This window comes from Primulina huaijiensis, chromosome 10 (genome assembly GCF_012295235.1).
Source record: "Primulina huaijiensis isolate GDHJ02 chromosome 10, ASM1229523v2, whole genome shotgun sequence".
In the NCBI taxonomy this organism is placed as follows: Eukaryota; Viridiplantae; Streptophyta; class Magnoliopsida; order Lamiales; family Gesneriaceae; genus Primulina; species Primulina huaijiensis.
In genome coordinates, this window is record NC_133315.1 from 20,818,628 (window position 1) to 20,871,387 (window position 52,760).

At 37.2% G+C, this 52,760-nt stretch overlaps 2 protein-coding genes across 3 annotated transcripts; one reads left to right on the top strand and one right to left on the bottom strand.

Annotated features, from left to right (window-relative positions):
* Positions 1–4,465: 4,465 nt before the first annotated feature.
* Positions 4,466–5,185, top strand: LOC140985685 (uncharacterized). The gene has a single exon (XM_073453569.1). It carries the CDS (start codon positions 4,540–4,542, stop codon positions 5,062–5,064), a length of 525 nt encoding a protein of 174 aa, XP_073309670.1. The 5' UTR covers positions 4,466–4,539; the 3' UTR covers positions 5,065–5,185.
* A 2,512-nt stretch (positions 5,186–7,697) lies between these two features.
* On the bottom strand, positions 7,698–46,484 carry LOC140985684 (5'-3' exoribonuclease 4). 2 transcript variants are annotated; one of them, XM_073453568.1, is made up of 23 exons: positions 46,005–46,143; positions 45,723–45,829; positions 45,148–45,250; positions 44,991–45,067; positions 44,697–44,888; positions 44,294–44,413; positions 44,061–44,123; positions 43,218–43,370; positions 42,942–43,106; positions 25,515–25,592; positions 25,018–25,104; positions 21,723–21,803; positions 21,324–21,419; positions 13,152–13,222; positions 12,683–12,811; positions 12,500–12,576; positions 12,372–12,412; positions 12,190–12,264; positions 10,880–11,019; positions 10,695–10,799; positions 10,541–10,616; positions 9,298–9,380; positions 7,698–9,047 (listed from the first exon to the last, which is right to left on the bottom strand). In XM_073453568.1, exons 3-23 carry the CDS (start codon positions 45,155–45,157, stop codon positions 8,312–8,314), a joined length of 2,655 nt encoding a protein of 884 aa, XP_073309669.1. In that variant the 5' UTR covers positions 45,158–45,250; positions 45,723–45,829; positions 46,005–46,143; the 3' UTR covers positions 7,698–8,311. The 2 variants fall into 2 exon arrangements, with proteins under 2 accessions (XP_073309669.1, XP_073309668.1); XM_073453567.1 differs by lacking the exon at positions 45,723–45,829 and having other exon boundaries at positions 46,005–46,484.
* Positions 46,485–52,760: the final 6,276 nt, after the last annotated feature.

Below are 52,760 nucleotides of genomic sequence, written 5' to 3' on the forward strand. Positions count from 1 at the left end.
TATGTAAATTTCACATTTCTCACAGTACAAGTTATGCCTCCATACCATCAAGGCAAACTCTACAGTTGTCAGTTCCAAGTGATGTGTTGGATAGTTCTTTTCATACTCCTTCAATTGTCCCGATGCATAAGCAATAGCATTCCCATGCTACATTAACATTGCACCCAATCAATGTTTCGACACCACAAATCCTCATGTTCTTTCTAAAATTACAAGGACATGTGTTGATGTCAACTTAGCTTTCAATTCCTGAAAGCTTCGATCACATGCTTCACACCATACAAATTTCACATCTTTTCTTGTCAAAGAAGTTAAGGGAAATGATATTTTCAAAAATCCTACTATAAAACGACTATAATAATCAGCTAAACCAAGAAAACTACGTACCTCTGCAAAAGTGGTTGGTCTAAGCCAACTATTAACAACTTCAATCTTACTTTGATCGATAGATACACCTTCTTTTGAAATTATATGACACCACCCCAAAATGCCAAAACTCGCATTTCTTCCATTTTGCATACAATTGCTTATATTTCAAAGTATGCAACACCAGCCACAGATGTTCTCGATGCTCCTCTGTTGTTCATGAATAAATGAGGATATAATCTATGAACGCAATCACGAACTTGTCTAAAAAGGTGTGGAAGATTCTATTAATCAAATCCATAAAGAAGTTGGTGCATTCGTCAGTCCAAAAGGCATTACAAGAAATTCATAATTCTCATACCTAGTTCGAAAAACAGTCTTTGATACTTCATCTCCTTTTACTTTCAATTGGTGATAGCCCACACACAAATCAACCTTGGAAAATATTGCAGCTCATTGTAACTAATCAAATAGATCATCAATTCTGGAAAGTGGATACTTGTTCTTGATAGTTACCTTGTTTAAATCCCTATAATCAATGCATAATCGAAGGGTGTCATCCTTTTTCTTCACAAACAATACTGGTGCGCCCCATGGGAGAAACTCGATCAAATACGCCTCTTATCAAGTAACTCTTGTAATTGATCTTTCAATTCTTTCATTTCAGTTGGGTCCATACGGTAAGGGATCTTAGAAATGAGATTTGTGCCAGGTACCACATCAATCGTAAATTGTATTCTCAGCCTAGAGGCAAACCTGCTATTTCATCTAGAAATACCTCTGGAATGCACACACAATTTCTGCATCCTCCAGCTTTGACATAGGATGTTCCTAAAGGGTTACTGTAGCAATAAATCCCGGACATCCTTTTTGAATCATTTTCTTGGCCTTCATAACAGATATAACAGATGGTGACAATGATTTACCAGTGCTCTCCACTCTAAAAGGCTCTATCCCTATTGGTGCAAATCTCACTGTCTTCATGTCACAATCTATTGTAACTTGATACTTGGAAAGCACATCCATTCCAAGTATTACGTCGAAGTCATGTGTTATCAGAACAATGAAGTCATCACATAATTCTTTGGATTGCACTTGTAAGGAACATGCCCGAACTATCCGGTTTGTGTGGATTCCTTGCCTTGACGGTAATGCTCTTTCACACTCTTCTTCTATTCTATCTAGTGTAATGCTTCTGACAAATGACTCGGAGATAAACGAATGTGTAGCTCTAGAGTCTACAAGTGTGGTGGCTTTGATAGTATAAATTATAAACATACCTGTAATCATTGAGGCATCAATGTCGACTTCATCTTTTGTCATGGAAAATAGACATCCCTGCATTTTGTTGGGGTCTAAACTAGCATCTCCTGGACAATTCTTGATAGCATTCCCTGATATCTTACATCGATAACATACGTCTGAGCCTTTAAAACATTCACCTGAATGAGGTTTACCACACTTAGTTTGGTGGATTTAAAACCACTCTTGCTATAAATGTGCCCATATTATCATATAACTTGTTTTTATATAGCATTTTCAATATTTATGTCATAGTACTTGTAAAATACATGTTCTTTCATATGCAAGTATATCCATGACAATTGTGCTATGAATCAATCAATAAAGGCATAATAAAAATGCATATATCAATAATATTTGCAAAACAATATCAATTTGTAATAGGCTCATGTATTAGGTCAAAGAAATAATGTCAACTTACTTTTCAAGCTTAAGAACAAGATTTGAGACGATGTTTCTTGCTCCTAGACTGTCAAATACATATACATATCAATCAATACTATCATTCCAAGCAAATTTTCGAAGGTCCACCCAAGTCTATGGTTTACATAGCATAAACCTATGAAGTAAAGGAAAACTCACTTCCCTAAGTAGCAAATTCTATGTAGAACACAATACTGCTTTCAAGTAAAACTAAAGATGGATAGTTGTGGATAATTTGAGGGAAAGAATTGAAACCCTTGTTTTCTCCCTTGTTTATATCGTTATTTTCAAGTGTGAAGTAGTGAGAATTGAAAAGAATATTTTATTCCTAAATCAATTAAGATTTTATTTCGAGTTTGCATTCCTAGACTGATTTGATAGATTTGTTTCCCTAGATATAGTGAATCTTATTGTGATGGACTATTGAATATAATTTAGGAACTTATCTATAAGATATATGGTATTAGCTTTGAATAGTGGTGTATTCCTATTAAACTCTAGTTTCCCTGTTTATTGGAAAAGAGTATCCTTGAAGATTTAGGTCAAGGAGAAAGATAAATACATGGGGATCAAGTATCAAAAGTGTTTTTTGATAGAGAAATTTGCTAGAGCCCCTGAAGCTTTGGCGAATCTACAAAAATTCAGTATTGAACATTCACATGAAAAGTTTGTGTGACTGATTCACATGATCACCGTGTTGCTGTTTGGTGTTGCAAACACTCAAAGAACAACACTGACGCAGAGTGTTGATCGAAGAGTGGTTTCGTTTGTTTTAAGCAATACGTTTTTTAGTTTATGCATCTAGCGTTTAGTATTGATTTGTTTTGATGCATTTTAATTCCTTGGAGTGTCAAGGAATTTAGTTTTGTTATTTTCACTAGTTTTGGTTTGTGTAAAGTTTTACATATTTGTCTAGTGAAGTTTTTTTTTGCCATGAGGCATCGCACAAGTATTCGTACTTGTGCATGATTTAAATTACTGGTGTTCATTTATTAAAATTTAAGTGAGTGTGTTAAATTTAAATTTCCGCTGCCGTGTTGTGTGCTGGTATTGCCAACACCGATCACAGCACCAAATTCTGATATACTCGTTTTAATTGTTTTCTGTAAATTTATGAGCTACAACCCTTTCAAGAATGACTAAAACAATCGATTCTCCAGATATCGACGAACAAAATATATGTAGAGAGCTTTCAAGATAGAGCAGAGAATAGAGAGAAAATATGAGAGCATAAGAATTATTTCTCATCAATTAAATGAATGTAGGGACGAGGCATTATTTATACTAATTCAAAAGTTGCAACTAAGGATCACAACCTTTTGAGAAATTCATAGCCAAAGGACATGTCCGTTCTTTATTTGGGGTGTCTCTTACGTCAAGAGACTTGAATGGATCACCAAAATCATCATTTAGGTGAAATAATGTCAGATAGCTTGAAAATACATCACAACTTTTCGTTAAACAAACTGTCGGGGATGCTGGGGGGACCAGAACGCTGACCTTACTACCTGGAGAACTCCAGGAAGCCTTTGGCGCGCTAGAGGCGGCCATTATCCCCAACCTTGCTGCTCAAAATTTTCTTCTAGGCAGCACTCCTATGCGCATTTGGAGCTTGAGTTTAGCCTCCAGAACTATCGTTTCGAGTTTTTTTAGCCTCCAGAGCTATCGTTTCGAGTTTTCTTTACTTCCTTGCTTAATTTTTAATTCATCAAACCTATAATACCAACATACTTTTTAAAAATTTGTTTGGTTTTCCAAATTATTCTTTATTGGCAACATTTATTTTGCCTTTTACACTTTTTTTTTAAAAGGTGGTGGGTTAGGCTTGAGGTAGATTGAGTTGAGTTGAGATTTTCCAACACATCAAATTGGAGGGCCATATCGCACCGACCAGTTTGACGACGAATTGTGGCCGGTCGATGTTAGTTGGCTCATTTTGCCATCTTTACTTCAATATTAGTTATTGAACACATGTTACTTTAGCGTAATTGTATCAGATGTAAAAAATAGATAATGCCAATGATATGAAACATGTACTAATAGTTTAACATCAATCACAAAAACAAATGAAGAAGACCATTGTGTGCATCGAAATGATGCCAAGGCAACATTACATCTAATTGTTAGATTCATTTGGATAATCATTTTATGATTAAATCCTACATTTATAGGTCTCAATTCTTAACAATGAAAAGCGGTAGTGGCATTCATTTTTTATTGGCTGCTCATTAATTTAAAAAAGGTTAAAAGTGTTAAAATCAGGAATTTGCTACGAAAATGTTGTATTGGAATATTCGCCTTATCCATCCATCCATCCATCCATCCATCCAAGAGGGATTGGATTGTTTATTTAATTTCCTCGAGCGATTTGCAACCACACATCAAAATTATTTATTGCTCGGAAAGGATAGGATATAGAATAGAACAGGACAGAAAATCAACAAGGAGATGGCTTCCGCAACAACCAGACACCCATTTACACTCTTTAAACTGCACAACACTCAACCTCAAACACTAATCAAAACACCCGCGTTTTTCAAGCCTCGGAGATCCATTATCATCTCCACTACTTGGATCAAGTCCACTGATGTGTCCAATGAAGACAAATCCATTTCAGAAGAAGCGCCAAAAGTCGACAAGAGAAGACAGGACGAGAAATTTGCTGTGATAAACACTGGGATTTACGAATGCAGATCTTGTGGTTACAAATACGACGAGGGTATTGGGGACCCTTCGTATCCGATTCCACCTGGTTTGCCATTCGATCGGCTTCCGGATGATTGGAGATGCCCCACTTGCGGTGCTTCGCAGAGTTTCTTCGAGAGTAAGCGCATGGAAATCGCGGGGTTTGCTCAGAATCAGCAGTTCGGATTGGGGGGTAATGCGCTTACTTCGGGTCAGAAAGCTGTCCTCATATATGGTAGTTTGCTTCTTTCATTTGCTCTCTTCTTGTCTGGTTATTTTATTCAATAATGTGTTCATTAAATTTAATATACATTGCAGGACCATGTTAATTTTTTTTTGCTAGCAAAACATTAATGTAATAAGCAAGTAGAGTGAAGAAGATAACATAACATCATTGCCCATGCCTTTATTGGTACTTACATTCATGGTTTGCCGGAACGGTTGCGTAGCTTGGAACGGCAACTATAGTTCCAGTTCCAGTTCCAATGTTATGTCGTGGAACGGTTGTATAAAAAAATTTAATAAATTAAAAAAATTAGTAAAAAAATTTAAATATAAATCACATTATACTAAAACATAAAATCTATGAACTTATTAAAAATTAATATATCAATACAAAACTATTTTACAATAATAGCACAATAAGAAATACACATTAAAAATTATAACTTACCAAAGCTAATACTATGAGGAGTGATGTGGATGAGCGAAATCATTGTTATATTCTCCATGAGTATCCCGTTGATTAAATTGATTTCGAACATTTGGATATTGACGTAATTGTCTATAAGGATATTGATTAGATTGAGATGACGAAAGATCATTAGAATGGGATGATTGATTTTGTACTTGTGTTTCGTCACGACGATTATAGTATCTGAATCCACGATACCCACTAGAACTATCAGTTGTACTTGAAAATCTATACTCGGGACCATGACTTTCAACACCACGCCATATAGATGATGAAGATTCATTGTATCTATCACCAATATATTGAGATGACCCATAATCAAATCCACGATGTCTAATTCCATGTGTACCAGAACTCATTTAGGTAACAAGGGGAAAAAACTCATTTAGGTATTCAAGAAAGTCTTCAAAATCAAATCAGAAAAAAAACCTAATCTTATTCTAAACTCATTCCAACCCCAAAACCCAATTCCCTAGTGCAACAACCTCCTGAATTCTACCCAAAACATAAATATTCGAGAATAATAATGGGAAGTTTTATCAAATGCAGTTGATGATTAAAAAACCTGGATTAAAAACACAAAGATAACCTTCTGATCGGTGGATTCAGGCGAGCCTTGCTGAAGATGGTACATCTAGTTAGCACTTTCACGTTCCGTTCTGACCTACCGTTCCGTTCCACCGTTAAAGTGCCACTATACGTGGAAGAACAGCGCTACAAAGCTATCACCGATTTGCACTGGAACTTTGGAACGTAAGTGACCGTCCCGTTCCGGAAGCGTTGCGGCCCTTCCGGCGAACCATGCTTACATTTCACAAACGTTTGAAAAATATCTCGAAAATTTCATTAAAGATTCGAAATCTCGTCTGTTATGTTATGTCATAACCTATACTCCAAAATAGCGACTAATATATTTCCTTAACCATGTTCAAGTGCAAATTACCAAGCGTGATGGGCGGTAGCAATCATGATATTGTACTATTCTGTTGGATCATCTAATCGTGATATTGTACTATTCCGGAAACTTTTAAACTGTGAAAACATTGATCGGCAGGCATGTGTACCCATTTGATCTTTCACAAAGCTCTCTTATATATTGATCATCTCACGGGTTAATTTTTTGTTTTATTAAAAATTATTAATGTTTATGTAAAAAATATTACTTTTCACCGTTAGTATAGATTGAATCAACTCGTTATCATCCGTGAGACAATCTCATAGAAGACTTTTATCTTTTGAGATGGCATTAACAAGTTTGGGGCTTGGAATGAGAAACTTAATAGATTGGCAAAATCCCTTTTTTTACTTGTTTGCCTCCTAATTTACCCAAAACTGGAAAAGGCCTGGAATATTTTTTTATCCCGTTAAACTACACGTAGTTTTACCCTATCAAACTTCAGTGATGAAGAATGATAAATAAAGTTTTTTTTTTTTAAAAAACAAACTTATCACCTATTTTTTGATAGATAAATAACCTGATACTTGCAAAATAATAATAATAAAACAGACTCCAACACTAACGATTATCTTATTTTAACAAATGAAAGTCATTTTTTTTAAAAAAAAAACCGAAAACAAAATGTGCAAGAAGCCCATAAATTTGAAATTTGTTCTCAAAACTAACCTCAATATCAAGAGCCATGGTGAAGGAATTGAAATTCACGTTGGAGGTGTTTTAAACCCAAAAAGACCCAAAAAGAAAATGCTAATCCGATGACTTGACTAGTCATCACTTCAAATTGATATGATAATAGGCAACAGATCCGGATTTTGTGTGTATGTGTGGAACTTTACCTTGCATCTCCAAAATAGTCGAGCGATTTGCGCAATTTGTTATTCATCTCGTGGAGTTTCTCCATAGCCAAATGTGATTTATAAAAGATTTAGCACATGAAATTCGGGATCTACCATCGCATTATCAGCAACCTTCTCTTGGCTTACCGTGAAAATCAGATCTATAACTAGAATTTGAGGAGTTGCGTCCATTTTCAATTCGTAAATACTTGCGGATTCTGTGAAGCTGTCTGTATAATTGCATAACTTTGATAGCCTCCATCGGAATTTCTTAACGGAAATATTTTATTCATAGGGTGTTACTTTACAATTAAAGAAATGCAATGCAATCGTATCAATGATACACTGACACTCTTCTAGCGAGTAGAAACTCCACGAGAAAGGGTAAGCAGCCGAAGCAAATTGTAAAGTGTGAGATATAAGAAACAAGGAGTGAGAAACCCAAATTTCAAATTATGCATAAACCTCGAAACGTTTACAATCTGATAAGGTATTTATTTACTATGCCCACTAGCGAATGTAAACTTCCCAATGACATTGCAAAATCCCAATTGATATCCAACCCAATCGTATACCGTAGCAATGTGTTGTATTTGCACGTCGATTATATTACATGAACAAGTTTCTTTTATAATAAAAACATATACAGGTAACCTGTGTTTTTTGTCTAAAAGAACCAAGTGTTTGAAGTCGATCTTTTACTCCCTGGCAATGAAACAGTGGCAGCAACGAACAAATAAAAGATATATGTCTCAGTACCATATAAAATAATCTATCGGTGATAAAAACACACCTGCATCTGCAAACTCAAAAATCCAAAATCACCACTTCTAGCTGGAATCTGTATGCAACAAGACAGAAATATACTTCGTGTTCTCATCTTTTGAATTCTCTTAGATAGCAGGTGCATTTTCATAGATTGATGCTACCATAACAGCTCTATGATGCTACCATAACAGCTGTTTGGTTATTCATTTGGATGAATTGGAGGAGTTGCGTCCATATTCGATTCCAAATATCACTTCTGGAGTTCTGAATCCATGAGGTTCACTGGTTCAGCGTGGGCTTATATTTGAGCTGGTAGACCATCTTCTTCATCGGTCTTTCATGATGCTCTGTACTACTAACTTGTCGTCTGGAATACATTTCTGTACTCCCAGCTGCAGGTCTAGTGATCCATTTAGGGGGTGGTGATGGAAGTGGACCAATGTCGGGCACCAGTTGGGGAAGTACATGAGTTATTTGACTAGAATTTGGAGCTCCTGAAGATGCAGGCGCAGGTGGTCTCATTTTTGAGCCACCTTCTATACACAACGCAGAAATGCCATTTCTTAGGTCCTGTTGCTGCTCCATATATGAAATTCTATCTTGCAGCTTGAAACCTACATTTGGTCTATAGTCTTGCTTATTAATTGGGGAAACATGATACTTAGAACTAACTGCTGGGCCTCGAGGGAGGTAATGTCTGTCATGAAAATTTGGATCATTATAATAGCCCAGTTCATAACCATATTGACCAGCACCCTGCTCAAATCCCAATTGCCCAGCTGCTCTTGGCCTATATATTGCATGATGATTACTTGATGAATTTTGGGTAGATGTTCCGTCAGAAATAACTCTTTCATAACCTGGAGGTCCAGCAGGCCTTGGTCTATTTATTGCTTGATTTTCCCGGAAATTGCGATAACTCATCTGCTCTGATTTAATATTGAGTGTGTTTTGAACCAAACGGTACGCAGCTTCTCCCAAAGTGGGACCGGATATTGCCCCAGAAACTTGCATTCTGGGAAACGAAGTAAAACCAACAAACATATGAGAAGAAGAACAAGGATACTACCATTTCAAATCAAAACATAGTTTACCACTCCTCATTTGCAGAGGTTGAGATAGTGATTGGACAAAAGAAGCTCAAACTTTCCACAAATACCAAATTTAGAACTTGATTGATCAAATTGAAGAATTTGTAGTTGTTCAAAAATGATACGAGACTTGGTAAGTAACCTAATCAATACAATCCAGGTATAACAATTAACCTGTCTTTGCCCAGCTGATTCCTGCCCCTGTTGTCTTCATGCCATAAGACAGGGAAAGGTTTTATGTCAATAGATCTCAAAACCTGCAATTAACATAAGGGGCCCATCATGAGAGCAAAAGAAACTCACTGAAATGATGCATCTCAAAGTCGAAAAGCAGTTACTCCGGAAATTGCTGCTATATGCACTAGGGCAATGCCCTTACTCTAGCATTCCCATGCCGGCTATGGAAACTACTATCACACCATTCGACACCCATCTGAACATTGAACATGTTATATATCTAACCTTCCACTATGATACTAATAGCCCAGGGGGAAAAATTGAACATGTCATATATCTAACCTTCCACTAAGAGAGCCTCACGCAACACGATCGAACTAAGTATGTGGAGATATATAGGCATTTCATCAAAGAAAAGATTGAGGAATGTACCATAACCTATTTTATGTGCCTGCAAATCATGGAATCCTGATATTCTCACTAAGGCCCTTCCAAGAAATAACTTCGAAAACTTAAAATCCAGCCTGGGTGTGCTTGACTTTCACAACCAAATTGAAGGGGGAGGGGTTGTGGAAATCAAATTTTCTGAATCTTTGATTGAGATAAATTAGTTTTTTTATTGTGTAGGAGATCTCTCCTCCATAGCAAATAAACCAATTGTCTATTTCTCAAGATCATAAAAGTTTTAGCAGTAACTTTATATCCGAAACGCTTTAAGCTTCAGAAGATTTTTCTTAGACGAATGATGTTCAAATTCTATCGAAAAAGATCAGACAGACAAGTTTAAAATTCTTTATTTTCTGTCAGAAGTTGTCGATACATGGTAGAAAGAAGTAACTCAAAATTACCATATGTAAGATACTGTAAATGAGACATTGTACTTCATGCGTGTTCTTATATAGGTGTATAATATTTATAGCACAGTAAACGTTGTTAAGTAAAAGTTGTTATGATCCATTTAAGAAGTCGCATCTTTTATTGAAAGGTAAGAAAAAATGACATCAAAATATTTGAACATTGATCATCTATATAAATGGTTCCTTCAATCAAATACTACAAGGATCAAAAGCACCAGGGGTCAACCAGGTATGCCTTTTAAAATAACTAATGTAACTACTGCAACCTATAAAACAACAACTATGACTATAATTTAAGGACGAATAATACTTGACGTAGTGAATGCTCCTTTAATATAAATCCATATCCAAAGGTAAAGAAGCAGAAAAATAATTTCACATACCTTCGCAGGAAAAATTACACCTTCAGGAGGCTTTGGAAGGTGAGCATGCTGAGATGGATTAAGATAAGTGATGTTTCTGCAAAAGCACATACACTTGACTTTTTTGCTAAACTATATATATATATATATATTGTTTATAATCAATATAACTTACAAAACTTGATTATCAGTAATGTCTCCCAACCCATTGACAGGGGAAGCAACCACTTGTCGAAACACATTCCTCTTAGTTAGCCACAGGAATCCATTCATTCCGCCACTGAAAAACCAGAAAATGGAACGATGTTTGCACAATAACCAAAAAGAGCAAAGTTGGCCAAATCATACCAAATAACCAACCTCGAAACAGTGTCAATAGGCCATGTCGAATCTTCAATGTTACAAAGACGATAGTAAAAGGTAATTTGGGCAGCTAATGCATGAAGAGGATGGACATACAGCAAATCAAACATCACACTATTCCGAAATTGTTCTTCCTCCTAAAATAACAGGAATGATCAGAGCTAAAACGATGAAGATAAGAGCCCTCATATTTCCACCCTCTCCATAAAGAGCAATTGGCATTTGTAAATCATTGCTTCAGCATTCTGAAAATTGCTAAGCATAAAAGATAATTTGGGCACACGTGTGAATTGTCCATAAGAAAATTAACAGAAGGCTGCGTTAGGCACGGTGTCTTCTATATGAGATAGCCACAGGTACCATCAAGACAAAAGATGAAGTGAAGTTAGCCTTTTGTTCTACTCCAACTACCTAGCAGATATCTTTTCTTTTTTGTGAAGGTCTATGAAGCACGGATACTTCCAAACATGCCAATTTATCATGGACGGAATTTCTAAGCATGCCAGTGTATCATATCGAATATTTCCTGGATACAGATACATGGCAAGTACCAAGTATTGGATACTTCTATTGCAGTATTTGAAAAATGATTTAAAAAGTAAAATTTGGATACCATATCCAGCTTGGCCAACAACTACGTATAGACCAAGTTGGATACTTAAAGAATATTTAATTTTTTTTAAAATGTTATGATTTTTATTAAACAATAAAGAAAAACAAATCTAAAAGAATTCAATTAAAAATTTATGGAATATATTTGATCGGATATAGTTGTATGTTTGTCGAGGCATTGTGGTATGAAAGAGAGCAAAAATTCTTTATGGTGTAAAATACATTTCATAGAGTTGCGTTATATAGGCCACGCTACCGAAATTCTCCACAGTCCCAGGCACTATAGAACAACTATTCCTAGTAATAATAAGAAATATAAAATAATACAGTATATAGAATATTTAAACAAAAAATATCTAAATGAATCTATCTGTAAATATATCTTTATATTTTTTAACACCCCTCAAATGAATGCAGATGTTGATCATGTCTAACTTATAAATAAAAACTTTGAACTTTGGCCTGAAATCGCCTTTAGTTAACATCAGCTGTTTGCTAGCAACCTAATCAAGTCTAACTAAAAAATGGGGTAAAGTGACATATATATACACACAAATTCAGGAATATTTTCAATCGAACTGTGAAACATTTCACATACTGGTAACCAAGGGGGGATTCATGAGCACACAGAATTTGACAAAATAACTATTAGGCTCATGAAAGTACACAGAAATTGAAGTATTCATCTTCCATACCATCAAAGTGTCTTCAAGTTTCTTAGTTTCGGCAATCAATTTCTTCTCATCAATGAAAGGCAATTTGACAACCCCCTATGTTTCCGCAAATGAAAGATTTCTCATACTCATTAGCCAAATAAATCAAATAACGTTAATCAGCAGCCAAGGAAACAACATTTGAGTAAGATATGGAAGAATACCTGCCAAGCAAAACGCTTCCCATTCATGTCAATTTCAAAATCTGCGCATTTGACAGATGAACAGCTTGTATAAAAAAATTAGAGGAAAAAACATTTAAAATATGTTTTCAGGAAACCACAGACTGTACCAGTCGGGTAGAAATAAAAAATGGGAGATGAAGGATCAGTCATCAGTCTCCTGTATTTCTCAGGAACAGCACTTGAGCTGTATATCAAGCATACAATAGATATTTTTAACTTAGGCAACAAATGAATTAAGAGGCAACTTAAAAGTTTCCAACTCTAAATAAATGGAAAAAGAAGTGAAGGACCTTGCAGATGGTAGGGTTCCTAAAAGCTGATCAAAGGGTTTAAAAGGTTCCCCAGGGAAAAAGGTTATTTCCAAGTCAGCTAATCCTTCAAGATCAGATGCAAATGGGGCATAATGATATGGATAGTACCTGGATAAAGATCAAGTAAGCCAAGTAAACTTACTGGGAAAGTTAGACATTGCACAATGAAACTGTATGGCCCTACACCTTTGAAAACCTTTTACATGTTAACAGCACATATGGGACTAAACTTTAAGGTCCAAATTGATTTGGCATGGCAAGAGAGTATGACTCTGCCATGCCCAAACATTAAAAATTAAAGATTAATAAAGGAATTTTTGCTTCGTTTGTTTCCCAATTTTCATTGCACTTGTGAAGACGGTAAATTTCATTCATTAACTTCCTCTTCCAGCAAAAACTTCTGTATAGGTATGCATTTATCGGACTATTAAGAAGACACAATACATACCACTGCCATGAGCAGACACCTTGGTAATAATAACGGCAAACCCAACACAGTCCTTCCACATACTTCAATACCTGCAAAACAACTCTTTATCCACCTATGCCAGATTGGAAGTAGGCTTTAGAAACACACTCAGTACCAGTTGGGTATCAATCAGTAATATAGATTGGGCGTACTAAAATCTGATCATAATTTTTCATAGAACCTTTTGAGTAAGCTGTATTGCTTTTCCATAAGAGTACGTTATAACTCTAATTACGGCCATAGACATATTTAAACAATAAAATATAATCAGTTACAAAATCAAAGCAATATACTACAAGAAGCTTGTAATCAATAGGTTCAAAAAATATTCAGAATCTTAGCACAGTTTTACAAAAAGAGATCTTAAACACATGCCATAGTGAAGGACCAAAAGAATTTCTAAGCCACAAAAAAGAAAAAGAATAATTGCCAAAGACAAGAGCAAGTTCTTTTCTAATGCACTTCAATAGGCAACTGTTTCAACTATTGAAGCGACACTGAAATGTTTCAATTTTATTTCAATTTCATACACAAGAACATAGTTAAACATTGTTTTTTTTTTTTTTGATACGAAACTAAATTTTATTAATAGATAAAGTTTTACAATAATAGCGGATGAGTAATACGCACAACGAAAAGTAGCACGACTTAAAAAATACTACCCAACTATCTTCATGCCCATACAAATTTCCAATCCCTAATCAAATCTGAAATAGACAAATGATTAAAGTTTTTAATAATAATTGTCCAACTCGCCTGAACTTGATCTTCTCCCAGACTTCGTCCACTGTCTCCGACACCTCTTTAAATATTTTCTTATTTCTCTCTAACCAGATCGACCAAAGCGTACAGTGTATCACCACGTACCAGAAGATCCTAAAATTTCTGCTTGAAATTCCTCCCGGCTCCACAACGATCAAATCTACAGCCCTCCTAGGAAATACCCAATCAAAACCAACTCCAGCAACACTTTTGTCCAAATACCTTTTGAAAAAGAACAATGTACCAACAAGTGATCCTGATTTTCTTCGTGCTTTTGACATAAAGTGCACCATTGCGGACATAACAGACAGAGAGGCCACCTTCTTTGCATCGAATCACAAGTAGGTAGTTTCCCCAGAGCCACAATCCACGCGAAAACCTGAACCTTATGATGGATCGGTACTTTCCAGATATTTTCATAGTAAGGAAAATAAGGGAAAGAAGAAAAAGGAAAGAAGGAATTATAAAAAGATCGAACAGAGAATAGACCTGAAGGGTCTCCCAACCAAACTCTTAAATCCCCCACACCCCTCTCTAATCTAACCGAGTCTAAAACCCTAAAAGGTTAGCGAACTCACCCATTTCGACCTCATTTAAATCTCTTCTAAAACGGACGTCCCAATGAAAGATAGGATTGAGTCCACTAGACTGCACTTCAAAAAAACTACTGATTGGTTTTATTAATAGAGGTACAAATCCGAAAAATAGATGGAAAACGCTCTTGGAACGACTCCCCCCTCCAAACATCTTCCCAAAAACGAATGACATTACCCTTTTTTAACACCGCCCCCACCAAGAGATGAAAATCTGGGTAAGAACGAGAGATAAATTTCCACGGGCTTCTAAATGTTGAGTTCCTGGCCAATCCCGCATCCCACCCATTATCTTGGAGACCATAAATGCTTGTTATAACTTTTTTCCACGACGTCTCCCTTTCCACCGACCCTCTCCACCACCATTTCCCCAACAATGCTCTATTTCTCAAACAAATATTACCCAATCCCAGTCCTCCCCTGTCCTTCGGTTTACTAACCTGTGCCCAGCCAACAACATGACAATGTGTGCCCCCGTCTGCTCCATCCCACAAAAAGTCCCTCATCAACTTTTCCATCTTTTTCTCCACCCGTCCTGGCACTCTAAATAAAGACATGAAATAAGATGGCATAGCGCTCAACACTGACTGTATCTAAGTTAGCCGGCCTCCCCTTGATAGAAATGTCTTTTTCCATGATGCTAATTTTCTTGCCATTTTTTATATGACTGTTCCCAAAAGTTTATTTTCATGGCTATCCGTATCTGAGAATTCAAAGTCAATATCATTTCCGAGCAAATCATCTTCCGAGTCGTGAAGCTCCATTACTGCTCTGCTATCTAAATCATTAATCCCGCCATGCTCGTTTTCTTCACTGCTGCCGAAGTAATTGGTCATCTCTTCATCATCATCAACCGCCTTTCCTTTTCGAACACTGGATTTTCCATTTTTCCGGCAATAAACGTTCCCATAAGTCTTTACTGGATGATTGTTGGTTTCTGTACCCCCGCATGAATGCTTCTTCTCCTCCTCTCCTCTGCCAGAAAATGATTCGACAGGTGATTGTTTGAATTTCGAGACTTCTTTCAGAACCACTCTCCTCAAAATTTTGTACACTTTGCCTCCATATGTTTTTGAACATGTTCCCTTATTGCCCTCTGGAATGCATTGTTTTTCCTTCAAGTATGTCGGCACCTGAGACTCTTCCATATTCACCCCGCTGTCCTCATAAGCCTCCGGTGTGTTCCTTGCATCGATGATCTTCGGTGGTCACATGTTTCTTTCATTTCTTCTTTTCCTTTGATAGTAGATGTTGTTTTCTCCGCTACTACTCTCTGTTCTTTTTCAATGTTTTTGTTACCCCATCCCGCTAAAATCCTCTTTCCATTCACCAGAACTTGTGCATAAGTTTGGCGTTTGTATTGTTCGTATGCCTTTGGATCAAAAGAAACTACCTTGATGCTTATATCTATAATCCCCCCTTCCAATGGAATACGCATTGTACTCCGAATAAATCCTCCTTCAAGGCCTTTAACCTTGATATTGGCTGCTTCCAGGTTACGATAGAACATGGTATCATTACTGATGGCCAACAATCCCCCACACTGTTCCCCAATGATCGTGAAAGTGTCGTGTGACCAAAGGTTCCAAGGTATCCCTAAAATTTGTAGCCAGCTGTTGCAGCATTTTTGCATCCTATCTTGCGTATTAATATCCTGTCTCCATTCCTCAAATTCCAAGGTTACCCCAGTCTCAAAAAATCCTCTTTTCAGCTTAATGTAATAAGCCAAATCTTCCGAGGTTGATGGCCACCACACTGCCTTGTTAGCTTGAAAGGGAAATACCTCAACCGGTTTGTTGGTAGACTTCCGAAGAATATCTTGAATAAGTTTCCAAGTGATGTTTACCCTTCCTTTAGTAATCACAACAGCTTCCTGCACTTCCTTGTCAATGTTTGATTTTCGAAATCCTTCGTAGCTGACTGCTCCTTGTATCTAGAACTCCTCTTCATATCCTTGACATCTGGTTGAACATGTTGATTCCTAGGCAGGGCGAAACCACGATGTAGTGTAACTTGATTGTTCTTCCCCTGATATCTTCCTGACAATAGCAACCTCAATGATGACGATATACTCTTCCATCCCCCTGATCTAAATCCACTGGGCACTATTGTAGCTTGTTTTCTTCCGTTATTACTAAATTTTGTCACTTCAATGAAACTGCCTCGTTTATTATCAATTTTCTGCATGGTGAAGACCGCATTCCGTCCCCTGTATCTATGGAACTCCGAATCTGGAGAAGGGTTATAGACAAAATCATCGAGTCTCAGGCTTACCCATCGCGCTTCGTCACGTTCAAAATCCAACATGTAGCTCAACTTCCTGGTTAGTTCTTCCCACCAGACGGAGCCGCCACCATTTCCCAACCGTAACTTGAAGATCTTGTGTTCAATGCGTATAACTTCTTCGCAACCCGTTTGCGCATAACTTGGTTCCTCCCTCCAAGTCGACATGTCACTGTCTGCTAAAGGAAAAGACCAATCGGCCCGCTGTCAAGGTTGTGGCCGAGAGAAGCGAGAACAATCCAACTAATCGGCGAGAAAAAAGAAAAAATAAAAGCCGTCGACGGCCGTCGGCCGGCGCCGGTGCCTGTGCGAAAAGGCAATCAACGAAACTCAGAAGAAGGAGGAACCGATCGCACAGGGAGTGGCCAAGATGTTTGAAAGCTAAACGAGAGGGAGAGCATTTCAAATTTCTCTCTAAAGTGAGCTTTTACATTGGAACAAAAAGGTTTTCGAAAACTTCAGAATGAGATTGGCATAGTTGGAAAATAAAATTCAGCATTTGGATGAGCAAGAACAAGAGGGGCAGGGGTAAGAGGAGGTAGCAATTGAGAAAAAAAAGATCACATATTCAATAGAAGAGCTAGTATGCCGAAGAAATCAGACTGATAATCAGAAAGAGAATTTGAAATAGTTGAGTGAAGGGGATCATAACACAAAATTCTTTCATTCATTACTAAATCACTACAGGAGTATATCAACTATTGATAAACTGGAGGAGGAGGATGGGTCGGTATCGTCAAACAGTGAGCAGAATGAGTTGGCCATAATAGAGTTCTTCAAAAAATTGTACAATAAATCTGGGGAGAGGGGCTGGGGAATAGAAAGAGTGGAATGGTGTTCTATCGATGGTGAGGATGGAGTTGGTTGGAGAGACCTTTGATTAAAAAAACGGTTTTTAGAGAGATGGAGGAAAGGCATTGGGCCCAGATGGCTTTACATTGGCATTTTTTCAGGATCTGATGAAGGTTGTTGATGAATTCTTTGAGGGGGTGTCATAAATAGCATTACCAACGAGACATACATTTGCTTATTACCGAAGAAACAAGATTTAGTCAAAGTTAAAGACTTGAGGCCAATCGGCTTGACAACAAGTTCGTATAAGATTATTGCCAAGGTTTTAGCAAGTAGATTGAAGAAAGTTTTATCCACCACTACAGCAGAAAATCAAAGTGCTTTTATAGAAGAGAGAGATTCTCGACTGTTGCCTTATAGCTAATGAGGTGGTGGAGTTGAGGAATAAAAAAAAAAAGAGATGGGTTTTTAAAGTCGACTTTGAGAAGGCGTATGACAATGTGGATTTGGGTTTTTTGGATTATGTTCTACTGACAAACAGGTTTGGAGAGAGGTACCGTAAGCGGATTCAGGGTGTGTTTCTACTGTTTCATTATCAATTCTTATTAATCAAAGGCCTATAGATAAATTTAAGGGTGAGAAAAGACTCACAAGAGGTGATCCACTTTCACTTTTCCTGTTTAATTTGGTAGCAAACATGTTGGACAGATTGATTCATAAGGCCAAGGCAATTAATCTCCATTCAAGGTTTGAAAGTGGGTAGAGAGCGAGTAAAGATGTCACACATTCAGTTTGCGGATGATACTCCGTTCTTCGTCAAAAATGCAAGTCATTTGAGATTTCTGCTAGAGGTCTTAAACTCGTTATATCAGATGTAAGGATTAAAGATCAATAAGGAAAAAAGTGTCATGTTAGGCGTAAATTGTGGAGGAAAAAAACAGGATGAGTTAGCTCTAGAGATTGGTTGTGGGAAGGAAAGCTGGCCAATTACATATCTGGGAGTTCCACTGGGCAGAAATCCGATGAAAATTTCTTTTTGAGAACCTTTAGCCAGTTGGAAGAAAGTATTTCTGTCTAGAGGGGAAGATTAACTTTGATTTTTGTGGTGTCAAATGCGTTGCCAATGTATTTGATGTCCCTTTCTAGGGTCCCCAGGGGTATAGCGGAGATTATGGAAAAATTATGAGAGATTTTTTATAAGATGTAGCTGATGGAGATTCACATTGTCAAATGGTAACGGGGATTCAGTCTATAAACCGAAAGAAAGATGAGGATTGGGTATTGGAAAAATTTGTCTAAGGAATTGGGCCTACTGGGGAAGTAGTAGTGGAGATTGTGAGCAAAAACGGGTTACACGATAACGGTTGGTACACAGGTCTGGCAAGTTACGGTAATTTTAGAAGTCCGTGGAAGTTTATCTCAAGAATTTATCCGGCTTTTCATCAGTCTCCGAGGGTGGTGGTTAGAGGGGGTAATAGGGTAAGGTTTTGGGAGGATAGGTGGTGGGAATATTCTTTTAAGGATCTTTATCCTATTATCTTCCAGCTTTCGTCGGTTCATAATGACATTTTTTTAATTTTGACAAAATGGAGAAATGTTCCGCCATTTCTTCTTTATCCAGGGACTTGCATCTGCGGAGAGATCTAAAAGATGAGGAAATGAACGAAATGAGTTCTTTGTTAGGATCTTTAGACAGAGTCAGATTGGTCGAGGGGATGAAGATACCAGGGCTTGGGATGGGGATCCTTCAGGAGTTTTCTCGGTCAAATCCTTCTATGAGTCCTTCTTCCCTATTAGGGATTTTCCTTTATTATGTTCTTTCATGTCATTTGGAAAAGTCCAATCCCATCAAAGATTCAAGTCTTCTCGTGGACTGCAGTGCTGGGTAAACTGCTTACTTGTGAGATGATGCAAAAGATATGATCTCCGTATGCTCTGTGTCCTACTTAGTGTGTGGGCCGGAAAGGGATGGAGAATCAAGATCGTCTATTTATTCAGTGTTTTTTCACGAGTATTCTTTGGTTCAAGGCTTTGGAGGAGATGGGTTTGCTATGTGTAGTTCCAAGATCATTGCCCGACCGAGCTTTTTGAGGCAGATCTTGGAAGCGATATGGGTAAAAGCGGCAGAACTTTTTGGACAGTAATAGTTCATTGTATTTGCTGGTCAGTATGATTGGAGCGGAATAAACAGATTTTCGACGGTTTAGAAAACACAACCAAATATGCTAGAGAAAAGATTAAAATTCATGCATCTAGTTTGATAGTGAAGCATGCAGATTTTAAGAACTTCTAGATTTCAGATCTAGAAGTTGGAATTTTGTGTGTGAGTTGAGAAGGATTCTTCGTGTTTTTTCTTGCAGTGAGGATCTCTTGTCCGTCCTTTGCAATTCCGTCCTTCGTAATTTGTGTTTCTATTTAATGAATATATTATAGTTTCCCATAAAAAAAAAAAGAATTCCTCGCTCAAAAACATTATTTCCGCTCACAATTAAATTACAAGTAAGATGAGTTTCCTCAATAAAGGTAACAATAGGCGATGTTTCTTTTTCTTTTTGGATTCCAGAAGGGCGGGACTTCACAATTAACCTCCACAAAAAGTGGATTGACCAAGGTCTCGAAATTTACCACATAGACCACCATGTACTCCAATTTATGCGCACGTAGAGAAATTGGATCCCATAATTAATTTGCAGATTCATAAACGCAGTTCATACATTCTATTAAGAAAATCCACATATTAGGTTTCAACAAACAACTTCGTAGGATTTGTGCCCCGCTATTTTATGCTGCTTGCCTTGCGGAGAAGAGGTTAAAACATGGCATTTGGACTACCATGTGGACTTAAATTTTGAAGTTGCATGTTGCTAGCAACTATACACTTGGTCATCAAATGATACTAGAGCCAGAATTAAGAGAGGATTGTTAGGTTTGTGCAAATAGCTCATGTTATCCTATGTCGCTGCTTTGTCGCAACAATTGAAACACGACGCTTGGTCTGCTATACAATTCAAAAAAATTGATTTGTATGGTTACTAACAAATATAACTTTTGATATTGCAGCGTACGCCCGAAAATCAATAAATAGAATATTGGCACAAAGTATTGTCACAACCTCAATGTTGAGGAGATTATTTACAATATCAAACAAGATTTTGTTTGATTTTGCAGTTCTAAAATATTTACATCTTTAAAAAAAACTTTAATTGCATATTAAAGAATAAAAACATGATACAATTTAAAATCAAAGGATATATTTTTCCCTTGTTTATTCATTATTGATTACTGTTTTAATTTTCTGAAACAGTTACTATATTTAAACAGACACCCTGGTTTCTGGCACCTCTTATATTAGACTACTGAAATGCATGCAGATAAATGGCTAATTATGAATGGTAAGCATGGTAAATGCGGTAATACTCAAACTGAAGTTGCATCTCAGATAATACAGGAAATTATTAAATCCATCGTATATCTTACATCTCAGTGGATTCTGGAAAATATATAACCCGTTGTAACAACATACATCCACTACATAGTTCCACGATTTAACTATAAGGACAGGAGAGTACATGTAAACGTTTAAAATTCAAACAAGTGCATGAAACAATTTTTTCAACAGAAGAATTAGAAGTATAAGAAATGAGTTTATTGACTGACGAAGAAAGCAAAATAAACACCAGGCTAAAAAGATAACTGTAATGAATGTGGCAAGTATGCTTACCACTTCCATTCTGACTTCATCAAATTTTTTTGGTTCCCACAAACCAAATTTCTCAGAATAATACCTTTCTTTGTATCCAGGCTCCCCCAACTTCACCTGAGAGGATTAACATTTTGGCTGGTTAATACAACAGTTTCAGTAATTATCATCTCAGCCATCATCCAAATATAAGAACTCTATAGTATCAACTATGTTACCAAGCCACACTCCATTGTTTCAAATAAGTCAAAATAATTCCAGTTGTAGAATATAAAAGGTAGAGGCAAGGCATACAAATTAAATCACAATATAATGCGGCAGACCAGAACAAGCAATCCACAATTTCCGTTAACTTTATTCGTGTAAGACATGAATTGCTATAAAATACTACTTTAAGACAAAAATTTAGAGAAGAATAACCTTGTCTGAAGCAGAAGTGTGTGGCTCTTCATTAGTATCTCTTCTTGATTTAAGTTTCATCTCTTCATTATTCTCATATGCCTGAAACAACATAAAGGAAAGAAACCACGGAATTAGTAAAGTTAACCTATAGAATTGATTTCACAGGCAATGACACCATTGCAAAGCACTCCCACTTAGATAACCAGTATATCCTTGTATTAGGCACAAAGAAACCTTATAACTCCATAATCTATCTAGAACATCTAGTAGCCATTTAAAATTCCACAAAAATGTCGATGCCTTTGAAATTTTTTGACTTGGCAGCCTCACGTGTATAACCAATGAACATCACCTGCATGGAAAAAAACAAGGCATGCAAAACTTCGCTGCTGACAATTTTTTTTATAAGAAATGATGTTTTATTAATAATTAAATAGATGTTAATTACAATTAGCGGACCACTGGTCCACTGTCGACAAAAGTTACATAAGATCTATGCTCTACCAATAATACACATAAGCTCAATCTCTCAATACATCTGAGATCGACACATTCTTAAATTCTACATTAGTACCAATCCACGCAGCAACTTTGATCTTGATTTTATCCTAGCACTCGCCACTGTTGTCTTCCGTATTCTCAAAAATTCTTCGATTTCCCCATAGCCACACTGATCAACATCTGCCGTGAACCACCACTTGCCAATCCTAGACCAAAGCCAATAAATCATTCGTTGACTTCGGCACTGCTCAAACCAAGTCCAATTCTTTCAAAGCTCTAGCCCACAAGCCGCTCGTGATGAATGAGCATATTTCTTGTGTTTCCATATCATTCCTACACAACACACACCAATTGGGGCACATAGCAATTGAGGGTCAGTTCTTTTGCATCATCTCCGAGGTCGGCAACTTACCCAGAATTTTTTTATTTTTTTTGATAGGAAACAAATTTTATTAAAATATTGGATTAAGTTACAGTATGGGCGGATGAGTAATCCGCAAGAGTTACAATCTTAAAGCACTATTCTAAGACACCATCACATGGATTCATGACCATAAAAATTTCCAATCCCTGGCTACGTCTGAAATACACAGATGATTGTAGTCTGGCAATTGCGTCACCCCGTTGGCAACTCTGAGCTTTATCTTCTCCCAAACTTGTTCTGCAGACTCTGACATATCTTCAAATATCCTGTGATTTCTTTCCAACCATAATGACCGAAATGTGCAATGTACTATCACAAACCAGACTGTGGATGACTTTCTCCCACTTTGAAAGCCTGGTTCAATAATGAATAGATCTTGAGCCTTCTTGTCTTTGTTGGAACTGGAACCTTCCATATAACATAGGAATATGGAAAAACGGGAAAGCTACTTTCGGGAAAAATGAATCAAAGAATGATTTGACTGAGAAAAGACCAAAAGGATCCCCAGTCCACACTCAGCTATCATTTACCCCTTCAATAAACCAAATCCTATCAAACACACTTAATAACTCAGTCAACTCTAATAACTCCTCATCTCTCACAACCCTTAAAAAATGCAGATCCCATGATTGGGAAGACGACGAATTGTCAAAGTGAACAAAATATGATATAGGCTTTTTATGAACCGTGGAAAGCTAAAATAAAGACGAGTAAAGATCTTCAAAGAAAGAATCCCCCCACCACGTCTTCCCGAAACCTAGCTTTGTTACCTCCTCTAATTTTTATCGTCATTAATTGTTGAAACGTCGGGTAAGATCGGGAAATAAACTTCCATGGACATCTGAATGTCACATTTCTTGCTAAACCTGCATCCCACCCATTCTCTTGAAACCTGTATTTACTCACTATGATCTTCCACAACGTCCCATTTTCCACATAAAACCTCCACCACCATTTCCCCAACATAGCCTTGTTTGTCTTGACAATATTCCTAATACCCAATCCGTCCTTTTCTTTAGGTTTGCACACATGTTCCCATGCAACCAAATGACTATGTGCATCACCATCAGCTCCATCCCATAAAAATTTCCTTGAAATTTTCTCCATCGCGTACGTTATTCTTTTTGGCATCCTGAAAAGAGACATGTAATAAATCGGGAATGCGTTTAAAATTGATGTTATCAACGTTAACCTTCCCCTTCTTGACAGAAAAGCTCTCTTCCAACTTGCCAACTTTTTAGACATCTTAGACAAAATGGGTTCCCAGAATGAGACTTGTAATGGATTTCCTCCTAAAGACACTCCCAAATACTTAATCGACCACTTCTCCTTACCACATCCAATTTGCTAAGCTAACAGTTCCACTTCTTCTTCTTCACAATAGATACCCAACAAAGCACTCTTTTCCCAACTGAATTTTGACCCAGACATGTCGCAAAATGATCTCACAACTTCCACCAAAAACCTGATATGATCCTCTTTATTAACAAAGAAAGATGTATTGTCCGCAAATTGAATATGAGATATCTCTATCCTGTCTCTACCAACCTCGATCCCTCTGATTAAATTCATATCCTTAGCTTTATCGACCAACCTCCCCAACACGTCCACTACCAAGTTAAACAAATAAAGAGACAACGGATCACCATGTCTAAGCCTTTTATGAGCATTAAATTTAGCCCTTGGACTTCCATTAATCATAATAGAAAATGATACATTCGATTCAAGTCCTTTGATCCACCTTCTCCATCTCCCTCCAAACCTCTTCTTCCTTAATACAAATACAAAATCCAAAAAAATTCCAATCTAAATTGTTGTATACCTTTTCGAAATCTACTTTCAACACCCACCCTTTTTTCCTTCTTCTTCCGCCTTCCCTCTTCCCATAGTTCATTTGCAATTATGGCTTCTAGGGCATTAGACAGCGTGCATATCAGCAGAACACCAGCAAATAAATTTCTATCGAATATAATTTAATCACAATTCTGGTTCCATTGCCTTCAATTTAGCTTCACATATTGTCCATTTAACTTCTCTCAGTGGCCATTTCTCAGCAGATCCCAAAAGTCTTACATTTAAAAGCAAATACAATACATAACAAGATTCAAGATAAGTAGACATGGCCACATGCAGACTCGGAGTAAGAGAATGAGAGGGAGAGATCAAGAAATGTTCACGCAAATATATAAATTTCTCCAGGCCAAAACCAGTAAATTGATTTTTTAGTGTGATCATCATCAGTTTTTTCAGTAAATTCAACTGAGAAAAATGGTACTCCTGCAAAAGCAATCAAAATCTTAATCATATATGCACAGCGGCAAAAGTAAGAGACTAAGAGCATATCAACCAATAAAGAGGCTAGGAGAAGAGGAAAGGGACAGGCACTACATGCTGTATTCGAGCCCGTTTTTTAAAAATTTGATCTTCGTATACCGCAACTGCCTGAACAAAGTGTTCAACTCTATCCAAGAAGACCTGAAATAAGGATCAATAAAACCAAAACTTATCAAGATCAACAAAATTTAATCCATGTGAAACCGTAGAATAGAAATAAAAAAATTGAAAGTGTGGGAAGCAACTTGCTCCAGTGGATTTATATATAGTCATTTCTTAATCATAAACCTTATCAATCTTACATAAACATGTTACCATGTTATTCCGTTATATACCCTAACATCTAAGCCTTGAACAATCCAACCAGTCACTTACTTGCACAATCTAATAATGCTACCACCATCTTTTCAGTCAATATATATTATTTATTTTTATAAATAAAATATGCAGGCAAGCACATCCCCACAAATTCTTGAGTGAAAACTGAATCAGCATCGAGCATAGGCAACTATCACAAAATGTACATTTTACGGCAGCATTATTTCTATTACCTCACCAGCATCAGTGAGATAACCACCCATAGCCGCAAATTCCCTTCTATATACAAACATGAGCAAATTTATGGCACCCTGCAACAATGAAATGGAAAACTAAAAAGCTAATGATTGGGAAGCAATCGATGGAAAAATAGTGGAATTCTAAGTGGTTCCAATTACAAAATATCACCTAAAAAGGTGACTGCAATTAAAACATATCTTCTGTAAATTAACCTTTGTGTTATCAATCAATTTTGGTAGTTGTTTGATGATTACAATAATTTTAGTTCATTTGGTTGGCTCATTCCAACAAGTAAACGGTCCAATATAGACAAGTCTGGTGAAGATAATCAAGCGGCAGAACAAAGCAAATGGAAGAACCATGGGTCCAATAAAGCCGAGCCCCATAGAGACGGGGCAAACTTGAAGGCATGCCAACTTTGACGATAATTCATGTAACAATTATGTGTCATACCCACACTATCAGTGTCTGTAAGAAACAGTGAAAAATCGGTTAAATTTTTTGAGATTCCGCAAACCACTAAATTATGGAAAAAAATTATATGATAGGTTTGATTCCTAAAATTTGAAGATTCTATTTCTAATCATTCTATGACGAATATAGTATAAATAAAGGGTCTTAGTCGACATAAGAACACACCTAAGATCATATCTAGTTTCATTTTTATATAACTCTAAGCACACATTTCCAAGTCACGGCAGTAAAATATTTTTTAAAATAATATGCTCTTATGTTGGCAGCCAAGCAAAGTTGTAACTCTATTTTCGGATATTTAAAAATGATTAAGTCTGAACCTCAGTGGCAGGTTAACGTTTGTTTGCGCTAGATGGAGGAAGTGGATCAAGGGGTGTGTCAACAATGTTTCATTCTCAATTTTTATTAATGGGTGGCCACGGGGGAAATTTAAAGGTGAGAGAGGTCTAAGGCAAAGAGACCCACTATCCCCTTTTCTTTTCAACCTAGTGACTGATGGACTGGGTCGTTTGGTAGACAAGGCTAAGATAGCGAATGAGGTGAAAGGGATGGAAGTAGGGAGAGATAAGAAATTTCACACATTCAATTCGCGGATGACACTTTGTTCTTTGTCAGATCTGAGAGGCATTTGCTGGCTTTGGTGGAAATTCTAAATTCCTTCAGCCTCAATCGGGTCTGAAAATTAATCTAGAAAAAAGCGTTTTGCTGGGAATTAATTTTACGGAAGAGGAGGTCGAAGGGTTGGCGTTAGCAATTGGGTGTAAAGAGGAGAAATGGCCGATTAAGTATCTTGGGACACCGTTGGGTGGCAATCCTAGGAAAGTCGATTTTGGGAACCCGTGATATCCAAAATGTCCAAGAAACTTGCAAGTTGAAAAAGGTGTTCCTATCGAGGGGGGTTCGACTTACACTGATAAAGTCTGTGTTAAGTGCAATGCCAACATATTTCATGTCTTCTAGTCGGGGCTTTTTCTGCTATCCTGTTCGCGACTATACTCTAGCTTCATTCTCGCACACTTCTGGCGCATCTTTTCTCTTGTTTGTGGTGCATGCCGGTCACGCGGATATTGGAATAGATCATCGATTAAATCTCGTCTAAATGTATGCTACGAGCAGATGGAGAACGCCCCATGTATATAGGCTAGTAGCACGGGATGAAGTGATAAAGATTGAACACAAAGCATTCATGCTGCTGTTGGGAAATGGGGGCTGTTCGATTTGGTGGGCTGAAAGAACCAGGAGATCGATTTACATGCTGGACTTTGACTGAGAGGAGGCACATTGGATAAGTCTAAGATTCAAGGACTTCATCAATAATCCCTTTTCAGGCTCGGACTTCCACCGATATAGGGGCAGGAACGCGGTTTTCACAATGCAGAGAATTAACAACAAACGTGGAAGATTCGTCGAGGTGTCCAAATTCTGCACGAGGGGCAGAAAGCAAACCACAATTGTGCCCGTCAGCGGTTACAATTCAGGGGGATGGAAGAAAATATCGACTATCTTGGGGAAGTTGCTGTCAGGGAGTTATCAGAGAAGGACTCAACAATCTATCCTACATCGCGGTTCACACCCGCTGAGAACCAACACAGTAAAACAGGATGATAGAACAATAGAAAGGGAGCCTATACGAGGGCAGTTGAAAGCTATGGAGGATAGTGGTAGGCTAAGCACGGACATGAAGTGGCATGAAGCAATCATTGTAACCAAAGGTAGGGTGAATATCTCTTGGGAGCTTAGTCAAATCGTTCTTGGGAACTCTACAAATAAATCAGTAGAACTATTTCCGTTTCAAGCCAACAAAGCAGTATGGTGGCCATCGAATTTCGGATGAGTTCGCATACTATATCAAGCTCAAAAGAGGATTCTTCGATAATGGGGTGTCTTTGGACTTCGAGGAGTGGAGACCGGATATTAATATGTCAGATATGGTAGACAAATGTTGCAACAGCTGGATCAGGATTTGTGGGCTACCTTGGAATTTTTGGTCACCGGATACTTTCAAAATCATCGGGGATCACTGTGAGGGCTTGCTGGACATTAGCACTGATACAGTACTTTTCCGTGATCTGGAAGCAACTAAGATTAAGGTGAAGGGCATTGAAGGAGGGTTTATTCCGAGCAGGATGCAGATTCCGTCGGAAAGGGGGAATATAGAGATAAGAGTTCGCGTAGAATCCTTCGATCTAGTAGCCTATGAGCAGTATGAACGGCAAACATATGCCCAAGTTGTGGTGCATGGCAAGAGGACCTTAGCGGTATGGGGCAACGCAAACATTCATAGGAAACAGATAGGAATGGCGGAGTCCATAAGCTGTCATATTAAAGGAAAGAAAGAATCAACGGTTATACTTGATCAACCAATGAGCACGGAAGACAGGAGGATAGGAGTTGGATATGGGAACAACGGATAATGGATGGAAGACGCGCAGGGCTCTAGGCCTTCGAAGGAACAACAGAAACGATCAGCAGGAAAGAGCGAGACATCGGCACTACCATTGGGGGGAAAGTGTTCAAGATACCGAGGAAAGTCGTCCCAAAAGAAGCAACAAAATTCAGACGCTCCCAATTCGTTCTATGACTAATATAGACGTCGATGAGCAATACAATAACGTGGGTGTTGCAAGCAATAATCAACTAGTGCCTACTTATGGGAACGTCTATCGCAGAAGACACAAAAGAGGAAGTGTTGGGGAAAATGCGGGTTACGACGATGATGGGATTACAGATTCAGGCCTCTTTAACAGGGAGGACAGCAAGAAGTTGGGGATACATGACTCAGATGACAGAATAGAAATTGAGTTTGATGACTCACAAGATGATTTGCTGGAAATGAATTTGATTCCTTAGAGTCTGATAGTCACATTTCTTTCCGATCAGAGAAGTCAACAAAAATTGTAGAAGAGGCAGCAGTAATGAAGGGGCTGTTCTCACCATCGAAGCGGATTATGTCTATCACCGAGCCACTTCAACCTGAAAATGCGAAACCTTATGTGGGACAGGTACTAACCAGCATTCACTCTTCATTTCTAAACCACTCTTTCAAGCTCCATTCTATTTTACCAGCGTCGTTCTCAGTACTGGGGTTGTCTAGTGGTCTACTAAGAGGAGGGACATAGAGGGTAGATGTCTTGTCGGGTTCCGAGAGAGAAATTTCCAAAGGGACTGAGCTGGAGAATAATATGTGTGCTGCAAGGGAAATCGGGGGAGATTGTACAGATGGAAACTGTTGGATTGGGGTGAAGAAATCGACGGGTCTCTTAAGCAGAGAACTAAATAGGTTAAAGTGTGGAATCAACTACGAGAGAGGTTCGACCTCGAAAGGTCCCAATTCTTTGTTATGAAAATATGCTCTTGGAATATCAGGGGAGGAGGGGCGACTAGAAGGAGAGAACTAGTTCGAACTGTCATACGTAAGGAAACTCCGGATATAAGGATGCTTTTGGAAACCAAGAAACAACAGGTGGATAAATGGTTCGTGGCAAGTTTGTGGAAGTCTAGATTTGTGGATTGGGTGTGTCTACCTTCGGTTGGGAGATCTGGGGGTATACTAGTGATGTGGGATACTAGAGTAGTGGTGGTCAGTAATAATTTGATAAGGGAGTTTTCGATGTCGATTGAAATTCGTTTGAATGACGAGATCAAGTGGTGGTTTTCTGCCATTTACGGACCGGTCAAGCCAAGAAAGAGAGTTATTCTGGGATGAATTAGCAGGCTTGAACTCTATTTGTGGTGACAAATGGTGCCTGAGAGGTGAATTTAATGTGGTCAGAAATACGAGAAAAAAGATGAACCACCTCGCAAACACCACGAGCATGTTATGTTTTGATAGTTTGATAAGGGAATTGGGACTTCATGACCCTCCACTATTGAAAGCAAAGTACACGTGGTCAAATTTTAAGGCCAATCCGATTTGTTGCCGCTTAGACAGATATCTCATCTCCGGGGGCTGGAAGGACATTTTCCCCACTTTCAGAAAAACGGTGCTACCCAGAATTACATCGGACCACTGTCCGGTGATGTTTGATACCGCTAAGTCGACTTGGGGTCCTGCTCGTTTAGATTTGAGAATGCTCGGTTGTCACACCATAATTTTAAAGACTTAGTCTAATCATGGTGGAATAACGGGGCCATTCAGAGGTGGGAAGGGTATAAGTTTATGAAATAACTAAAAAAGATTAAATTTGAGGTTTCCAAATGGAATATAGAGGTTTTCGGAGATGTGGGTGTCAGATACACGGAGTTGGCTTACAGGATAAATCAGTTGGATGAGTTAGAAGCTGAGGGAGGTTGGTCTAAAACTCTTCATGAGGAAAAAAGGGCCGCAAGGTGTGAACTAAAAACTCTGTCGTTTAGAAGATTCCAAATGGAAAGTCAAAAAGCGAAAATGAGATGGTTGAGGGAAGGGGATCAGAACTCAAAATTTTTCCATTCATTGTTGAACAACAGAAGAAACAAATCAACGATAGATAAAGTGGAGTTGGAGGATGGTTCTGTGGTTACGGAGGAAAGATAGATTGAAGAAAACATTATTAACTTCTATAGGAATCTGCATAGAAAATCGGAGGGGGATTCGATGGGTTGGAATGGTGCCCTTTAGGTAGGCTTGAACAGGAGGAGTTGGAGATTCCATTTTCAGAGGAAGAGATTAAAAAAGCGGTGTTTGAGAGTGATGGATCCAAAGCTCCAGGGCCGGACGGATTTACATTGGCTTTTTTTCAAAAGAGTTTGGATATGGTCAAAGCAGATTTAATGAAGGTGTTTGCTGAATTTTTTGAAGGAGGAGCTGTTAGTGTGGCATCACAAACGAAACCTATATTTGCCTAATCCCAAAGAAACTAGAAACGATTAAGGTTAATGCCTTTAGACCAATTAGTTTGACAACGAGCATGTATAAGATATTGGCCAAAGTCTTGACAAATAGGCTGAAGAAAGTATTGAGCAGTACAATAGTGGAGAACCAGTGTACTTTTATTAAAGGAAGACAGATTCTGGCCTGTTGCTTCATTGCGAATGAAGTTGTAGAGGAATATCGACGGAAAAAAAGAAAGGTTGGGTGCTTAAACTTGACTTGCAAAAGACGTATGACAACGTCGATTGGATATTTCTAGATTTTGTGTTACAAAAGAAAGGGTTTGGAGAGATGGAGGAGCTGGATTATGGGGTGCGTCTAATGTTTCTTTCTCGATTTTTATAAACGGAAGGCCAAGGGAAAAATTTAAGGGGAGAGAGGCCTCAGACAAGGGGATCCATTATCCCCTTTCCTTTTTAATTTAGTTGTAGATGGTTTGGGGAGGTTGGTTGACAAGGCCAAGGCATTGAACGAAGTAAGAGGACTCGTAGTAGGAATGGGAAATATAGAAAATTCACATATCAAATTTGCAGATGATACTTTGTTTTTGGTCCAGTCAGAGAGGCATGAGATGGCATTAGTGGAAATACTCAATTCCTTCGGGCTTAAATCGGTCTTCAAAATTAATTTAGAAAAAAGTGTTGTGTTGGAGATTAATTTTTCGGAAGAGGAAGTCGATGGTTTGGCGCTAGTGATCGGGTGCAAAAAAGATAATTGGACGATTAAGTATCTCAGGGTCCGTTGCGAGGTAATCCTACGACTTTGGACTTTTGGGAATCCGTCATATCCAAAATGGCAAAAAAACTATCAAGTTGGAAAAAGGTGATCCTCTGAAGGGGGGTCGACTTACTTTGATAAAATTCGTGTTAAGCGCGATGTCATCTTACTTCATGTCTTTGTTTAAAATGCCAAGTCGGTTGGCAAAAAGGATGGAAAAACTGATGAGGGATTTCTTGTGGGACGGAGCTGACAAGGACACGCATTGCCATGTCGTTGGCGAGGATCAGGTTTGTAAACCAAAGGACAGGGAAGGCATGGGATTGGAGAATATTTGTTTGAGAAACAAAGCATTACTCGGGAAATGCTGGTGGAGATGTTCAGTGGAAAGGGAGACGTTGTGGAGATAAGTTATAAAAAGCATATATGGTCTTCAAGATAATGGGTGGGATGTGGGGTTGGCTAGGAATTCGACATTCAGAAGCCCTTGGAAATTTATATCTCGTTCTTACCCGGCTTTTCATCAATTGAGTAGGGCGGTGTTAAAAGAGGGTAATATCATTCGTTTTTGAGAGGATGTTTGGGGGGAGGGGGTCCATAGTTTAAAGAACGCTTTCCATCTCTGTTTCGGATATGTACCGCAACTAATAAACCGATCCGTAACTTTTTAGATGTTAACGATATAGGAGTCAATTATACATTTCAATGGGATGTGCGTTTTAGAAGAGATTTAAATGAAGTCGAACTAGGCAAGTTCGCTAATCTTTTAGGGGTCTTAGATCCCTTTATTCTCCTATTATGATAATATCTGGAAAGTACCTATCCCGCAAAAGTTTCAAGTTTTCTCGTTCGGATCCCAAAAATCCAAATATTGTGTGTTGTTTTTGTGGGAAAATAACAAATGGTGTTATTTATCGACACAAGCTACATTTAGTAAGGGGCAATAGAAATGTAAAAGCTTGTTCGAAATGTCCAAAGCATGTTAAAGAAGAAAGTAAAGAGCTCGTGCAAAAATTCCTTTTAATGTCGTTAAATATGATTCTTTTGAGCATTGTATTAATGCTCTTAGGAGTTATGGATTGGGAGTGAAACCTCCGTCATACCATGAAGTGAGGGTTATGTATTTAAAGAGGGAGTTGGCAAATACGAACTTGTTTCTCAAATCCCATGAAGAAGATCATGCTAAGCATGGGTGCACAATCACGGCATTGGTGGACGGATAAAAAGAGTAGGACTCTTATAAATTTTTTGATAAATGGTCCGAGAAGAACTGTATTTATTGAATCAATTGATGCTTCGGGGTATTCTCACAGGGGTGACAAGATGTTTGAGTTGGTTTCTCTAACTTTGTGCTTTGCATCGGAGAAAAGAATGTGAGTCAAGTTGTAACAGATAATGCTAGTTACAATGTCGATGCAGGTAATATTTTAGGGATCTTAGATAATGTAAGATTGGAGGTGGGTGCTGCGGATATCAGGGTTTGGGAAGAGGATTCTTCAGGATCTTTCTCTGTCAAATCTTTCTATGAGCATTTTTTCCGAATCAATAATTTTCCTATTTTCCCATGCTTTCAATCTATTTATAAAGTACCAATCTCACATAAGGTTCAAGTATTCTTGTGCACTATGGCATTAGGAAAATTGCCGATTTGAGATATGTTGCAAAAAAAAAGGCCTCAGTGAGCACTATGTCCGAATTGGTGTGTCCTTTGCCAGGACGAGGAGCAGAATCAAGATCATTTACTTTTGCACTACACAGCACGTATTTGCTCGAAAGCTCTGAATGATTGGGATTTGTGTAGGTTGTTCCGAGATCAACGCGTGATATGTTAGTTTTGATTACTAACTGTCATCATGGCAAGAGAGGTAGTACTTTTTGGAGCGTCGTAGTCCATTGTATCTTTTGGTTGATTTGGCTAGAGTGAAACAGAAGGATATTTGACGATTTTGGGGATTCAGCTGATGAATTTTGGGAAAATATAAGATTTAGAGCTGCATTTGGTTAGGAATTGAAGCTTCATTTAATGATGTTGTGATCATAAAATGAGATCTTATCCGCCTTTTTTGTAAACTTTATCCTAATATATCATTTATAAAATATTGTTTCATATTAAAAAAAGTAATATTTTAATTTTATGTTACTTTCAAGCTTCAATTAAGAATTAGATATATTCTTTTTTCATGAAGTCTTTGTGATTTCCAACCCACATCGCCATGTTGATCTTGATTTTTTCCCAGCAAGTATCTGTATTTGCCTCCATGTCATCAAAGATTCTTCTGTTTCTCTCCAACCAAACCGTCCAACAAATACACTGGACCACAACTTGCCAAAAAATTCTTCATCTATTTCCAGTTGGCTGTCCCAAGTCCATATTGAATAGCTCTTTTGTTGACTTCGGTGTAACCCAAACCAATCGCATCTCTTGCAACGCTCTAGCCCACAGATTTATCGAAAATGGACAGTGGATGAGCAAATGATCTTGATTCTCTGATTCCTTTCTGCACAAGACACACCAGTTGGGACTCAAAGTAATACCAGGACATCTTTGTTGAATCATCTCCGAGGTCGGTAGCTTACCCAGAGTGGCTGTCCAAGAGAAAAGCTGGATTTTGTTTGGGACTGGAACTTTCCAAATAGCATGGAATAATTGGAATGGTGGAAAGAGATCATCTGGGAAAAAAGACGCATAGAAAGAACCGACTGAAAAAACACCCGAAGAATCCCCGCTCCACTTAATAAAATCATCTACTCCTTCAACTAATCTAACCGACTCTAAGGCGACTAAAAGCTCTGACAACTGACCAAACTCGTTATCTCTTACCTCCCTTCTGAAAGNTTTGTTTGGGACTGGAACTTTCCAAATAGCATGGAATAATTGGAATGGTGGAAAGAGATCATCTGGGAAAAAAGACGCATAGAAAGAACCGACTGAAAAAACACCCGAAGAATCCCCGCTCCACTTAATAAAATCATCTACTCCTTCAACTAATCTAACCGACTCTAAGGCGACTAAAAGCTCTGACAACTGACCAAACTCGTTATCTCTTACCTCCCTTCTGAAAGGAAAATCCCAGGAATGGTTGGACGTGACACTATCAATATGAACAAAATTTGATATAGGCATATTGTGTAGTGAAGATAATCGAAACAAAGCTGGAAAATAATCTTTAAACGAAGATTCCCTCCACCATCTATCCTCCCAAAATCTAACCTTATTCCCTCCTCTCACAACAGTAGAAACTCTTAATTTAAAAGTCGGGTATATACGGGAAATATACTTCCAAGGGCATCTAAACGTTGTGTTCCTTGCCAACCCCGCATCCCACCCATTTTCTTGAAACCCATACTTACTAACAATTATCTTCTTCCATAATGTCCCCTCTTCGTGAAGAAATCTCCACCACCACTTTCCAAGCAATGCCTTATTTCTGAAAATGATTTTCCCAACTCCCAAAGCCCTTTTGTCCTTCGGTTTGCATACATTATCCCATGAGATCAAATGAAAGTGTCCATCTCCATCCGCACCATCCCATAAGAAATTCCTTGAAATCTTATCCATTGAATCCGCAATATTTTTGGGGACCTTGAATAAAGACATATAATAAATCGGGATTGAATTCAAAACCGATAATATCAATGTTAATCTTCCCCCTCTAGACAAGAATGATTTTTTCCATGTAGCCAATTTTTTCGACATTTTATCCACCACGGGCTGCCAAAACGATGTTAACGGATTGCCTCCTAACGGTACTCCCAAGTATGTAATAGGCCAATTCTCCTTACCACAACCCAACTGTAGTGCTAACCTTTCAACATCTCCTGTTTCACGGTTAATTCCCAACAAGGCACTCTTTTCCCAATTTATTTTTAGTCCAGACATATCACAAAAAGAATCCACCACTTGAACCATGAATCTTATGTGAGCATCGGTCTGCCAAAAAAAGAGCGTGTCATCCGCAAATTGAATGTGAGATATCTCGATCTTGTCTCTACCGACCTCTAACCCCCTTATTTGATTCATTTCCTTAGCTTTGTCAATCAATCTTGCCAACACATCCACCACCAAGTAGAATAGAAAAGGAGATAATGGATCTCCTTGTCGGAGACCTTTGAAAGCCCTAATTTTTCCTCTCGGCCTCCCATTAATCAAAACAGAAAATGATACATTCGATACGCAACCTTTCATCCTTGATCTCCATCTACTTCCAAACCCCTTTTTCATTAAAATATAGTCCAAGAATTCCCACCTCACATTATCGTATGCCTTTCGAAATCAACCTTCAATACCCATCCTTTTTTTCTTTCTCCTCCCCTCCTCAAGCAATTCGTTCGCTATAAGTCCACAATCAAGAATCTGTCTCCCCTCAACAAATGCATTTTGAGAATTTGAGATAGTATTCGCTATCACAGTTTTCATCCGCTCTGTTAAGACCTTTGCTATTATCTTGTACAAACTTGTGATTAGGCTTATCGGTCTGAAATCCTTGACTTTGCACGAGTCAACTTTCTTTTTAATCAAGCATATATAAGTCTCATTTGTTGCTCCATTTATGATGCCGTTGTGAAAGAACTCATCAAATACCATCATAAGATCTCTTTTGACTATATCCCAACACTCTTGGAAAAAAGCCAATGTAAACCCATCGGCCCCGGGACTTTTGCCTCCATCACAAGTAAAGACAGCTGATTTGATCTCATCTTCAGTAAAAAAAATTTCCAGCTGTCGACTCATCTCCTCTTCGATGGGACTCCATTCCACTCCTTCAATACCCCAACATCTTGCCGCCGGTTTACTATACAATCCCTTGAAGAACTCTAAGATTATTGAGACAATTTCATCCCCACATGTTGTAATTGAACCATCATTTCTTTCCAATCTGTCAATGGTAGCTTTGCTTTTGCGATGGTTTAGGAGCGAATGAAAAAATTTTGTATTTTGATCCCCTTCTTTAATCCATTTGACCTTGCTTTTTTGGTAATGAATTTGGTTCTTCCGCCTTATCAACTCCTCTAGCATCAATTTTGCTTCTTTTCTCTCGTTCAAAACTTCCTCCGAACCCCTCCCCGCACCCTCCAATCTGTCAAGTCTGCTGATTTTATTTGATAAATCTGCTGTTTTTCATTTCCAATCTGCCATACACATCTTCATTCCATTTTTTCATATCCCCTTTAATTGTCTTGAGTTTTTGCATGAATTTATATCCTGCCCATCCTTGTGAGTTCGAATTATTCCACCACATTTGTGTTAAATTTTTAAAACTTCTATCCCTTAGCCACACATTCTCAAATCTGAAAGGTGTTGGTCCCCACTTATTTTTTGTCAAATCAAGCACCAACGGGAAATGATCCGAAGTGATTCTTGGTAAGATTGACTGTCTGTAATATGGGTATAGTTCGGTCCATCCCACCGTGAACATGAATCTGTCCAGTCTACAACAAATGGGTGAACTTCTAAGATTTGAACATGTGAATTTTCCATTCAATAAAGGTGGATCGCATAACTCCAGTTCTTGTATCAAACTATCAAAGCAGGCCATACTCGATGTCTGTGAGCTACTGTTAATTTTCTCGCTTAATGACCTTACTACATTGAAATCTCCCCTAAGCACCATCTATCTCCACAAATAACCCTCAACTCTGCTAACTCATCCCAAAAATTAGTTCTTGTTCTTGGTTGACACGGCCCATATACCGCTGTAAACCACCAATCTTGTTGTGTATCCTTTTGAATATGAACTGAAACCGAGAAGTCTCCAATCAAGTTATCCTTTACAGAAATGACCCTTGGATTCCACATAATCAAAATTCCCCCTGACCTACCCACTGCAGGCAAGGTAACCCACTCTACAAATCTCGGCTTCCAAAGACTTGCAATAAACCTCCTGTCCACCACTACTGTTTTGATTTCCTGTAATATTATTAATTCCGGTTTTTCTTTGGCTATCACGGTACGTATCAGTCCCCTACGAGTGGCTGAACCACTCCCCCTAATATTCCAAGAAAGCACTTTCATCGATACACTTCATCTTCCCCTGTATTCTGTCTACATCTGTCTTCTTGACTCTCCAACCTCCTACCAATCTCATGTGCATCGTTAAGTTCCACTCTCTCTACACCCATCAATTTTAAACATTCAACGTGAACTGCCTTATTAAGTTCCTGCTTCCCCGTACCCACATCATTATCTTCTTCCATCAACCCCTCAAGAGGCCCTATGTAGTTAATTCCCGATATACCCAACTTTTGAACCGAAGAATTAATTCCCCCCCCCCCCCCCCGCCCCACCCATCAAGACAGATTTAGAATGGAGAGAAGACTGGTGAGAAAAAGAATTAATGGGTAAATTGCAAACCTTACTCGGAGATTCTTCAAAAAATTCGCCCAGATAATGAAACTCGATTAAATTCCTTGTCAAATTATCCGAATAATCAGAGATATGACTTCCCGCGTCATTGAATTCGCCTCCTTCATCTAAAGTATCGTCCATCACTCCATTTTCTAATTGTTCCTGCCAGATTCCATCCTCCCCCTGAATTGTATCTTTGTCGACCTCGATGATTGATATCTTTGAAGCTTCTTTCTTTCGCAATGTTTTTGAATCTTGATGTGACTTTGCTTGTTTTCTGCAATATACATGGTCAAACTTCCTTTCAATGGGCCAATACTCCTTCTCTATATTTAGATGTTCTTTCTTTTGTGCTTCAAGAATGTTTATAGATTTAATCTGCCCCTTGTGGAATTCAATCTCTTCTTTGGGCTTTAACTTTTTGAGGATCTTGATATGCTTTCCTTGGTACCATGGTTCTGATACACAACTTCGTCCACCAGAAATATCAACCCTGTCCGTGTTCTTTTTCCCTTCGATATCTGTAGTTTTGCACAACTTAGCCGAATCACCTTTCTGAACATGATTGACAGATGCTTCTTGGGTTGCTGCTGGACGAGCTGTGATATCTTCCGGCTGTATTCTTTGAGAGTCGTTAATGGTTTCTGTCTTTGAATAATTTCTTTGTATACCTTTCCCTCTACCCCATCCTGCCATAACTCTAGTTCCATCAACCACCACTTGTGCATAAGATCTTTTCTCATACTCATCATACGCTGATATTTTGACCGAGTCTACAATAATGCGAATGATCATAGGTCCTCTTATAGTTTGGATCTGAAGATTTCTGTTGATGAACCCTCCTTCAATTCCCACTACTTTTATTTTTGCTGCCGACAAGTCTTTAAGTAGGATAGTATCTTGACTGATACACAACAAACCTCCGCATTGATCGCCAATATTTTTGAAGAGCTCTTTGGACCATAAATCCCAAGGTATCCCCAGTAAACGGATCCAACTGTTGCAACATTCAAAAACCTCATCTTCGCTATTGCTTTGCTGACTCCATTTTTCAAAAGTCAAGGTAACTTTATTTTCCAGAAAGCACTTCTTCAATCTCAAGTAGAAGGATGCGTCATCTTCGTTATGTGGCCACCAAACTGCTTTGTTGGCTTGAAATGGAAATACTTCAATCTTACTTTGAACTGCCTTCCCAAGTGTATAACTCACCAACTCCCACGATATGTTGACACAATCCCTTGTGATGATAATAGCTTTACTCCATTCCTTAGACCTGCACTCTGGTAATTGTTCCACATCTTCAACTACTGAGATTCCCGATTCTATATCCTTCGATCTAAAATTCCCACGTTGTTGTGATTGTTCCATAGGCATCCTATTATCCCTGAAACGCGAGACGTTATCCCTTCGGTTTATCTTGAGTTTGGAAAAATTGTTTACCATCCATTTCCAACCCCAATTTAGTCTTCCACTAGGTATGATGATGCGCTTTGTCTTACCCCTCCAAACTAACTAAGATAATTCTAATTAGCTTCCTCTACCATTCACGATTTTCTGCATGGTAATCACTGCTTCTCTACCTCTGAATCTATTGAACATAGGACATGAATGTGGTTTGTAAATGTAGTCCCCCAGTTTTGACATAATCCAGAAAAAACTTTCGACATCCAGTTCCAAAATGTAGCTCGCATTCCTGGTCCTTTCAGTCACCAGAACCGTATTGCCCCTCCTACCCCAGCTAATTAGGAATAAATTTTGTTCAATTTTGATCTCACAGTTCGAGTTGAAATGTTTCCTGCCCATTCCTCGATACATCTCGGAAGTCTCGGAAATGTTAATCTTACGACTTAAAATTTTTTCCGGTCTACGGGATACTAAAAGCAAAGAAAATGATTGAAAGCGGTATTTTAAGATCTGAGAAATGATGTTCGGACGACAAGGTCGGAGGTCATTGATTATCGATTTGAATAAGTGATGAAAACGAAGGGGTTGTCGGCTGAGGATTAAACGGGAATATAAGATCAAAATGAACTCATCACTGGAAAACGAAATACGAGATGTTTTTTTTTCCTTAATAAAGAAACTAAGAGTACGACGCCGCCGGCCATCAGGCGAGGTGAAAGACGATCGATGAAACTCCGTGATTGAAGGAGTAGATTGGAAACTTGAAGGACCCGATAACTCTAGATCTGGAATAGGGCAGGAGCATTTTTTTAAAAATTCTCTCACTAAAATCGTTCTCTCCACCTCAAGAATTAGATATATTCAATTTGTTTGATTAAATTTACTTTGTTTTTCATGTCTTTTGGAAAACCGATTTCCACACTTATACTTTACTTCATGTGCACCTCATTGTTTAGATTTGTTGCTCGGGGATATATTCAAAAAAATTCCTCAACTCGTTTCGCAACAGTTTTTTTTTTTTTTACTTTAAAGCGGTTTCAATTAGAACAAGCAAATTTGATAAAGATGTTTACACCTAAAAAGTGGGCAAATAGTCAATTTTCTAAAGAGACGGCTGGAAAACATGTAGCAGAAGTGATATTGATGACTTCTTTTTGGAAAACTATAATGTATGCTTTAAAAGTTGGCGACCCTTTGGTGAAAGTATTACAGCTGGTAAATGGTGAAAAAAGGTCTCCTATCGGCTATATTTAAGAGTCAATGGATGGAGCCAAATAAGCTATTGCTACCTCATTTAATAATAATAGAGAGAAAACGTAGAGTTTTTTATTTCGTTGACTACAGATGGACCATTCTACTTTATCTACCTTTGCATGCGGCTGGATATTTCTTATATCCTGAGTTTTTTACTCAAATCCTGACATAGAAAATGATGCAAAAGTGATGGAAGGTTTCTACAAGTGCATATCAAGATTGGTGAGAGCTGATGATTTACAAGATAAGATCACGACTCAATTGGAAAAATACAAAAAAAAAGAAAAACAGGACTTTTTGATTTAACCAATGGTTGTGAGGCAAAGAAGTTCAAAATTGACAGGTAAATAATATATTGTGCAATGGGTTAACTTTTTTTCTGCAATAATTATTTACAAAATACAAACTTTGGATGGTAATAAATTTAATCTTACATGTTTTTTTGTTTCAAGATGATTGATGGTCTTCTTTTGGTACATCAACACCTGAATTAAAAACATTTGCAATGAATATTTTGAATCTCAAATGCTCTTTTTCAGGTTGTGAACGTATTGGAGTGTTTTTGAACATGTAAGTTGGAGGCTTTTTTATACTCATTCAATTTAATATTATGTACTTATTATTTTTTAATTTTTTTACAGATATTTTAATTTTTTACATATACACTCTAAAACAAAGAAATAGGTTATCTCAACAACGATTTAATGATTTGGTATATATCAAGTATAACAGAGCTTTCAGATGAAGATTTAACATGCGAGAGAAGATCGATCTTATTTCATTGTCGGAAATAAATGATAGTAATGAATGGTTGTTGGGAAAATTGGATAATAATGATTTTCTCTATGAAGATTAAGATTTGCATTGGACTCGTGTAACACAAGCGCTGGGGTTGGTGAAAGTGCGTTTGACTTTCGATCTCGACATGTATCTACTTCAAAAAGAGCATCATCATCCAATGATGATGATTTTGATATTTAATATTTCATCTATCACATTTTCAAAAACTTTTGATTTTATTTTTATTTTTTGAGAATATTTTGTTTTTTGCGTTTTTTTCTCTTAAAGCCTGAGCTTCGCTTTGCGCTTTAATCCCAAGACAATTTATAGCTTTTTTGAGCATCGCGCTTTTGACAACTATGATACTGGGCCTCCACCTCTTGCCGGCACAACACACGCCAACTTGGGCATAGAGCGCAATTAGGATACCACTTTTGCATCGTCTCGCGCGGGTAATTTTCCAAACAATGCAGTCCACGAGAACACCTAAACCTTAGATGAGATTGCCGTTTTCCAAATGGAATGATAGATAGGAAAATAGGGAAGCTAAAATCATGGAAAATTGACTTGAAGAAGGATTTCACATAAAACTGCCTAGAGGAATATGTTGATTATGAACTGTCGAAATCTGAAATAATGACGGAAAATGATCCTAAAATGAAAAATCCCCCCACCAAATGTCCTCCCAAAACCTTATCTTATTCCCCCTAGCCACAACCCTGACTGATTGGAGAAAAGTCAGGTAGATCCTATATATAAACTTCTAGGTACTCCTGAAAGCAACACCTCTTACAATGGCTGCGTCCCAAGCATTATCTTGTAACCCATATTTGCTAACAACGATTTTCTTCCACAACGACTCCCCCTCACTGGAGAATCTCCACTACCATTTCCCTAAAAGACCCATATTACTTTGCCAGATATTGCCAATACCCAAGCCCCCTCGTTCTTTCTGTCTACAGACTTGGTCCCAAGCAACCAAGTGACAATGATGTACCCCATCGGGTCCATCCCATATAAAATCTCTCATGATCGTATTCATGGCCTCCGCTACTCCCCTGGGTTGTAATGTCAGGATTAGCATTGCTGATTCCATTATGTTTAATTATAGTTTTATCTCAGCCAACTTCTAGCAAGACAGAGCTTTGTTTTTAGCAAAAATGTATTTTGATCCATGTATTTGTCTTTTCCACGAACCGACTAGCTCTGCTTAAATGTGTTCAACCTTAACTACTTAGCGCATCGTCTTGTTTCGTTTGTGATCAACCTTGTTCCATTGTTTTATTCACAAGTTTTGTATAGACATAGGTATAACTGACAATGAATTTGAAATCCCAATTTGAGCAAGCACTATCGGTCGTAGATAAATCTAAGTGCATTAAAAGCCTTTTGATAAAAATGATCATCGTGGCCATAGGCAATTCCGTCGTCTCGAGATTCTTGTAAGTTGGTGCGTCATGCTGATACTATTAGGTAGTTGAAATAAATATGTAAAGCAACTTGACAACTTCCTTTCCCAGCATTCTTGCTTTCTTTCTCTCCATGCATTAAACAAACCGAAAAAATAAAATTCCTCGATGCTAAGGCACATACCTCTCTAATTTCTAAGGTAGGCATGTGAGGAAGAAAGTCATTGCCAACAAAGAAACATAAAAACACAAAGTCATCCACCAGCCTGTCAAACTCGATTTTGAATGGAGGATTTGGGATATCCATCTCATATCCCAAATATTCTCTCAAGACCCAGATGTTGAGAAACTGCCAACAAAATATGAAAGTATTAGTGAAAAAAATCAAAAATAAGGACACCCAAAAGATAGCAATGAGATGAGACGAAAGGATAAATCACAAGAGAATACAATTTCCAACCTGATACTTCTTCTTATGAATGGGAACATCTTTCAAAAAATTCCCATTCACATCTTGAGCTTCGCCATTGGTTCCTCCGTGACATTCAGCAGCCAGATGACCGGTCTGACCACAAAGAAAACATTTTTCCTGGCGTCCAGGAAGATTGATTACCTACACAATCAGCAAAAAATGATTAAAAACACTGGTAAGTCTCCGGTAGGAATTTCGCTGCTGTCTTCAAAAGTTTTGAGATGATTTTCTAAGATAATTTTGAAATGGTGCTTGGGCATGAGTTTTGAAATTTGAAGAGATAAGTAACGAGGATGTAATATGCCATAATTATATGAGAAAAATGTGAATTAGTATGATGATGGGTGGAAAAGATAGAAAAAAAGTCATGATTGGGGATTGGACAATTATTATTAAAGACTTCAATCATTTGTCTATTTCAGATTTGATTAGGGATTGGAAATTTGTATGGGCATGAAGATAGCAGGGTATTACTTTCTAAGTTGTGCTACTTTTCGTTGTGCGAATTACTCATTCGCTATTATTGTAAAACTTTATCTATTAATAAAATTTAGTTTCGTATCAAAAAAAAATGTGAAATGATTTGTCAATTAAAAATTGGAGAAATAATAAATTTTTAAATGTTATTAAAGCATATATAAACTCCTGCTGAATAGCGAGGCCGTGTAGCTCTTTTCTCTTTGAAATTCCATGTGCTCTATCTCTACTTGTTTTTGTTTTGCTCAAGGCCTTTGAGTTGAGAAACTTCAACTTAAAATTCGAATGCAGCATTTATTTCACGACTGACAAGAAAGTTCATTGAAATTGCTTCCAGAAATAATAGCTACTAACCTCCCTCAGTATTGAGAAGTGAACTTCATGTGTTGCCAGAGAAAGCATGATCAGGTCTGCATCCTATTTAAAACGGGTGCAAACATGTTTTAGACAATGGCAATCTACACAGAGCACTTCGTAGCAAGCAATTTTAAAATAAAAGAAAAACACGAAATATGGAACTGCGGTTCCAACACTCGCACGAAAGAGAAAGAAAAGATAACAAAGAAATATGAAGTTCTTGCACTCACCAGACCATACAAGCAGTGCCTAGTATTTGGATCAAATCCAGGGAGGTTACGCTGCAATCGTATGTAGGACATAATTTTGTGCTCCCCCTCGCCAGGAACATTTGCATCAGAAAGAATAACCTTCAATACATGGAGTCCAATAAAAAAAAATTAAGAACAAAAAAGGTATCCCTAGAAGCCAGAGCCGAATGAAAATAGAACTAGCAAGCATCACTCAAGAGAAAGGCTTATAATATATCGAATTACATCGACTATTAAAGACGATTCTGAGACCGGGCTTTAGCCCAATGGTCTCACCCGTCATATTAGTTGGCTCCCTCCCCGGGTTCGATCCCCCTCCCCAGCGTGTGTTGTAATCAAAAAAAAAATATTAAAGACGATTCTGAGATAATTTTTATCAAACCTTCATAAAGTGCCATCCAGGCCCATGGTTTAACCTACACTGTACATAATACTGAAGAGCTACAGAGAGAACTGCCATAAAGTGAGTGCCGGGAGTGATGACATTTGAATCAGATGTTTCAGTCTTTTCTTTTGGCAATAAATTTTCCTCCTCAAGTTCAATTTCTTTTCTCAATCTTTCTTCTTCAGCTTCCTAACAATAAAGACAGGTGAATATTTCTAGAGTTACTATCATAAACAAGTCAGAGTTCTTCCTTTCACCACTTCGAAATGTTTGACTAGTCAGAATACATACAGCTGCTGCAGCGTCTTTAGCAGCTCTGAAACGACGAGTTCTTTGTTGGTTCATTTTAGCCCTAGGGGCCACACCATCTGCAAAATAAAAAATCCCTAACCTTAGGTTTTATTCTTTTGTGAGAAAAACCATATTAAATCTAATCAAAGGAGCTTACCAATTGCCATATAAAGAAGTTTTCTTGGACGGACCAATGAAACAAGGTGGTCGATGTAATCAAAAATTGATTTAAACACATCACTGTAAGTGGTAGGCGCAGGCTGCATTCAAGAGAAACATGAAGTTTTTCGACAAAGCTAATACTGCCTATTGAAGCAACAGAGCTTAACGCCGCGTAACCCAAGATACAACCTCCATGTTTAACAAAATACAGCAAACATGTTCCAAATGGCTACGCTAAAGAAATGATACTTGATCATTTAATGAGGTCCATCGATTCCCGAATTCAGGCTAACGGCAAACCAAATGGAAAGCTGATAGGACACCCCTCCAAGCAAAAGTATATTCGAATTTTACATCTAAATCTACTGAAATACAAGTTTATAACTCATCCTCACCCTGCACCAACCCAAAACATCCAACTATTCCCCTCATCTAGATTTTTGTACTCAGCATTATTTGTGCCTCCCCAGCATCAAAAATTCAGAGGCCGTTGCCTCCTTCCCCCCATGTCAAGAAAATTATAATAATTAAAATTCTCATTTAAAAGCTACTGAAAAATATAAATTTTACCTAACGCACGCCAGCCCAAAACTTCCAATTTTTCCATGTATGGCTTTCCTCCTACAGTTTTATATTTCAGCTGAAGTCCTCCCAGCCGTCAAAATTTCTTTAAATTTCTGCAGCACTCATTCCACCCAAGTCTAAAAAACTATAACTTCAGAATTCAAACCTACATTATTTCTTCTCGAAAAAATAGACAAACTCAATAGTTCTTTACATAAGAAAACAAAACAGCAATCTCCATAAGAAACAGAATTTCATTAAACTATCAAAGAATATAAATATAATTACCTTGCCTTCCGGATGAAAACATGGGTGAATGATACCATTCATATCCAAATACAAATTATCAAACTCAATGCCATTAGGGTTAGGGGTAGACACATCGAGAGGCAGCTGCACGCCGTTATTATCCTTTCCGGGCTCTTCTTCCACCACGTCCACGATACACAAAGGGTACCGATCTGCTAGCCACCTGTAAAAAGACGGTACACCCATCCTTCCTCAGCTTTTGTTGTGACTTTAGCTCTAATTCCACTCGTTTTCGGAGATTGAAAAAAAAACAACTCCGACAAGAGGAAAATGTTGCAGTTAGTGATCGCTAATTACTGTTTCGTTAGACTTGGGATTGGAAAGGGGTTGACGTTCTTGGGAAATTGGTGGTTGGGTTAAGTTACTCGAATTGAAGGAGAACTTGTCATTGTGCAGGATGGCTAAGGGCGGGCCTGAGACGGGGTTTAGACCCGCCACCTTTGCAGCATTAAGTTCGTTTTTTTTTTTTTTTTCATTTCTGGTTTTCAAATATTTACTATGAAAATCAAACCATTTTATTTCGATTTGGTTGATTTATAAATATAGTAAACTGAATTGCTAGTAAAAATTCGAAATTCTTCAAAGATTTCATAATCAAAATATAATAACATAATTTTTAAAAAACCAGTTAATTTTTTTCATTAAAGTTCACATTTATTTACATTTCATTTTCTGTTATGTAGAGTTCACTTTGTATGTAAAATATATATCAAATTTATTCACAAATAAAATACAAGCAACAAAAAAATAGAGCATAAATATCTCTCTAATTTAATATATATTATATTACATAATTACAATTTGTAAAACGGTTTTCAAAGTCATAGATAAATATTTCCCTTTTAATTATTTTAATTTAATGTATATTATATACCTTTTGTAACTATTTTAATTTATATTATATACCTTTTTAACTATTTTAATGTAATTATGTAAGTTGTAAAACGATTTTTAATTATAAAGATCATAAATAAATATTATCCTTTTAACTATTTTAATTTAATATATATTATTCATAAAACTTTTAACTATACAATTTAATATATATTATACATAAAAATTTTAACTATAATTTGTAAAATGGTTTAACTATTGTTAATTTTAAAAATTGAAAACCAACCAAAAAATCCAAAATTACAAAACTCAAAACCGAAACCAAAATCAACTCGAATATTGTCTAAAATCGAACCAAATAAACCGAAATTTACGGTCCAATCAATTTTTTCAGTTTAAACTGTACTGTTTTTAAGATTCATTGTTCAAACATTTTATGTATTCTTTAAATGCCAAAATATTGCATACCAAGGGTTTGATAAATATTTCAACCAAAACAACTCGATTTAATTTCTCGGTGCTTGGTTCATTTTTTAACATTTCAAGAACGAGATATTGTAGCTCAAGCTTTTAAATAAAATCTTTAAAAGAGTTTATTAAACCCCTCTAAACTCTAACTCAATCATAACGAATTTGTTTTATGTAATTTTTGTTATAAATTACGAGTTAGAAATAAAATATTTTAAAAATAATGAAATATATTTATTTGACTAGTCAACTTTGGATATTGTTGGGACAAGTATAGTTTTAGGTTTAAATGAGTTTAGAAACACGTGTTAAATATATGTTGCAATTTTTGCCTACCGCAAGTATACGACATCAAGTTTTAGCATATGAATAAGTAAAAGTATCGTTCTTGCATAGAGTATGCATTTAAAGTATATAGTAACTATTGAAATAGCCTAACTTTATTCAAAAGATATAATCATGTTTTCGATTGTTGACAAATAAATAAATAAGTGAATCACAAAACTAACACACAAGTAACTGAATTCAATAAAAGAATGAATTTAGATATGCGAGTTCACTTGGTCTCCACTATATTTAATTTTTATTGGTTTGTTGTACAACTGAAATCAACTCGTTCAATAAACAGGAAAACTAAATTACTATCCCCCTTCCCCAAGTGATTAATAGAAATGTATTGTATGTTGATTTTAATATTCATATTCAAAATCTAGCAATAAACAATATATCTAAATAATTTTTTTGTCATGTTTCCGATGGGGTTATACATATTCCGAACAATATAAACACCCTACGATGTGTTTCTTACGATCCCAATTTCAATCATCTTTCCCAAATGATGAATATCAATTATGTAATCAATCGAACTATGACCAGTAATTTGAAAGCACTAAGAACAAGTAAACACAAATAAAAGAAGAGAAAGTACTGCATAAAACTCAGTAATTCAAAAATAATATTTCAACCAAACTACGTCGATCTTTAGACAACTGATTTAGTTCATAATGAAATATGGTTTAAAACAAAATATGTTTTTCGTCAATAACTCATAAAAGGAGATAACAAGAATATGAGAAGAAGAAAAGTGTAAGGACTGTGTATCGTATTATCGTAAATCATACTTTGATTATCGATAATTCATGAGATTGTTATGTTATTAGAGAAAATATGCTTTGATAATGAATTAGTGTAGTAGTAATTGAATTGTGTTTGAAGAATATGCTAAACCGCAATAGAGAAGTGACACATGTTCCGGTTTTTAGCATAATGATATAAGTATTAGTCCAAATGAAATGAAACAAATTTCATTAAAAAGGTAATACATAGTACTAAAACATAAGTATTAGTCCAAATGAAATGAAACAAATTTCATTAAAAAGGTAATACATAGTACTAAAACTTTTATGTTTTGAGTGATGTCCAAATCCATTTGAAAATAGGGGCAACATCATCCCGAAATATATCGTGTGCATTGAAGTTCTTGCATTGACACATTTTGGGAAAATGAGCGTAACGTTAGCGTCCGATATCCAAATTGAGTGAGGTTAGTGGCAAATGGAAGCCAAGACATATATCTACAACGTTCATATTGACCACTTTTGCTAATTCGAAACCTAGAATTTCAGACAGAACATGGCGCACTAGGGCGCCATTTTATTTCCGCCCCAGCGCGGCATTGACATGCATTCCGGACAGAACGCAAAGCGCTAGGGCACCATTTCTTTACCACTCCAGCGCGGAACGATAAATTTCTTTGGACAGAAACCGACGCGCTGTGGTGCAAATACTTGACCGCCCCAGCGCGACAGGATAAAATTACTCGGGCAGAACTCAGCGCGCTAGGGCGCCAGTTCTTTATCGCCTCAGCGCGTACCGCCTCAGCTTCACACAATTTAAGGCTGATAAGAATGAAGAACTCGACAATTCTTTAAAGCTTCGAGAGAGAAAACGAGGAATTCAAGGTTATAGCATACAAATCTAATTCGAAACAAATTATATATTGGGAATCCTCGCGTCAAGATCGTTCTTTTGAGGTAATCTTCTTCTCCATTCAGAACTTTTATTTCTTGAATTGCTGAAATTACCTATATTTGAAGTTGATTCCAATATATGCGATAGAATAATCGACAATAAACTAATTTTCAAAGTCGGAATTGAATTATGTTACGATTTCAATTTTATACGAATTTTCAAAGTTTCAAAAGATTTTTGGAACTTGAATTGTTGATTTTAAATGAATTCATTGACTGAAATGAATATGTTGATGATGTAGATAGATTTTCTGTACTGAAATCTTAAAGCTACATTGACTGGAAACGAAGAAATTGAGGTATGTTGTGACCGAATAACATACGACATGTATCTGTGTCATATGATATATGTTTGATTGATTTGACCGAGATTATGTGTCTATATGTCTTATTTGTTGAGTTGATATGTCATACATGACATTCATGATTTGTTAACACACATCATTTTATTCATACATCGATACATGACATGCACGTTGAGCTATGATCCTTTGATACCTTTATATCGTTGGATTTGATTCTGTGGTTTGTCAGCACGACGCTATGTTTGGCATTATGTGGCCCTTAAAACATAGTCATTCGTGGCTCCGATGATTGATTGATTGAGATTTGAGATTTGATGGTGCTTTGTTGACGCTATGATACAATCATCCCTTATACTTGATTCAGGCCGATGTGTCAGCTCGAGCATTGATTTGATAGCAATTCGATTGGTTCTGATATATGCTCAGTGGATGGTCATTTGACCTGATATCCTCACGACATACATGCATTACATATCATATTTCATTGTGTAGATACATGTTGTATATATTATGGTTGTTCCATACGGAGCTTTTGTTCACCCCCAAGGGGGGCTGTTGTTGTCTTTGTGTGTGGAAAATGGCAGGTACTCCAGGTTAACAAGAGACCGGAGAGGGTACTTCTGAAGGGAGTCACATCTGAGTTGAGGTTTAGTGGTCTATCGCAGTGTATATATGTATCTATATACCGGGACATGTCTCGAGGATATGAGTTGTTGTATGTAGTTGATTTTTATTATGTGTTGGCAAATTATATGATGTGGCATGTTTAGACGAGACTTTATTATATACTATTTTGATTATTATAATTAAAGTTGACACGTTTTGGGCTCATTGTAAAGAAAATTTTACCCGTTTTTCGCTGTAATTAATTAATCGTAATCACGATTAGGAGTTAAGGGCCACAAAAAAAGAGAATAAGTCGAATCATGTCTCCGCCTCCGGAATATATGTTCTTCAATATTCGTTATTCGTCTTCCTGCTCCTTCTCTCTTGTTTTCTCAGATTTTTCATGTGTGCAGCTCTCTTCTCCTTGCTAATCTAGGGTTGCGGCCCTTTTATAGTTGCAATGTCCGCACAAATCAGCTTCTGCGCACCTCATCGCGAGCAGCTACGCGTCCTCGCCTGGGTGTGCGCCAACATCTGTTCGCGTGAGATCTTGTGCGTGCATGCACGTGCAGTTCTGTCTGAGGTGCTCTATCTTCCTTGGCACGCGGCTGTGCATTCTTGTTGCGCGGATGTGTGTCACACCTTGCTTTTTCATATTTAATAATTCATACTCCGTATGATCAAACCATTATGCGTCCGCAACTCCTCATTATGCACATATATTACCACGATTCCTCTCATGACACTAAAAAAACACAAACACGTAATTATGCCCCAAAACCAGCACAATTCACGTCAATTTCTGGGCTAAATTAATTACAAATTTTACACTTATCAAATCCCACCAAACTTGAACTTTTGTTAGTCCTGATAAAAACAATGACTTAGACTCAAAAATAACATAAACAACAATGAAAAAAATACATAAGTTGTCGAACATAGGGATCAACGCTAGCGTCATAGATCAAGTATCCATGGTACTTAAGCTAAACACATGCCACATCACTTGAAGTTCACGTATGTGTGTGATTTGCTAATCTCATATACCCACACTAATACAAAAAAATCCATACATTCGAAGTCACAATCATCAAAAGACTTATTCACCAATCCTAGATCAAAAGGACTTGTGGGTTCTTATTTGGCTCAGTACGTGTTCATGAAAAGTATGCCAGCTTGTAAACCAATGTCGTGAGATGTGAAAGTGGGCATTATCATTTTCTATATTTGTCGATGGTGTTTTTCAAGGGTCAATAGGCTCAACTTTAACAACTCTTCTCCACTAGTATATTGAATACATGTGATTTGGTTAATAGGTATTTTAAACTTATAACTTTAGGCTACGGCTCACAGCTACAATAAAAGAAGGGAACTCAAGAATGAGACAAAATAAACAATCTTTCATTTTTTAATCTCTTCTTTTACTGACTAATCATATTTTACCTCACTTCTTCTTTAACTTCATGTACACCACAACAAAGTTAATCAAATACATCTTGTAACAAAAATATTTTTTTTAACGACACTACTCCTTCATATTTTTCTTACATGCTTCAGAGTTTTTAAATCAACACAATAGAGACTTATTTCTCTTTAATTCAAGTAAGATTTAGTGTATAGGCACAAATTTTTTGTATTTGATGAGGGATTTAGAGATAAAATGAATGGGAGTTATTGTGTGCCTTGGCACACTCTATTTGATTTTCATTAAGCTCAAGCGGAGACACTGGGGTTTTAACTGATATAATAGGTAGGCTCGAAAAGATCAAACGATAAAAAAATCGCCTAAATCATCTCTAAGTCACACAGTATTCGCATTTCACCCTGAAAAGTGCTAAACCAAGTTCTAGAAAACTCTCAATTAAGCAATCAATGCATACAATCAAAGCATGTGGAATGTCCCAAATTAATGGCTCTCTGAATTATTCAACTAGAAAAATTTACACAACTCATTCATTTAGGCTCAGAGAGCTAAAAATTAATAAAATAGTTAAAGAAAACATGCATGGATTATTCAAATGACTGCCTAAATAATTTCTGTGTTGGTGAACAAGCATTTCGACGTCAAGTGATTATCGTGAAAGTTTTAGAATCCATTCATCTATTCCATATCGCAAATGACATAGAAATTCTCCTAATATCATGTGCATCAACCATAATGGCAGTAGTGCATAGAATTGTGAACATGCAAGCAAATGTACACATGCATAATAATTCAAAACCTTCGATTCAATTTTGTTTCATACATTTTCTAATCATCGACAGACTGTACCTGATTTCCAAAACTTGACACTATAGAAATTAATTATTATTATTATTATTATTATTATTATTATTATTATTATTATTATTATTATTATTTTAATTTTTTTATAAAACTAAAAATCGACTACTTGCAGGAAATCAATGGTTAACTTTGATGTAACCCTCCCCCTAATACTTATCATCTTGGTTTTAGAAATCACGAGAATTTTTCATATACAAATAATAAA

What these genes read in the sequence shown, in the direction of transcription:
- LOC140985685 (XM_073453569.1), top strand. Translation starts at nt 4,540, where the DNA reads ATGGCTTCCGCAACAACCAGACACCCATTTACACTCTTTAAACTGCAC.
- LOC140985684 (XM_073453567.1), bottom strand. Translation starts at nt 46,211, where the DNA reads ATGGGTGTACCGTCTTTTTACAGGTGGCTAGCAGATCGGTACCCTTTG. An exon ending in GGCACTGCTTGTATGGTCTG is followed by an intron (nt 44,124 to 44,293) that starts GTGAGTGCAAGA and finishes CGTTTTAAATAG; the next exon opens with GATGCAGACCTGATCATGCT. An exon ending in AATCAGCTGGGCAAAGACAG is followed by an intron (nt 9,048 to 9,297) that starts GTTAATTGTTAT and finishes TTCGTTTCCCAG; the next exon opens with AATGCAAGTTTCTGGGGCAA.